Genomic DNA, 72089 nt, shown 5'->3' with positions numbered 1-72089 from the left:
TTTTTCTGTGGTTCATAATTTAACTATTTGGTAATTTGGTTTTCATGGTCTAACTTTTGTCTAAAATCTGTTAGTATTCATACTTTGATGAGTTGAGCCATTTTTGGTCCGTGTAACACTTATCATTTCAAAATTTTTAAAAAGTTTTCAAATTTTAGAATTTTGGAATTTTGATCAAAGTTTTAAAATATGAAAATTCCAAATTTTTGAAATTTTTGAAATTTTGAAATTTTCACCAAATAATTAAAACTTTAAAATTCTAAATACTGTTTTTAAATTTGATAGTTTAGATATTTGATCGAACTTTGATAGTACTAAACTTAACGTGCAGTTTTTATTATTTCGCTTTTTGAAAGTTTGATTTTTTAAATTTTTACATCGGAGGACCGTGAGGGCATTCCGGTGTATTGCTGTCGCCTAGATTTCCATTACGTAACTTTCGTGTTGGGATTGTAACCGATCTATAAACATGATAAATACGCGCACATTATCGAGTGCAAAATAACATTCCTTATCGCTTGTTATAAATTCATTTTTTCAATGGATACTCCTAAAAATATTTTTTTTAGAACATAAATTAATAATATGAAAATGTTTTGTCGTAAGAAATATGTATATAAGTAAAAAATCTTTAATATCTATGCACACGTACAGAAAAGGTGTATTAACGCATGCGAAAGAATATCTCAAGAACGTTTGCAATCTCCCATGCAGAGTTATCGGTCTTTGCTCTCGCTCAAGGACCGATAACTCTGCATGGGAGATTAAACTTTAAGCGGGAAAATATGAATGCCTACTCAAATCCAATCTATTAGAAAAATCGAATTATTACAGAAGAGTGTCCACCATGCACTTGCACTGCACTATTATTAATTAGTAGAATAGAATGATATACAAATGGATGAAAATTATATATATAACTGTAATATACAAATATTAATATAATATATAACAATAAACCAGAGTATACTGATTTGTATCACCACAATATAATAGTTATAACGATGAGGTTGAATTCCCTGTCATTTATTTATCATCCAGGCACGAACTTGTCTCAGAAAAAAAAAAAATCTGTACATTAACCTCACTTTCAGGTATAGAATTGAGATTTTTTTTTTCTGAGACAAGTGCTTGTGACCATCCACAAGAACTTGCAGTCATCCGATGTCAGTACTTCAGTACTTTGATTGATTGTGATATCATAAATAGAATACGGGCGAAAAGAGGGGTACCTGTAAAGTGCAAAACGGAATAAAAGCGGAACGAAACGAAACAAAACAAAAAGAAACGAAACAAAATGAAATGAAATGAACAGTTACAAAAAACCTGCGGCAGACAGTTGTAAGCGGTGAAAAATTGGATAACAAAGCAAATATTTCTCAAAAGCGGAGAATTCATTTGGAAAAAAGAAACACGGCTTTGATTATGATCAATCTTAGTTAGGAATAAAAAGCACGAAATGTATCAAATCATTTTTAATTGGAAAATAAATAATTTAATTCGTGATTTAGAATAAATCTTCAAAAGTTCATATCAACGATAAATGGTAATCTATTTGTGAATCGGAAATACAAATATTGTTACTAAGGTGACACTATATTTGACTTGGATACCTCCACGAGGGGCTTCTATAATGGTACATTTTTCAGATGGTGCGGATCCATGAATTTGAAAATGTGGGGACCTAGTTAGACAACGTTAGGACCGATGGTTGTAAAAAGGATATGTATTTATCATATATATCGCTCCGTTAGGGGTGGGCGGCCCCCCTGCCCCCTAAATCTACCTCTGTTTTTAAATAGCGACTAAAAAGAAACCGGATATTTTTGTATCAAGGGATAGTTCCGTATATGTTATTTGCGCATTTTTAAGTTATCGTACTACAATCAACTTTGAGTAACGTACAAGTACGCAGCTACGTCCAGTCAGATTTGGGCGTGTAGAGAGAGTGCCACGCTCTGTGCACGATGGATTTTGCTATTTGTTACGTCCATTTTGGCCATACACCAATGTTGCTCTCGAAAAACCAGGACAATGTAAAACGCCACTGGAAAATGAGGGTATATGGGATAGGGACAGAAATGTTGCCTTGCAACAAACCAACGACTTACTGTAGAGGGGTTCTTAAAGTGAAGAGAGATTGACACTCTTTCTACACGCCTCATTCTGACTAGACTTCGCTGCATACTTGTACTTTGCTCAAAGTTGATTGTCGTGCGATAACTTTAAAATGTACAAATTAAAAGCACTATCCCTTAATACAAAAAAATCCCGTTTCTTTTTATTCGCTATTTAAAAACAGGGCAGATTAGGACCCCTAATGGAGCTACATATATGATAAATGCATATACTTTTTAGAAGCATCAGTCCAAACGTTGTCTAAGGGAGCAACTATTTAACTTCAAAAGGGGAAGGGGTATGGTTTTTTGTCGGAGTCAAATTTTATTTGGTTTTTCAACGCTATCAATCAAATGATTTTGTTCAAAATTTAACACAATAAGGTATGGGGAAAATCTGGATTCAGAATTTTTGTTTTGTCCTCTGCTTGAACAGAATATTTTTTTCATCAAATCGGGATCAGAATATATTTTTAGGAAAAAACTATACCCCTCCTCTTTGAAGTTAAATGGTCGTTCCCTGACTAGGCCCCCATATTTTCAAATTCATTGATCCGCACCTGAAAAATGCACCATTATTGAGGCCCTCGTAGAAGTATCCAAGTCAAATTTAGTGTCACCTTAGTGACAATATTTATATTTCCGATTCCCAAATAGATTACCATTTATCGTTGATATGAACTTTTAAAGATTTATTCCAAATCACGATTTCAAAATGCCGACACCTACAAATGGGAAGATGGGCGCTTAATGTACAGCGGCAACTATTACATAAATATGCAGGCTGAAAATAATGTTTATGGTATACGTTTATTTGGTATGAATGTATTCAGCTTTTACAAAACAAGAACGATCAGTTGGATGTTAACGTTAACTTTATTTGGCCTTTTTAGCTTTATTTGATTCGAGCTTCCCTTATGATTCTTTTGTAGACGAATCGCGCGTCTGGCGCAAATACAAAATTTTCATCCTGGTATCTATAATGAGTTTATTTTGATACCTTATAACAGACTCCTGGCTCTAAGCTACAATGTACTAATATTTGATCATACTCTTAAATTCAGTGTGTATAGCGGGTAGAAGTGTAAAAAAGATATCAACAACCTCCCACATTCGAGGCTAGCACAACGTTCATTGCGACACCATAAATGCAGTATTCCTACCGTACCAATACTTAGAACTGAAATCAATGATACAAGGCAATATATGATCGTCATGCAATCGATAAGAAATGAAAACAAAACGTTAAAAATAGCATGCGTCTGAAGCGCTTTTCTGGATCTGCCTTCATCAGGAACGCTCAAAGGCCGAATATTTGAAGGCCAACAATTTATAACAACCGAAATAGTTGATAAAATGTTAACTGAGATGATCGTTCAAAATGTACATTCAGTGATTTCATCTGTCTACATGATTGCAAATAATAAGAAGTCGTAGAGCAAAGCAAAAATATTTGAAATCAAATTTGAGAGAATACACGTGTATTGAACCATAATGTATTGCTTATTGTTCAATAGCAAATATATACATGTACATACTCAACCCTACCATACTATTTGGCCTACTGCGAGTTGGTCAGTTTTTACTGTTACTCCTAAATGATGGGCGCTGGGAAAACCAAATAGTTCCGAAATATTTATCTGAAACGCTAAGCTTATGTTAGAGATTTTTTTAAATGTAAATCAACTTGTTTGATGCAGGTTAAAAAAGGTTTGATGCAGGTTAAAATAGGTTTAACATTATTTCTTTTTCAAAAGATGCAAAACCAAAAAAAATTCAGGATATTGTTATCTCATGTGATGTCGAATTTGTTTAAAAAACCCGACTTCTTCTTTCAATTATTTATTTTGCAATTAAAAATGATTTGATATAATTCGTGCTTTTTATTTCTAACTAAGAATGATCATAATCAGAGCCGTGTTTCATGTTTTAAAATGAATTCTCCGCTTTTGAGAAATATTTATTTTGTTATCCAATTTTTCACCGCTTACAACTGTCTGCCGCTGGTTTTATTTTATACATTAATTTTTAAGTAACAGTAACTGTTAGTTTCATTTCATTTTGTTTCGTTTCTTTTCGTTTCGTTTTGTTTCGTTTCGTTCCGCTTTTATTCCGTTTCGCACTTTACTCTTTTTGCCCGTATTCTATTTTTGATATCTTAATAAAAAATTAAAAAATCATACTTTCAAAAAGCGAAATAATCAAAACTGCACGTTAAGTTTAGTACTTTTAAAGTTTGATCAAATATCTAAACTATCAAATTTAAAAACGATATTTAGAATTTTAAAACTTTGATTATTTGGTAAAAATTTCAAAATTTCAAAAATTTTCAAAAATTTGGAATTTTGATATTTTAAAACTTTGAACAAAATTCCAAAAATCTAAAATTTGAAAACTTTGTAAAATTTTAAATTGATAAGTGTTACACGGACCATTTTTCAATCAATGTTTTATAGTGTGTCCTTTTATGTCGTATTGTTACACCAGTCTCAGGTTAGGGTGAATGTTGGCGCCAGATAAAACGTTCAAACCCGCTGCATTTGTTTGCACCTGTCATAAGTCAGGAACCCGTTGTTCAGTAGTTGTCGTTTGTTGATGTGGTTCACAAGTGTTTCTCGTTTCTCGTATTTTATATAGATTAGACCGTTGGTTTTCCTGTTTGAATGGTTTTACACTAGTCATTTTTGGGACCCTTTATAGCTTGCTGTTCGGTGTGAGCTAAGGCTCCGTGTTGAAGGCCGTACTTTGACCTATAATGGTTTACTTTTACAAATTGTGACTTGGATGGAGAGTTGTCTCATTGGCACTCATACTATATCTTCTTATATCTATTTAAACATTCTTCTACAGTATTTTGTATTTTGTTTGAACTTTCATTAAACAATTTAATTAAAAGATAAGCTGCAGCAGAATAGATTTGGAGTCAATTTGTGTCACTTTTGTGGCATTGTGATATACAAAATTAAGGACAACGGCATGGTATAGTACACAAGTATAAACTTTTGCCAACTATATAGTCAATGAATTTGTCATTGCTTTTCTGCTATTCCAATGTATGCTTTTTAACTATTGTAGTGTGATTTACGTGCAGTGTCAAATATTTCATGCATAATTATGATAAAAACAAAGAAAACAATAGATCACTTAGTATTTTTCTGCAAAATAGGTTTTCCAGGATGAGGGGACGGGGATTTGGACAGCCACCTGGAAACAAGTATTTTAGAAAGGGCATAAATTTTGCCTTGCATGCACCAGGACAACTTTGAACCAATCAAACAATCACTGCAATGTTGTTTTTTTTACGTGCAGAGAGCTTGGCACTCGCCAAATGTTGTGCATCAGATATGCTCATTCCGATCGAACCTCTGTCAGCAGGGGGTCTTACTGCTGGACTGAAGACGCCCCAGTCGACCAAATTACTATATCCTAGTTATCATTGGGATTAAGATTTGTATTTTGTGATGCTTGATTTTTGCAAAGGGAAAGGAAGAGCAGATTTATGAGTTGAATTGTAGAATAACAGAACATATAGATTTACTACAGCAATCATCGATTTCATGACAGAAATTGACAACTTTTACAATTAGTGTCGATTTTTACAGAATGTCATTTTCAATAAGACGTCAGGAATCTAAATGTTGCTAAAATTAAGATATGTAAACAGGAAGAATTCATAATATAGATGTAAACTGGAATCCTAGTATATAACGCTTCGCTCAAACTATGAACACAGAGTTAGTCAGCCGAGAACCAGCTTATGTTATTTGGAAAGTTAGTAGTTTATACATTAAATTATCTTACCTCCTATACATTTCTAGGAATATGAATGGTTAAAAGCAACCGCGTGGAGACCGTGTATATTTCATATGGGGTTAGTAGGCGTGGTTTATTTTAATACACGGTTAGTAGTGGTGTTACGTCCCTTTGTAAAAACAACAGGGCGTTGAGGAAAAATCTATGGGGTTTCAACAGACGAAGAAATTGATGATGAACGATTGAAATAAATGCAAAAAACACATTAAAAGCTAACACGTTGTTATCGCTGGCATTTGTGTTTGTATAGACCAATGGAAGTAGGTTCTTAATATTAAAGGCTTGATCACTTTGATAGGCCACTAGTCTAAATGCCACATGCTAAGATAGCCGGTAAGATAAATTCGTTACACAGTGTACTAGTGACCTGATACGATATATATGGGGTCAGTATATTTCATATATTCTCCTTTAATGATGTACTTCACAATAGACACCGAAAAATAATTGACATGTACTTTTGCTATTCTATTCTATTCTATTCTGTTATATTTTATTTTTGTTTATCAATTTATATTTGTTTTGTCTATATATATAGCGTTTACTGTAATCTTATGATCAGTAAAACAATATATGCCAGACCTTGTTCCTACTGTGGCGATTTCACTAGCTTTTAGAAATTTGAAGTATACTCTTATTAAAGCTAGGTTATGAGGAAGAACGACTGAGATTTTCCTAGTCGCCATTATGTACTGACCGATGGTTAGTGTCGCAGCTTTTTATGCCCCACCTAGGGGCATTATGTTTTTCGATCTGTGCGTCCGTTCGTTCGTCCGTCCGTCCGTCCGTCCGTCCGTCCGTCCGTCCGTCCGTCCGTCCGTCGGTCCGTTCGTTCGTCCGTCTCTCCAGCTTCAGGTTGAAGTTTTTGGTCAAGGTAGTTTTTGATGAAGTTGAAGTCCAATCAACTTAAAACTTAGTACACATGTTTCCTATGATATGATCTTTCTAATTTTACTGCCAAATTAGAGTTTTGACCCCAATTTCACGGTCCACTGAAGATAGAAAATGATAGTGTGAGTGGGGCATCCGTGTACTATGGACACATTCTTGTTTGTCATGGTTCACATGCAACTTGGTGTGACTTCGAAATCATTGTTATAGGCGATGCATGCAAAGGAAAGTTTAATAACGGAACAATGATTGATATTTTAACGATAAAAAACATTAGCTTTTCCAAAAATCTTTCCATCTCTTTGGAGTATTATATCAATATATGATAAGTGTTTACTATATGAATGTATTTATATAGCACATACATTGTGAAAGGCTTTTTGCAACTAATTTGAATTGATAAAAAGATGATAAAGTATGGAACGCCAAAACTGCCTTGTTATGCCTATTTTCATTATATGATGTGCACTTGTCATTATATGATGTGCAAACACCTTTATATGATGTACACATATCCTTATATGATGTGCAAATATCCTTATATGATGTGCAAACATCCTTATATGATGTGCAAATATACTTATATGATGTGCAACTATACTTATATGTTGTGCATAAATCCTTATATGAAATATACTTATATGATGTGCAAACATACTTAAATGATGTGCAAATATCCTTACATGATGTGCAAATATACTTATATGATGTGCAAATATCCTTATATGATGTGCATTTTCCCTTATATTATGTGCAAACATTTTTATATGATGTGGCTGTGTCATTACATTATGTGCTTGTAACATTATATGATGTGGTTCGGTTTACTTCATTATATGATGTCAAAACGTCCTTATATGATGTGCTTTGCCTGTATCTTGGCATTGCACAAGGTCGAGTTTTTCTCTGACTGTTTATGACGTCTTTACACTAAATCCATTGGATGTTGGATGTGTACTGATTGATATTTAAGTCTTAGATGCATTATTTTTTTTATTATTTGTTATTGGCTTTGAACTAGCTACAGTCGCTCAGATGTGTACTTAGTGTCTTTTTGTTGTGGGGATGTATAATTATCCGTCCACGTCCACTCTGTGTTTTTGTTAGATGGATGTATTTCTATTTGTATCCATCTGTTGAGTTAAGCTTTTTTCAACCGATTTTCACAGTTTTTTCTTATGTTGTACTGTTACACCATTGTCCCAGGTTTAAAGGGGGAAGGGTGGGGGGGGGGGGGGGGGGGTGGCGCCTTCAAACGAGTTTAGAACCCACCACATTCAATATGTGCTTGTCACAAGTCAGGAGCCTGTAATTCAGTGGCTGTGTAACATATTTGTTTTTCGTTCATTATTTTGTACATAAATTAGGCCGTCAGTTTTCTCGTTTGAATTGTTTTACCTTAAGTTTGTCATTTCTGGGCCCTTTATAGCTTACTATGCGGTATGGGCTTTGCTTATTGTTGAAGGTCGTTCGGTGACCTATAGTTGTTAGTTTCTGTGTCATTTGGTCTCTTGTGGAGAGTTGTCTCATTGGCAATCATACCACATCTTCTTATTTTTATATTCCATCGTTGTTATGGCCAATGGATATGATTACGATTAAAACGATTACTGTCGACGTCATAACTGATTCCATTCGGTGATTCTCTCCGGGCTTCTTCCACCAATATAAACTGACTGTCACGAAATAGCACGATACTGTTGAAAGTGGTGTTAAACAGCAATCAATCAATCAATCATCCATACCGGTATAATTATGCATGAGTAAATAATTTTATAGCTATTGTTATGAAACACTTTTCAAAATGACTGTGATTTATTGGTGTCTTTTGCAATAAAAGCTGTTTAATCATATTTTTGCCGCAGCAGGGAAATTCATTAAATAGCTCCTGTTTTAATGGATCAAAATCTTCCTCCAAAACTTTGCAACTCATGTTTTGACAATTTTCCAACAAGTATATAAGATGTAATTTTTTCATCTTTAAAACGAGGTACCAACGTGCCAAGGTTTATCTCTTCTAAAATATCAACCATTTTTCAAACGATAGCTACAGATTTGAGCCGGGTTTATAGTAATTCCGGAGAAGCAGATCGGAATCAGTTATGACGTAGACATTAATCGTTCTAATCGTAATATTGACCATAACAACGATGAAAGCACATCATATAAGGACGTTTTGACATCACATAATGAAGTAAACCGAACCACATCATATAATGTTACAAGCACATAATATAATGACACAACAACATTATATAAAGATGTTTGCACATAATATAAGGGAAAATGCACATAATATAAATATATTTGCACATCATACAAGTATATTTGCACATCATATAAGTACATTTGCACATCATATAAGGATATTTGCACATCATATAAGTATGTTTGCACATCATATACGTATATTTGCACATTATATAAGGATTTATGCACAACATATAAGTATAATTGCACATCATATAAGTATATTTGCACATCATATAAGTATATTTGCACATCATATATAGGGTGTTTGCACATCATATAAGGATATTTTCACATCATATAAAGGTGTTTGCACATCATATTGTAATGCCGGCTTTTCCCCTTTTTTATAGTAAACCTATGTCTGTATAGTTACTTGAAATTATTGAGGATAAATGATAGATGTTAGTGAGATGTCTAATGTTGCAAGTAATGTCAGACTTATAATTTGTTATTTTGGCGGTTGTTTCAATGATACGACAGATTTGTGTATGTTTAACTTAGTTTGTTAAGAAGTTTTATTTCACGTACTGATTCCATATTTTCGCGGTAGTTACCTTATTAGAATATAAACTCAAATAAAACTCTTCTAATGATCTACTAATGTATTTAAAATCAAAACCCATCTTTATTGATGAAGATCAATCCATGTTTACAAATGATATCAACATTACGGGAATTTCCCTTGTGTGATCCATGGTTGCCGATTGGTAAACAATATGTAACAAGCTCTGCCATTGGTCAGTCGGAAGTATAAAAGCAAAAGCAACAACAGAACCGACGGATTGTTGGTTTAGTTGGCAAAGTTGGAAAGTATCAAATTTGAATAGAAGCTAAAATGTGTCTCATAATCACAACCAAGCGTTGAAAGTTAACTTTGTTTTTATTGAAGGTTGTCGGTGCCGGTGCTAAATCGGGTTGCCGGTGACGGTGCTAAATACGGTTGCCGGTGACGGTGCTAATTATAATGTAGTTATATAGACGGTGCAAATTAAGGTTGTCGGTGACGGTGTTAAGGTTGTGGGTGACGGTGCTAAATCAGGTTGCCGGTGACGGTGCTAAATACGGTTGCCGGTGACGGTGCTAAATACGGTTGCCGGTGACGGTGCTAATTATAATGTAGTTATATAGACGGTGCAAATTAAGGTTGTCGGTGACGGTGCTAAGGTTGTGGTTGACGGTGCTAAATCAGGTTGCCGGTGACGGTGCTAAAGTTGTGGATTACGGTGCTAAGGTTGTGAGTGGTGGTGTTAATTAATATTGCTATTGACAGTGATTAAGTTTGTTAGCGATAGGAATTATTTTATGAATGACGAGACTAAATAATATTGTCGGTGAGGGTGCTAATGTTGTTAGGGATAGTAATAAATAAAGTTGTGGAGGACGGTGCTAAGGTGGTTAATGACAGTCCTAAGTAAGGTTGTTAGTGACGGGGTAAAATTGTTGCTTTCTATATTTAGTATTTGTTTTAGATGTTTTATGATGATAAGTCGATGTTGAATACTGTGAAATGGTGATAATATCCTCAAATTGGGATTATTGAAAGAGTCCAAATAAAGGACCACCGGGTTACTTAACTGTTGAGTTATATATTATTAGCTGGTTATTATAAAAAGTTTGTTTGTATACTGTAAGAGCAACCATTACCGGGGACCCGAACAGACCATTGACAGAGCCTGCCAGACCCATTCTCTCCGTCGTGGATTATTTTTGATATTAATAAAATATGAAACTTTATTTTATTCAGATATTTTATTTAACAACTGAGAATATATATATAACTACAAATATACGATTTCCCTTTCTGTAACGTGTTTTGGTCCGACGGTAAACAGTGGACGTCGAACCTTACACTTTATAGAACCTTTTACTCTCTTTTTCTTTGTGACCCTGTGTTCTCTGGTGGCCGACTCTAGCACCAGGGAGGCAGCGTTTCAATTTGGTGGCAGCGGTGGGATTTAATACTAGAGTCGTGTTGAAAGTTGGAATTGATACAGCTTGTTTATATCAGGCTGTTATTTTGTAAAATATGGACGATTCGGATGTTATTTCGTTCAAGCCCCATCTAGACAATAGGGAAGACGATGAAGAAACGCTACCTGAAAATAATTTTGAAAGTTCCCCTGTTAGAATGTCTAGAAGTGGAGGAGCAACGGATAGAATGATTGCAGAGGCTAGACTGGAAATGAGAAGGTTTTTGGACCAATGTTTGTCAGATTTCACTAAAAGAATGCAAGAAATGTTCTCAAATTTTGAAACGAGACTTGTCTCTACAATCTCACGTAAACCTTCCGAAAATAGTAGTAGGGACGTAGTAAGTTCCCTAACGCTTTCTAGAGAAAGGGATGATATAAGTTATAACAGTAATTTAGTTGATAGCGATAGGTCAAATGGCAAATATGAATTGAGTTGTAAAATAAAACCCCAAGTTTATGACGGTAATGATGATTTAGAAGAGTATTTAACTCAATTTAATTTGTTAGCAGAATTGCACAATTGGAAATCAAAAACAAAAGCTTTGTTATTGGCTAGTAGTTTGTCTGGCGGAGCACGGGCAATTCTTAATGAAATCACGGAAGTCGATCGTCACGATTTTGACAGTTTGGTCACGTCTCTTAAGAATCGGTTTGGTTCAGTCAATCGAGCTGAAGTGTTTAGAGCAGAGTTGCAAACACGAGTACGATTTAAAAACGAAAGTCTGCGTGAATTAGCTCAGGCTATTAAGAAACTGACACGTAGGGCTTATCCTGGTACCTCTCCATTGGTAAGGGACACATTAGCTCTAGATTATTTTATTGATGCAATTCCTGAGACAGAAGTACGACTCAGGCTGAGGGAAGTTGGACCAAAATCAATTAATGAGGCAGAGAATATTGCCGTTAGACTTGAAGCATTACGAGTTGCTGATAGACAGAAAGGTCGTAATGTTCGTACGGCCGAGATTGAAACCGTTCAAGATCATGGATTGAAACGTGAAATAAATGAAATAAAACAAGGCATTGAATCTCTGACGAGTGAAGTAATTAATATCAAAAATCAAAATGGTCAACAATTCAGAGGAGAAAATAATTATAGAAGAAATCAGAATAATTTCAATAGAAATTTTAACAATAAAAGAGGGGCATTCCGTAGTTAGGAAAACGGACAAATGTCCATGATGTTGGGAGCAAGAATGAATTCTCGACACCATAAATACTTTTATTTTGATATTATGTCGTGCCAGCAAAACGGTTGTTTTGTTTTGGCTACTATAGTTTTATATATTGTATGTAATTAAAAGTTCCTACACTCGTTTTATTTGGGGCTAGTGTTTTTTTTTAGACAGATTTGTTTTGGACAATTATTATACCGAAACAGATCTTATATGTATAAATATCATGTTGATTTTACCTTTCACTAAGGATTGTTTAATAATTAAAGATGAGGTTATCCCTTGTCTCAAAATCAGAGGTAATGCCTCTTGCTGTAAAATATCTGGTTAGGTAGTGATATACAATTGTTTAGTCAGCACACTAGCAAGATGGTAATAGATGATTACGCTCTTAGTCGGAGGCCCTATTGATCAAGAGAATTGTTCTCAAAACTCGTAAATAGAGTAAAATATATATAAAAAAAAAAAGATGATAGAAGAGTATATGATGTATGATAGTTGAGCTAGATGATGAAAGCTCAATAAATGACAAGACTGTCTCAGTTTAATACTGAAATGTAGATGTTTTGGCCTGGCCAGTCAAAATATGTGCTTGAAGGTATGATTCTTGAGAGTTGATTAGAAAAGATAGATTAGATATTGATAAGTAATGACGAGAGGTACACAACGAGGCACCTTCCGAAAAAGGGTGCGTGTACATAAAATATTTCCCAGATCGGATAGTAAATAAAGGTTGTGATTGATTGCTCAAAAGAGATAGACATATGTTTGACCTAACTACTGGTCAGTGTCTATGGAGCAAAGCTAGATAAGAACGGGTTTGTTAGAGAAACATTTCACAATGTTTGCAAGTCCGGATATAAGTATAAAAGGGGGAACAAGTCCAGGCAATGTCAAATAATGTTGTCAAAACTGGAAGAATAAATAGTAAAGAATAATAAGTTGATAGAAGGAGAAAATTGCTCAATAGAGATAAACACGAGATTGACCAGATCATTGGTCGATGTTTATGGAGTAAAGCTAAGTAAAAGCGGGTTTGCTTTAGAAATATTTCACAATATTTGCAAGCCAGAATATGAATATAATGAGTGAAATAAGTATATGTGATACACAATAGGGCTGTAAAAAAAAAAAAACTAAGAGAAAAAAAAAAATAATAATTATTTAGGAATAGATAGGAACGACAAATTTGCCCAATAGAGATAGACACATGAGTGACCTAACTACTGGTCAGTGTTTATGGAGCAAAGAATGATAAAACGAGTTTGCTAGAGAAGCATTTCAAAATGTTTGCAAGCTTGAATATCAGAATGAAAGGAAAAACCTGAAACCAGAGTTGACAAAAATCAAAGTACAAAAGTTGTGTAAGTGTAGGTGGTTAACATGAATAAATTTATTCGTGTATTTCTTTTTGTATGTTCGTCAGCTTAAAAAAAAATAATGAATTGGTTCAAGTTGAATTAAACCTTGCAGACGAATGTATTTGGGGACCAAATCCTTAAAGGTGGGGGCAATGTAATGCCTGCTTTTCCCCTTTTTTATAGTAAACCTATGTCTGTATAGTTTCTTGAAATTATTGAGGATAAATGATAGATGTTAGTGAGATGTCTAATGTTGCAAGTAATGTCAGACTTATAATTTGTTATTTTGGCGGTTGTTTCAATGATACGACAGATTTGTGTATGTTTAACTTAGTTTGTTAAGAAGTTTTATTTCACGTACTGATTCCATATTTTCGCGGTAGTTACCTTATTAGAATATTAACTCAAATAAAACTCTTCTAATGATCTACTAATGTATTTAAAATCAAAACCCATCTTTATTGATGAAGATCAATCCATGTTTACAAATGATATCAACATTACGGGAATTTCCCTTGTGTGATCCATGGTTGCCGATTGGTAAACAATATGTAACAAGCTCTGCCATTGGTCAGTCGGAAGTATAAAAGCAAAAGCAACAACAGAACCGACGGATTGTTGGTTTAGTTGGCAAAGTTGGAAAGTATCAAATTTGAATAGAAGCTAAAATGTGTCTCATAATCACAAACAAGCGTTGAAAGTTAACTTTGTTTTTATTGAAGGTTGTCGGTGCCGGTGCTAAATCGGGTTGCCGGTGACGGTGCTAAATACGGTTGCCGGTGACGGTGCTAATTATAATGTAGTTATATAGACGGTGCAAATTAAGGTTGTCGGTGACGGTGCTAAGGTTGTGGGTGACGGTGCTTAATCAGGTTGCCGGTGACGGTGCTAAATACGGTTGCCGGTGACGGTGCTAATTATAATGTAGTTATATAGACGGTGCAAATTAAGGTTGTCGGTGACGGTGCTAAGGTTGTGGTTGACGGTGCTAAATCAGGTTGCCAGTGACGGTGCTAAAGTTGTGGATTACGGTGCTAAGGTTGTGAGTGGTGGTGTTAATTAATATTGCTATTGACAGTGATTAAGTTTGTTAGCGATAGGAATTATTTTATGAATGACGAGACTAAATAATATTGCCGGTGAGGGTGCTAATGTTGTTAGTGATAGTAATAAATAAAGTTGTGGAGGACGGTGCTAAGGTGGTTAATGACAGTCCTAAGTAAGGTTGTTAGTGACGGGGGTAAAATTGTTGCTTTCTATATTTAGTATTTGTTTTAGATGTTTTATGATGATAAGTCGATGTTGAATACTGTGAAATGGTGATAATATCCTTAAATTGGGATTATTGAAAGAGTCCAAATAAAGGACCACTGGGTTACTTAACTGTTGAATTATATATTATTAGCTGGTTATTATCAAAAGTTTGTTTGTATACTGTAAGAGCAACCATTACCGGGGACCCGAACAGACCAGTGACAGAGCCTGCCAGACCCATTCTCTCCGTCGTGGATTATTTTTTATATTAATAAAATATGAAACTTTATTTTATTCAGATATTTTATTTAACAACTGAGAATATATATATAACTACAAATATACGATTTCCCTTTCTGTAACGTGTTTTGGTCCGACGGTAAACAGTGGACGTCGAACCTTACACTTTATAGAACCTTTTACTCTCTTTTTCTTTGTGACCCTGTGTTCTCTGGTGGCCGACTCTAGCACCAGGGAGGCAGCGTTTCAATATAATGACAAGTGCACACCCTATAAAGGTAAATGCACATCATATAATGAAAATGGGTATAACAAGACAGTTTTTGGCGTTCCATGATATAGACAAAGGAAGTAATGTGTAATATGTAATTGTTCTGAAGTGGAGAAAAAAAAACAACCCCAAAAGGTTATTCGCATAATATCACATATATCCCTTTTTACACTAAGTATATATGATTTAATAAAAATGAAGATTGATGGTGTTAAATGTCTGCTGAAGAATATATGTATATCAGAATGATAATATGATGCCAAAAACAAACCTTATTTTGTACTCTAAGTGTAACTCATATTGGAGTTTTATGTATAAAAGAAATGCAAAATAAAGCATGTCATTCATTTGTTTTGAAATGTGTATTTTTTTCGAACATTTTGTTTCCTATTGAACATGTAACTAAACATGTTAAAAAGACACTAAGTACAGATCTGAGCGACTGTAGCTAGTTCAAAGCCAATAACAACTAATAAAAAAAAACATGCATCTAAGACTTAAATATCAATCAGTACACATCCAACATCCAATGGATTTAGTGTAAAGACGTCATAAACAATCAGAGAAAAACTCGACCTTTTGCAATGCCAAGATACAGGTAAAACATCATATAAGGACGTTTTGACATCATATAATGAAGTAAACCGAACCACAACATAAAATGTTACAAGCACATAATGTAATGACACAGCCACATCATATAAAAAATGTTTGCACATAATATAAGGGAAAATGCACATCATATAAGGATATTTGCACATCATACAAGTATATTTGCATATCATATAAGGATATTTGCACATCATGTAAGTATGTTTGCACATCATATAAGTATATTTCATATAAGGATTTATGCACAACATATAAGTATAGTTGCACATCATATAAGTATATTTGCACATCATATAAGGATGTTTGCACATCATATAAGGATATTTGTACATCATATAAAGGTGTTTGCACATCATATAACGACAAGTGCACACCCTATAAAGGTAAATGCACATCATATAATAAAAATGGGTATTACAAGACAGTTTTGGCGTTCCATAATATAGACAAAGGAAGTAATGTGTAATATGTAATTGTTCTGAAGTGGAGAAAAAAAAAACAACCCCAAAAGGTTATTCGCATAATATCACATATATCCCTTTTTACACTAAGTATATATGATTTAATAAAAATGAAGATTGATGGTGTTAAATGTCTGCTGAAGAATATATGTATATCAGGATGATAATATGATGCCAAAAACAAACCTTATTTTGTACTCTAAGTGTAACTCATATTGGAATTTTATGTATAAAAGAAATGCAAAATAAAGCATGTCATTCATTTGTTTTGAAATGTGTATTTTTTTCGAACATTTTGTTTCCTATTGAACATGTTACTAAAACAAATTTTCAATTAATACATAATGTTATCATATTTGACACTCAAACAATATAATACAAAAAACACCTTGCAATGCGAGACAGTATTGAACCAATAATTTAACAATTAATTTGAGTTCTATCTGGAAAAAATATGGATCTATTAAGGGTAAATTTGAACAACTAATATTTCTGACTAAAAGTTTTTAAATGGTAAAGCTTCTAAGCTTCAACACGACGGGTGCTACATGTTGAGCAGGATTTGCTTACCATTCCGGAGCACCTGAGATCACCTCCGGTTTTTTTGTGGGGTTCGTATTGCTCAGCTTTAGATTTCTACGTTTGTGTCTTGTGTACTGTTGTTTGTCTTTTGGTCGTGTTTTCGTTTGGTTTTTTTTTACCATGGCATTGTCATTTTGTTTTCGACTTATGAGTTTGAATATCCCATATATCTTTCGCCTCCCTTTTCTAATTTCTAAGCATACATTTAGAATTCTAATATACATTTTTCTATTTTTAAGATATAGTTTATCAAAGAAAATATATCGTATTTATTGAATAAAGTTATGTTGAAATGTAGAAAGTTCGAACGCTATACACTGCGGGATTGGAAGACAATTACTAGGTTTCAAATTGTCTCAAAGATGCAAAGAACAACGAATTGAGATAATGCTTTTCGTTCTGTAATATAGCACAACAAAAAATACGCTTTATCGTTGTATTTCCTACTGGTCGTTTTTTTTTTAATGAAAACTCGATTATTGTTCGGCAGATAATTGTTTAAGTATGTATATTGTATCTAAGCATCTGCCTGATTCATTAATTATCAGTTTTTGCAATAACTTTATGAAGAGAGATCACTAAATGACCTTTAAATAAAATGCAACAAAAGAAATAAAAAGATGCCAAACAATCGTTTCAGATTACAAGTTTCGAAAACGCTTGTCCATATATTCTAAACACTTCATTGTATGACGACATTAATCTGTCTGTCAAAACTAAGTAACAGTTTCATTATTCGCAATTTTATTTAGCACATTTTATAAACATTTAGCTAGTTCTTCAATTTCGTTTAAAACAAAATCGAGGTCTTCTTTTTTTATTGCTGGGTTTGAGATGGCTATGCGGAAGAAGTTTGGTAGATCTCCGAGAGGCTGATAAGTGACCATAATGGTACCCTTTTCCATCATAAGGGCTTTTAAACTCGGTGCAATCTGTGGACAGAAAAATTGTAAAAAAAAAACAAAAAACGAGAGGATACAAACAGTCATGAATAAATAATACATTTTAAAACAATTTGTAGAAAGACATATAATGATTATCTTTCAACGATTTTTACTTGGGTTTCAAAAGCTACTAGTTTATCACTGGTGAACTCTTTAAAGCAAAAATTATTTCGCAAGTCGTGCCAGTACCAAAGAATCGGACGGTATTGGCGGGCCAAAATGCCTTTAGAAAAACGCGTCACAAAAAAATGTAAGTTTTGACATTTTGCCCTTTTTAATTCACAGACACACATTTTATATAAATATATACACCAAAGACAACGTAATATTTCCGTAATTCACATTTCCACTTACCCTGGATGATCATAACGAATTGGCAAAAAAAATCATGCATATCAGGAAGAGAACATGTTAATGTGATATAGATATTAACGCTGCCTTGTACTAGAACGACACACTGAGCCGGATTGTTCGCAAGATAACAGTTTAAAGGAAGATATGTTGCCCTATCCAGATACAATGTATATAATTCTGCATCCAAGCAGACTAGTCTTTGTTCCTAAGTGTCGCTTGCTTAGCGGAGAAGCAGTAAATACCAACTTCAAATGTTCGGTTTGATCCTGTCGGGGTTCGAACCCACGACCTTCATCGTGCACTTGCGGCGAGCAAGCTACCACGAGATCACTGAGGCGGTTCAGTTACACTGAAAGTTTAAATTCAAGGCAAAAACAATACTTGCACGATTACTGAATTTATGCACGTTGTCCTCCTCCAAAGTGGCAGCAACGCAAAAATAACTCTCACTCGTATACCGTGCATTGAAAGCTATCATCGCTAGTGCGTGTCTTTTCATGTTATTTTAAATAACATCCGTTTTCTTGTAGTTGATTCAATATCAAAGTTAAGGCATTCAATTTCAAGTAGACATTGACTCCAACTTCCAAAACGGAATAAGTAGCAGAAGCGTTCATGAATTAATATGCTTACAAGTCGAAAAGAGAGACTTCAGAAGAAATACCTAGTCCGAAAAGGCATGTTCAACAAGAGTAAAAAATAAAAGAAGAATGTGTCTGAGGACACGAATACCCCCGCTCAAGCTTTGCAATTTTTAAAGTTAAAAAGGGGCATAACTCTAGAACTGTAAGTGACTCATTGCCCAAATTCGTAGTCTGTCTGCGTGTTGTGGTTCTTAGCACTGTGTATGAGTTTAATAAAATTTGGATGAGACTAACTTAATTTAGAGTGCGGAAACTAAAACAAAATGCAATTTTCCAAGTTAAAAAGGGGGCATTACTCTAGAACGGTAAATGACTCACTGTCAAAATTCGAACTCTCTGTCTGCAAGTTTTGGTTCGTGTATGAGTTGCATAAAATTTGGATGAGGAGAACTTAAGTTAGAGTGCGGAAACGAAAATGGTACGGATGGACGGAAAGACGAACGGATGTAATGACGGACGGACTAACGGAAGGAAGGACAGACGGGCGGGGGCACACAAATAGATAAGAAAAAAGGGAAAAAGATAGTCACAAAATATGTACATATAATTAAACTAATGACCTTGTTCAGGTGTGTTTTCCTTTCATCGTGTTCGTCTGTAATGACAATACTCGAAGGTATATACCAGAAACATATATTTGGCCCTTCTATCTGAAAAATTAAAATAAAATATTCTTACAAAAAAACTGCAAGATAAAACACTATAGAATCTGGTCTTACAAAGGGCGTTAAGTTCATCAATCATAATCGTGTATTCTCACATTTGCTGAAAATTACATGAGTTAAATAAGATTAGTTTGTCGAAACATCTAATGATGTGCTTTCCCTTTTATTGGAAAACCTTATACATTAATCGTGCATTTGACATGATACTAGTTTCTCTTGAAACTATTTTCCCCGCAAAAAAGACTAGGATACCACAAAAAAAAACGTAGGTAAGACAAGACCAGATACCCATTCCCAAATGAAAAAAAAAAAAAATCAAATGCGTTCTAGGTTGCTGTGTGTCAATTCTGTTGAATGTGAACAACGGGAGGTAACTCTAAAAATTCATGTCAAACATTTTTTTAAAGTTTTTAATTGAGTTATCTTTCCATTCAATCTTAACTGATTCGAATTGCTCTTAAATTAAAAAATTACAAATACAAAAGACAAAACAACAATTTGCTTTTTGTTAAAGAAGGGAAGTAAAATTATACGTTTGGAAAGACCAAAAAGTAAAGATAAATTTACAAATGGGATCTTTATACGCAGACACCGTGTACATTTATGTCTCATTGTGTTTATTTTAAAAGTTTCAAATCACGCACAAAAAGAAGAAGTATAAGGTATCAACATTTCTTTACCTTAAAGAAACCCCAGAAATTGGTAAAGTGACTGACTAACTGACGGTTTCATGCCATTGTGACCGATATACTCATTGTCTGTTCGGCTTACTGTAAACCAACTAATTATCGTTAGCAATTTATTCACACGCGACTTTCTAGAGTACAAAAACACACCACGCTTATATATCGTCAATATGCCAAACTTGGAACTTCACTTAAATGTATAGATACATCAGCATAGTGAGAAAGCTACGAGGATAAATTGCTGTAAATTCTGCTAGAAAACGATAAACGCGATAAAAGTATCCACGAACGTTATTTAGTTTACAGTATTTAATGATTTACTTTTCCATGTGACTTATTAACTGACGTTCCGTTCTTCTGAATCACTGACGTGTCTATGTGCCGAACAATGGAATTTTCTATTTTGTACACAATCACGATTAATTTCTTACCTCTTCCAAAACAAGCTGGAAACGTGGTCTCTTCTTTATTTCACTGACAAGATATTTTGACAATGTGAAATACAAATCAATTTGATCTTTAAAGCCATTATCACCCTAAATTAGAATATTGATTAAAGCGAATAATACAAAAAACATTGTTGTCATAAGAGGAAAATAAACAGACATCAAGGTAAAGCGAGAACAGCCGAAAAATTAATTTTAGCCAATAGTTCAGAAAATATAACACAGAAAACTTAAGCTTGAACACAGAAACACAGACACACACCTACACACACACACAACTGGATATTACTAATAATCAACACATATTGACACCATTTTGTGAAATATAAAGAAAACGCCAAGTACTAAGTCTAATTATTTAAGTGTATTTTTTTTCTCGATATATCTATACTTTAGCACAGACTCGGAGATGTACATAATGATGGCCATTACAATTTACTTTCCTCGTAAATCCACATGTATCGTAACGTATGTGCTAGCACTATGCCAATTTCGCTGTGTGCAAATTGAAATAAAAAAACCTACAGAACTGTTATTCCTTTTATAATGCATAACAAAAAGTATTAATGCTTGAGAGAGCTTGAAAAAATGTGCAAAATTAGAAATAAATAAGAAAACGATAAATTATATGATTGCTCTTGAAGCATTAACGTCAAAATATGTTACCCTCTAAATATCCTTTGGTTGTTTGTCGTTTGAGTGCTGTCTTATTCACGTATAACCCACATCTCCTACGGTTTTAGTTCCATTTGATGTACTTTCAAAACGGTCTATGACAAATCATAACTGAAAAGGTTATTGAGTATAGATTAATTGCTTTTCTTTCCCTCAAGAATATGCTAAGAGGAAGATTAATCGAGAAGAGATATACATGTATCTAGGGACTAACTAATGAAAGAACTGTAATTTTGAAAAGACGACTCAACAATAGTTGAATAAAAGACACAATGGCTAAGCTTTGGATCTCCGGGTTCGTGGTATCTTTTTAACGAACCAACGCTTATCCATGGTATCTAGATTATATATCTTTTTTTCTTTTTTCAGATGCGTCGGGTGTTGGTGGTTAATTTGGTATTTTTTTTTTACGATTTCTGATAACAAAAGTTGTTTATTTTGTAAAAAGGGACAGCCACTGAAAAAAATATCCTAATGATTAAGTATCCTCGAAGATGGCAAAATTTGTTTCCAAAATTGCAATATTTACCTTTGACCTCCACATTAACCATAATTTGAAGACATCATTGTGACGTCCACATTGTATAGACTTGTCACCAGTGTCAAAGCTTGTATCATAATGTTTGTCTTTGTGGTATAGGTATGTTGCACCAGTTTGGTTGACATCAAGTAAAACACCCTAAAATGATTTTCAACGTAAAAATAACATATATCACACATTGGGAATTTGGAAAATAGGTTTTGGTTTTTCTCTCTATTTGCAGTTACCATTATAAAAGTTTAGGCAGTCATGTAATAGCCTTTGTTCAATTCTTTGGTTAACTTTCACATTTCAAGCCTGGGGTAAGGTTCTGTTTAGATTAACTCCGTTATTAAAATTACCAACGAAAGTTTTTCTCGATCCTCGTTCTCAGGGTAAGATTGAACAAGTTTGTATTGTGCGTAATCGATTAGCAGATTGTCCGCATAAAATCAAAGTTATTCTATATCTCCTACATATTATAACTAGAATATGAACAATGTTATAGAGCAGATACACACAAATAAACAAGTAACTAAGAGTTTGAGTATACTCAATTGAAATTTAGCTGGTATTACCTTTTCCTTCAACAAAATAGCTGAACATTGCAAAGGTGTACCCATCATCTTGTGTGGATTCCATGTCATTGAATCAGCCCTTTAGATAAAAATATTCTATCTCAACAATAATATTAATATGCCGGATGTTCAATTTCATTACAATATCACAATTTTTCAACTCGACCTACTTTAATTTATGTTTTATTTGTGTTTTTTAATGTATACATGCTATTAGCCACCGAACTTTAAGCGAACAAAAACTAATCTTATGAACAAGAAACAAATCATTCTTTGTATATACGAAGATGTTATATACATATTTCGTGAACGCTTGTGTAGTTCTTCGCGAATCATTATAAAGAAGCATCTGCATATTTTTAAGCTCTAGCTCAATTTCAAATTAATCAGGAATATAGTTATTGCTGTTTTATTCAACAATCTTCCACAGACAGCTGAATTTGTATTGAAAAAACAGGAATCTCGCAGAAGAAATTAAACTTATTAAAGCTATACAGCAGAACAAAATTGAATATATATGTAAAGAAGTTATCTTAATAAACGATAGTTGATAGCAACCATCCAACAAACACAGGCTATCTCGTGAATGTTATGGCAAGCTTGTCTCATGGACATTAACGCTGACAAGCTTCTGATGTCAGCTGCTACCACCGGCTGCCTTCAGGTTACAATACACCATTAGATTTTATGGGCGCAGCCATTTTATGAACATGGTATTCAGAATTAAGAGTATAGCTAATCCTGATTGGTTGATATGTGCGCCCGTTATTTTTTGTTATTAGAGACTTCGTGCATTCTGCATTATACCAAAGGCCAAATAAATTATTTTCCTTAGCCCTAACGGAACTGAGATGTCTTTTAAACGCTAGGATGAGACACGTATTTTTATGTGCAAAATTGATAGGCATGGGAGATAAGTACAAATTACGCTAAGAAAAGCAACGCGAACCTATATTTTTTGGACCAAAAAATACTGTCCTAATAACTTTTCTTTAATTCTAGCAAGGTTTCGTTTAAAAAATCAACTTTCTAAAGTCTGTATCTCGAAAAAGGCTATCATTGTCGCCTATGGGGAAATTAATTGTTTATTTCAACCTTCACACTAGTGATTTGTGACGTCAAACAAAATTTAACAGATATTGTCTAGTTTGAATAGTCTTCATGGTTAATTGAATTGTATTAAACAAATATTTTGAGTCTAGAAAAACACTAAAATACAACGTATAGCAATATCTTTTTTCTCTGAATTTACATGTAAAACATTAGCACTAAATGAACTGTTTGGCTCCTTCGACAAGAATTTTTTTTTACAGAGTCTACAACAGAACCTGATAAAATAACGTCACAGTACCCAAATTGCACCCATTTAGCAAAAATAGCAGCGGAAATCTTACAAGTTTTCTTAGAGACTAAACCATTCGTATTTTAATGATTTGACATTATGCACGTCTTTCAGCATAGCTAAATATATTTAAATATACATAAAACGTTCATAGTATATATCAACAAATGAAGTATTCACTGGAAAAAGTAAAATCTATGGAAACGTCGCCATACGACGTCCTCAAAAAGTCAACTTTTAAAAATGAGCAATTAAAATATATGTCACAGGCATCCATTTCTTAAAAAGAATAATAGTAAGCATTGACTTTTGTCAAATTGTTCTAAATATTTGAAGAAATAAAACAAAACATCAATTATTCGATTTTTATGGATGTGAATTTAAGCATGGATGCAATTTGGGTACTCCTCATTACAGAATCATGGTTTGTTTGTAGGTCGGTTCAATATGGATTTAAAATTAAATTTGTGGAACTATATAGTAAATAAGGATACATCTTCAAAATAAACACACAATGGAATCTTTTGTTTGGATCATAAATAAACGTAGGTGACAAAACGGTTAAAATAGGTGCTCAAGTTGCATATATAACCAAATTGAAATTAAAACAGACGAACTAGTATTTCCTCTTAAACATTTACAATTTTTTTTAATGGACCTTTCTTGTCGAAATAACATTTAATTTCTTAAAAATTAATTTTATCAATAAAGAAAAGTTCGAGGGAATATAAGAGATAATTAAATGCAAATTTTACCTATGGATTCCTTTCAACAAGTAGCGGTGTTTGTCAGACAATAAAGCACCACCTCCCCAAGCTCCCTGTAATGAAAATTGAATTAAAACAGAAATAAATGCAATTTCGAGTTTAAAAAAAAAAATGTTCATTCTTTATACAGATATTTGCAAAAATGATCAGCGACACAAAGAGTAAATATATGTCCTAACTAGCAAACTGGTGATTTCTTTCACCAAGTGAGCGATACAGGCACAGATGTGCCTCTTGTTTACTCCACTTCTTGTCTGGTTTTCACGACAAAAACATGTATTTGTATTTGTATTTTATTTCTGCTTTGTTTAATTTTAGATTTTAATTTTTAGATAGCATAAAAAACTGCAATAAAACAAAACAGTAGATATTATCATTTCATGGTCAATAACTCCAAAACATAATCAATACAATATCAGAGTAGATAGACCTTGTCATGCTGATCATGTTTGCAGTTTACACTTTAAGCCTAGCTCCTATAATACTTTTCAAAATAACAGAAAAAAAATGCGAAAAATTGGAAAAATGTTTATTCCAGGGGCATTAACTCAAAAAAAGAAGACAAATTTTCCTGCAATTTTCAGGAGTAATACCACCATTGTTTTCCACAATTAGTATTTGTTAAATTGGGACTTTTCAAAAAATTGTGCAGAATTTATCTTTGTTTCAAATAAAGAAATACTTGGCATGACTAAATTTATATCCTGTCCAGTACAACAGTGAAATATTCACATAACATTTCATTGCATATAAGATAATAACCATCACCGGAAGTTAACCAATCAAATGTTCACCTCTTTTTTTTTCCTGTTTATAAAATATAGTAACCATGTCACCTCAAGTTTCCAAAATATTTATAGAAACACTAAAATAAAGAAAAGAATGGTACTTTGAGACACACAAGATATATGTTTATGGCTCACATTTTTTTTTCTTCAATGAAATGCAGGGTTAATTTCCCTCAACTGTAAAATTCAAGGGAATATTTTTCGACCCTTTTTCCTATGAAACCGGATGTGACGTCAATGATTTGGTGGTATTACACATTTCAGGGTAGATACATCTTGTTGTGGTGAACTTTTTTTTCCTATTTACACTTTTAACCGAGCTCTTACAGTTTTCTCAATAACGGCCAACAACTGCTAAAAATTAGAATCAATTAATGTTTCCGTCTAGCTCCTATAGTTTTCACAATTACAGCCAACAACTGCTAAAATTGGAAAAAATCAACATAAAGGGCAATATCTGAGGCAGACAGATTTTTCAATTATTTTTTTTTAGAGTACATAGAAACTGTTGTGATGGACATTTTTATCCGGTCAGTTTTTCCGCAAATTGTTTAAGTTTTAGAGATATAAGCCAAAACTGTAGTTTGACCCCTACATTCTATTTTAAAACATGACAGACATGTGGTTGATCTACCTGGACAAAAATCACAAGCTTTAAAGTATACATGAAGACGACAAACTTTTTCTCAATCAATTGAGAAGTTTCAGAGAAGATTTTGAAAGAAAAATATACTGACTACAGACAACAGACAATAGACGACGGATGACGGACGGACGTGGGATGGACGACGGAAAAAGATGGCAAAAGCTCACATGACCCTTCAGGTCAGGTGAACTATCAAAAGATTTTGAAAACAAACGGTTTCAATATAATATATCAATTATATGTTTGAACCCAAGACATATAATACAAGACATTGGCAACTAGGCGAAATTTTGTGGTATCACGCAGCATTCGTGATCTCATCGATCATGTACGAATTAACATCTTGTTTTCTAAATATTCACAAAAATATTCAAATGATACCAGTTCCCATGTTTTATAACATTATGTATATATCAAAACAAAATAAGGTTTACCAACCATACCAACACCATGCACCTATATATCTGGGATTTCGTTGAATTTTCAATATCTTGATGTCAATCTATTTTCTTTCAATGTTTAAAAAATCTTAATTTTTAAAAGATACGTTTTTCAAACCTTTTTAACCATACACGGACAAATTCTCAAAAATTGAGGAGAAAAAAATAAAAGAGAAGGAATCATATGTACGTGATAAAGTAGTTTGAAAAATAATGTGAAAGCTGTATGATATTAAAATGGAGTTGCTAATCGTTTGTATTGCATGTCTCTATTTAAACGTACGTCTACATGTAGCCACATCCCAAACTCTTCACATACATCGGCAATTTTTTCAACCGGGTCGAAAGATCCCAGAATTGTTGTTCCACATGTCGCATTTACCATCAAAGGAGTTTGTTGGTTTGCAATGGAGAGTTTTATTTTTGAACGCAAGACATCTACCTTCATTTTCCCACTTAAAATACAAAATAGAGTTCATTGAATTTCATATCATAAGGATATTATTGTTTCTTGAAATAATTTGTTGTCCATTATTACTTGTGATTTTGTTTAAACTTTCTTTAAATTAGAATAATTTTTGAATTCAATGAGAATTTAAACAATCAAATACACTAAAGACACCAGAGTAAAATATATATGTTTGCTGAAGCCCGTCTCCGGGTGCGGGATTTTCTCGCTGTATTGAAGACCCATTGGTGGCCTTGGGCTGTTTTCTGCTCCTTGGTCGGGTTGTTGTCTTTTTGACACATTCCCCAATTCCATTCTCAATTTTATTGCTTAATGTTCATCATCTTTGTTGTCAGTATTCCGATATTGACACGAATTACCTTATACTTTTACTACTAATTCACAACTCTTTACATTAACGTATTATATAGTATATCGAAGCTATTACTTTATTTCTCTTCATACGGTTCTCGAATATCCTGTTTAAATAAGTACCATGCGTAAATGCATATTTGTGATAATAGTTTCAGAAAAACTGTTTTGCAGTTTCAAATTTAACCCTGTATAACTTCTTTATTTATGATGAATCTTCTGTCTAGTGGGATTTTGAGCCGCAGGTATCACCAGTCAAGTTCTCGACTTATTAAGTTTCATTATATTATTCGTGTCCTGTAATTAATTTACGGTAATCATAAGATTCATCCTTAGGCACTTTGGGCTTTGTGTTTAGGTCCTACTTTTGTTTTTTCATGCATGAAGTTTTGGCTTCGAACGTACATGATAAGAATTATTTAAGAAATACGTACACATTTTAGGGGATCAATCTCTTTATCGATATATATCTTTAAACTGGATGCCACTAGACGTTAAAGCAACCAACAACCAATCAATCTTTAACCTGGACACCTGTTGTGTTCGTTTATCGCTATAGCACACGGGGCGTTTAGGAGGAATGTCGGACAACGAACTAGTATATCCAACGCAATCATAGGTTTGAACGTTGTTTTCAATTTAGACTTATTTATATTTTTTCGTTTGGGCTTGTATCATAATTGCCTTCGGGTTTATATGATCCGTTCATCCTATTTCGACTCTTCAAAATTCACGAGTCTATCCTAAATTGAGGTAAATTATATGGCCTTCCAAATACCGTTTCGATTCCTAACATCACTGAAGAGATTTTAATTGTCGAAATCCGGATATGATGTACAAATTTTTGCACCTCATGTTTGCGGTATACCATCTTTTCCGCAAGTTTATTGTTTTCTGTTTGGTATTAAATTAATAATAAAGATCCATTTTGTTACATCTTGTGATCCGTTTATTTGTCAATCGGCAATGGCAGTCAGCAGGGTTTAAGAACATCCCTTGTTCGACCTGTTAGTTAATGCGTTTTGTTTAAATATACTTTTTCACTTTTTGGGTCTTTTGGAAAATGTAGTTTGTGCTGTATTTAGACCCCTCTACCAAGAAATTTGTTTTGCATGCACGCGTATAAGAATTGCGCTTTTTATCCAACGCAATCATAGGTTTGAACGTTGTTTTCAATTTAGACTTATATATATATATATATATATCTTACAAGTCAGAGGAATTACACACTCATGATATTGTAAAGAACTGTATTAACATTCCTACGGAAAATAATTTTCTTAAATCTCATTCTACTTTAAATTTATGGCATTTCTGTCCTTTTAATTCGTTGATTTAAGTTAAGTGCTTGCAGGGAGAGGTGAGGAATTCTTACTTTGAATCACAGTCTACTGCGATTACGTTGTCCTGACCAATTCCAAGCAACATGGCAGCTTTATTGATAGAAAAATGACTCTGAAAAATACTGATTAATGAACTTACAACGAAATAATCAATTAATGATGAATAAAGTCACACAATTCTATTTTTGAGGGAGTTATGACAAGAAAAACTGAAATAGAGTGGCTGGACACACTTTACTATATGATATTCATTCTAGATTTCTCCCATTCCCAAATATTAAAGACGTTTTCTGCCTAATTTTAAGCCAACCTTATTGTGCTTATACTTGTTTTAAATGTTTAATGAGTAAGTACAGTAACTGGTACTTTTATGATATGATTTTGATCCAGTTGGCTTTTCTGATGTTTTAATTGTGACCATAAAATTAAGAACTGCAAGCAAAAAACAACTCTTCGTTTCCAGCCTTAAGATTCATTTCAAGCGTTAGTACAAATGACCGGGACGTACTCAAAATGGTTGCTGCTTGAAAAGTAATTCATACTACAAGATGTGTTTTTGGCAGTTTAAACCACTTCCAACTTTTCTAAATCTTTGTATTTAGAACTTGTGTCCACTTTTCTTTCTAATTGGCGTAACTAAAAGGTTTAACCTCAATTTGAGGAACCCAAATGGTTGAAAATTACACAATGTAATGGTGTTTTTTTTTCACCAGTTTTGTGTTGTGAGGGATAAATCTTTATATTTCAACCTAATTGTTGACTTGTTATGAAATTTAAAAATCTGGAATTGCATGGCCTTTTCCATTGCCAAAAAAAAAAAACAACAACATACATTTGAGACAGATTTTCTTATGCAATACATAGATGTCAGGTTAGCGATACAGGCTCCTTGCAATATTTAGTTTTCTATATTTCTCATCTTGTCTTTCCTCGGGGCGTATTTTTTAATGGTAAACATATTTTTGTCTTAAATTGATTATAGTCTAATTAATCAATATAAATAAAACAGAATGTTGGCCAGTGAAGGTAAATTGTCTCCTGATTGATTTTAATCTGATTGCTGAGTTTTATCCTTTCACAGATTGTATCGTGATGGAAAGCTTTAATGGTAATGTAAGTCAAAATACAATCTATGACGTCGTTAAAAAGACATTAACACTAACTGATCATTCACACTTGTGTGTTTTGAAATATAAATAAATTCCTTTACGTCTTTAACCAGTTCGACGCATTGAAAATGTTCAATTCTTTTAATCCTTTAAGTTATTCTAATTAGGAAAAATATGTTTGAGAAAATCGCTTCTTTTAACAATCAAATTTACATGGATATCGTGTGAGTAGAATGAAGACGTACAGTTGTAATCCTTACTCGTTTCTTTGGTAACCTATTTTTATACCTGTTCAGATGTGAAAACAACTATATCTCCTTTACTTGACATCCCTGAATATTTTACTCTTGGAAATCGTTTGTGTCGAGCCGACAACATACCATAAAGGTTAGAGATAGCTCCTCCTAAAATACGTTAGCAATAAGAAAACATTCATAGACGTATCATAGGAATAACAAACTGTAAAACGAAGAAGAAGTTTTTCTTGCTCTTTCTCTCTTTAACAAAAAGATAAAAAGACAAGAAAAAACAGCGTTTTTACTGATTCTATTGAGTACCGCATGATAATCAGATTTGTATTTAGCGGAATCTTAGATCTGCTGTATTAGTTAACACACTTTTCTGATACAACAGGAATGGTCCAACTATTGAGCAGGAAATTCTTACGTTTGCTTGGTATCTATTATAATGATTTTAATTATAATTTTGCAATCCGTAGTTCTCTGTGTAATGTTGTTCAATCTTTTTTTCTGCGTTTTATTTTCTGCAGTATTTTTTTTTCTTATGAGAATTGAATTGTCTGTCTCTTTGCTGCAAATAATTTGTAGTGCCCTCATTCTTACTTTTAAACTGAATACATTTATTCACTTACCTGGAGCAAACATTCCTTCCCCATCATACCAACCAATGTATCCTAACATTTTCGTTAGAACAATATCCTCTATAAGGGTAAATACAGGAGCGACTTCGTACGTGAACCTTAGTTAAAGATAGTAGTTGTAACAATATTGAGGTTTAATGTAACAAAATTTCTTTCAAAGTTTTGATTGTTAGATGGATGATAATATCAGTAAAGTGCAAAGAAAGTTCCTGCAAAATATTTCATCACTCCGAGTAAGTTAATTATACCTTCATTTCTAAGTGTCCTTGACGTATCGACTACGGGTATCAACATCGAAATGTAGTGTTTGTTTCAATAACAATTCAAACAACAACAACAATGATGATTATTGTAACAAAAACGATAATGAATGAATGAATGAATAACTCTATGTATTTGCTTTAAATAATATTCGGTTTTATTTTCAACATACATGTTCGTGTCAGCCACCGACGTTAACATCTCCCCAGCTATACCAACAATATCTAATCCAGTAGATAGCTGGTTAAGAAACCGAGGATGCCCTGTAATGTAATATTTTACATGTGAAAAAGCTATTTATCTCTCAAATAATAAATTACAGACAAAAAACAACTCCTTTAAATGCGATTTTATATCCATGACAATACGTATTTAACTGAATGAATGATAATAAAGATGAGAAATTCGAGGAAAATAACATCTACCTGTCTCCAAACGGGCTTTAACATTGCGCTTAGAACAGTATAGTATAATCAAAGTACTGAAGTACTGAACATCGGATGACCGCAGGTTCTTGTGTATGGTCAAAAGCACATGTCACAGAAACAGATCACATCTCTATACCTGAAACTGAGGTTAATTTACAGAGATTTTTTTTTCTGATACAAGTTCCTGCTTGGATGATGAATAAATGACAGGAAATTCAACCTCACCGTAATAACTATTATATTGTAGTGATACAAATCAGTATACCTTAGACTATTATACTAATATAATAATAGTTCCAGAGAATACACTGGTTTGTTGTTATATATTATATTAATATTACGGTTGCATGTATATATAATTTTCATCTATTTGTATATCATTCTATTCTACTATTATTATAGTGCAGTGCAAGTGCATGGTGGACACTCTTCTGTAAAAAAATCAAAGCCTTAAAGGCTGTAAAAGCAATTGCTGCCATGTTAATGCTTTGTGGACTTTTATTTTTCATCCATATATATAAGAATTAAACCTGACAGGACAGGAGTGTTGACTAGTGAGAAGCAAGACGGTTTTAACTTTATATCAATAAAAGACTTTAGCAGGAAATCATTTTAAATATGTTTTATATTTCACAAGGAGACAACAAGTTTACCAGGCTAAAGTTGGGGTTAATTATACATGTGCTGAAACATATAACTAAAAAAAAATCAATATGGATTGTCCCCTGGTAGTGTTTGTAACTGGGCAATAATTTCCTTTATTGATTTAATTTTAACAATTTTCATAATTAATTTAAATTAACCATTCAGTTAAAACATTTTAACTTTCCAGACGCAAATGTTGAAAAACGGGCAAGAAATAAAATATCTTACAAGACATAAACATGTAAAAAATAAATATATATTTCAGCTTACTAAAAATATTTTCATAATGTTACTTTGACATCATTTCTTAAAACTAAGTCCCAAACATAATTGCTCAGTTGATATGTGTCATCCTCATGCGATACGAGATAACTATAATTCTGATGCAATCCCGAAAAGGGGGGTCATCACAAACAAACATGACATTAAATTGTCATTATACGAACTAGAACAAACAGCTCTATGTTGCTTTGATATTTATCAATTTTCAGGAAACATGTGAAACAAATTTCAGGTCCATTTCATTATAGTGCCTAACAAGATTGTGTGAGGTAGACGAAATTGACCTTAAAACGATCGTATTGTCTTTTGATGTCCAAAAATAGGCAGATCGGACATATAAGGACTTTATCTAATGACTACATAAATTTGGGATTTATTATTATTATAATATTCTAATGAAACTGAAAATTGTATTTCTTTGTTAGGATAAACAACAATTTTACCTGGCGTAGCCGTGCATAAATATTTTTCTGCGAAAAATGGCGTATTTATAGACAATAATAGTGCATTGACTTGACATATCAACGATATAAGGATGAGGCTTAGAAACAGGGAAATGCGAGGCTCTGCCGAGCTTTTTCCCCGTTTCGGGCCGAATCCTTATATCGTTGATATGTCAAGTCAATGCACTATTATTGTCTTTATACTGCAATCTAAAAAAAAACATTTTCATTTGTTGTTTAATGTGTTAATGTTATTATTTGATTTAAATATTGGGAAACTTCCCCCTTTTATAAAAAGGCCTCATATCATGCAGGCGGGGAAATATACATAACAATGAAATGTACATTGCCTGTTGAAACCCGCAGTCGATGGTGAACGAATTTGTTTGAGAATGAACTAAAATATCAACAATAAGCATAAAACCTAATGATTTATAGTTTGCAAACCAAAAGTATTAACAAGTGAAATATGTTTTTTTTCTAAAAATTGCAAAAGAAATAAGTTTGAGTCGTTGCATACATTGGAAACAAGAACAGGTTGAATAGGTCGTATGAATAATTAATTATAATTTCGGCAATTTCTATTTAAATATTCATGAGGAAAAGTGATATCAGGTCAGTGACTGTATATGACATAGAAATATACGGTCAACGCATTTTGACTGCTCAAATAGAACGAGTGCAGTATAAAATGGAATAGAACGTTAATACAGTAAACTTTCTCTTTTTTCTCCGCAATAGGCTATCAAAAATAATTTATCTAATGTGTATGTGGAAATTTATGTGAAAAGATAAAAAGTGGCAATTGTTACCTTTCATACCTTAAGTTTCATTCATATGCCGCTATTATTGTTGTTGTTACCAATTATGTAAATCAATTGTATCTGATTTTATGCCCTTTATGGGCCCTGTAATTTGGAAAATACAAAAAAAAAATCTATTCATTGATAAAACGTAATATGGACTGGTCCAGTGTCCAGTTTGCAGGTCATTTAATTTACTGTACACATTCATGCACGCTCTGATTTAATCGATATACTCGTACGAAAAAGCATGAATAGTTTGAAGGTAATCTAATAATAACTTAATCCAATCAAATTGCATAAGATTCAATAACAATGTCCAGTCCACATCATAATGAGTAATAGGGGTAAACTTGGTAGGGAGAAAATGACAGATATTTCAAGTTAATATTTATGCAATAACGAATTAAAATTTGTCAACCAAAAGTTTTGCTACAATTTCAAAAACATGTCGTTCTGTGTGGGTATAGTTTTCGGATCTTTCATTAGCGTATTTAAGGCTATAAAAAGTTTGGGCTTCAAAAGTTCACACAATTATTGACTTTATACAGAAAATTCGTCCTTGTAAAACATTTAATAGTTCACAAATGATACGCGATTTTAAAGTAAAATTATTTCTTAAAACACTGCAAAAAATTTCATTCATATTGATAAAGTGGTATCGTCATAAAGTGCGTTGTAATGAACAGTGGTATAGCAAACATCGAATTTCCTCACAAAATGTTATCACACACTATAGTAAGGGGAGTCAGTTAAGTTTGTTTATTTTTAGATTACAGGTAATCATTTGACATTACGTATACAACCTGTGTGACCTGTGTAGTGATTTTGATTTTACGATAAATTCATGAATAAATGAACGATAATTTTATGAATGAACATGAGCACCTGACCTCTTTCTTAAACACCAATTAAACATATAAAACCGTATTTAAAAGGAGATAATTCAGTCAAATTTTCAGTACTAAATCAACAACTGAAATGATTCCATTTTTTGATGAAACATCGTACGAACGGAAAACGGAATCGCAGGTATAAAAATGCACTTTTTTCCCTTGTAATGACCCCGCAATAATTTTTATAGATCGGTTGAAATCCCAAAACTAATTTGCATAATGGAAATTTAGGCGATAGCAATACATCGGAATGACCTGAAGGTCATCCTCTGTAAAAAGTACCGGATAAACCAAATATTGATACCCAACACTGTAAGTGAAATCATTGATAGCAATAAAACTACTTTTAATAATAATACTGATTATGTACCCGTTTTAACACAGTATTTTAGAGTTTCTCTACAGTCGCTGAGTACTTCCTCCAAACTCTTTGGGTCCTTGTCAATTATCAAACAATGCTCCATTATCTCTTTCAATTGATGTGGATGATGAAAGTCGAGTACTTTTGAAGTACGTTTGTGTTCCGACTGTAAGTAGTTATCTAACAACCTGACCAGTTCATTTAGGAATCGATTGCGTAACTCTCCAGTTTTTTCTGTTTGCATATCTAAAACACAAACAAGGTCCGATTGTAGACAAACATTCGAAAACATTTACTATATTATATATACCATTTTGCTATATACTGTACTGTATACTATACCCGAAAAAAAAAACCAACAGCACACAAACAAACACGCAAAACAAGATAAGCAACATTTACAAATGAACTAAATTGAAAGGAAAATCAATTCCATTCTAAGACAATGTTAAATAGGACAATGAATACCTGAGATGTTACACTAGTTGTAATATCCAGTTGCCAAAGCTGTTTAAGCGGATAGGGACAAGACAGATTGATTGGTTATAGAAATATGGACTCTTTGACTTCTCCCATCATGCAGTAATAATAGTCTTTTGTCTAAATAAACTCATCATAGATATCAAGATTTAGATTTTTGTACACTTGACGCGCGTTTCGTCTGCAAGTATTAGATACACATTGAGGGTGTTAGCCCGAATGGGTGAATCTAATTTACACCAAGATATTATTGTCAATGTAGAATGATAGTTTTCGATAATATAGGAGGGGGGTCTTTCAGCGATTTGACTATATGTTATTGAAAAGCATGATAAATGCAGGATATCCAATTTCATTTACTGACATCTTGGTGTAAAAGACAATACAGCTTATACTGAATTAACGTTATTATATATATAATAGCATCAGTGAGTATATACAAATGTTGTTATAATTACAAACAAAATTGAATCATCAGCAAAGAATGACAGCTCGTTATATAAATAATGAAATGTGAATATTACATAATTGATAACGAATCTTATCAGCTATAGAAAGATATTTATACCTATATTGTTAATCCCTTTAAAAAAGAATGTTGTTTCCAATAAAATGGTTTTATAAATTCGATGATAATGAGGGATGTCCGTTTTGGTGTCCGGGATGTATAGATATGCAGCCACGCGCAGTTAGAAAATAAGGACGTTAAGCTGATTCCTCAAGTAGGGAGAACCTTCATATTAAATTTATTGTTATTTTCTCGTCCTGAATATGCATAAAGTTTTGCCATTGGACGTTAATTAATTAATCAAAGCAATTACTGTGTTCAAATAGGTAGGTATGAAGTTGTGAAACACCCGCGGAAGTATATTGCTTTATATGAATTTGCTTCCATGTGCTTCTCATGATGAAGAATGTGGAAAAAATCAAGGGTAGTTTGATAATTTGCATACCGGTTATAATGGATTTCATTTAAATTCGTCTTTATGATATCATTGCAAGGAGCAAAAGTAAAATCAAACTAAAAAAAATCCAAAACAGACCACTTTTTGTCCGCATATGCTTAATTTTTTCACAACCACAGGAATTTTTGATCTTTAAATTATTGTATAAAAAAATATCCTATATTTGACAATTTTGTACAATAATTGCACATACAAAATGTGTCCGCATGTGAACAGATATTTTGATTTTCGTACTTTTAAGAGAAAATAGCTTTATGCGATTTTAATGTATAGATGTATGAACAGATTGAAACGAGAATTTAACTTTTTAGATTTTTTTGTATTTTTTAATGAGATCAAACACGGAAAAATCAATCTTTTTAGAAGATTTATTCCCTCTATTATTTATTATTAATTGAATGGAAATCCATTAAATTGTTCATATTATCTATAACAAATTTTGTAGGGCTAGAAAAGGGGTATACATATTAAGATCCTTGAGAAAGGGGAGATAATACGTTGTAAAAAGGCTATGTTAAGAGGCTCACGTAATATGTATCAGCAATTTTGCCGTATGGTAAATACAAATTACTTTGGGTTCCAAACAAAGGACAGTAATAAGAATTGTTAAGGTAGTGCTAGTATATTCCGCCATCTTGGATGATAAAATGACAGAAAACTATCGGTCTAGATCTTTAAGGAAATGTTCAATTTTTGAATGTCATTCATTTGTTAGACTTTTAATCTGAATGAAGAAAACTATGTGTTTTATCATATTTTTGCGACTGTTTTTTTACAAATACAGAATATTGTTTGTTTGATTCAATTTTAACTTTGCCATATAAGGGGAGATAACTCAGATAATGTAACTTCTATACTGGAATGTGTTATGAATTTACTGTGACCTATTTTGTTTTGTAGCAAGTAAACGAGTCCCGCGACCCTAATTTTTCTTTTTATATTTTGAAAGCCTATTATACGGGCTATATTCTTATATTTTATCTTAAAATGATATGGTTTAGTTTTCTTTCTATCACACAAAATTGTGTTTTCCATGAATAATCTTTACAAAATCTGACAATTTTGCACAACATGTAGCTTGAAAAAAAAGCCTCGTGACCTATACTTTTTATGATATATTTGAGAAAGCCATGATATAAACTACATTTTGGCAAAGTATTAAAAAATTCTATGGATTTTAATTTATACCCCCAGCTACCTTTTAAGTGGTATTAAAATGATAATAGCAACGTATGTATCAAACCGAGTTGCCGGACGCTGAATTTTTCGTCATATTTTTTAACCTTTAGGTGTAAAAAGAGAGCGCGATAATGGATTTTATTTAAATCCTAACATGTTAGTCATTACATTAAAAAAACAATTGATAAAAAGTATACAATAAAAAGAAAAGTGTTACGATAAAGCATCACGTTTTACCCTATACTTATCAGAGACAAACAATCATATACAGTGTGCGAATTTAGCAATATATTTTTCTTTACAACGTACAGAAACATTCTTTTTAGAAAATGTGCTAATTCTAACATAAATGACTGTGAGGAAAATGGATCTTACCTTTTAGTTGATACGTCGATATTTATGAATTAGTAATCATATTCTTTGGTCAATACTTCTAAAGAAGTAAGATACGAATATGTTAAAGCTTAATTTCAGCTGCTACCCAATGTGCATGATTTTCAGCAACAAATTGATGCCCCGATATTTTAACTCTATGAATAAGAATTTTATACAATACGCGTGTAGCTATGACTTCATTGCATGTAAGTAAACAAATAAATTCGAATGGTACAGGGAACACGAACACTGTTTATATATAGAGAACCTGTCCAACACACAGCCGAGCATTTGGGGAAGTTGGTCAGCGATATTAAAAAAAATACCCAGAGATGATGACATTAACTTTAACCGAACAATAAACAAAGACGATAGTAACGGAAATCGGGGATAAAAGTAACTCATGATTTAGAACTTGATAGCTTGTTCATTTTCCCTTTATAATCATAATTTTGTGAAATTTTATGAGCACTTGCTTGGTAAAAAATAGGAGGAAGGGGAAAAAAGGTAAAGAATTACAAACAGTGATTCAAGGCAGTGGCGGATTCAGTGGTATAGGGGTTCCGGGGTCGTATACTTACTTTTTCAGGATGTGTTTTTTAAGGCCAAACTTATTTGAAATTTTTCATTTATCAAATTTTATCACCTAACTCATGTTGGGTTGTATTATCTATGTTAATTGTAGATTTTTTTCATATCCATATTGAATGTTTTCAAGTTGGTGAAATAACAACCAATGTTGCTCTTTTCCTACCGAAATAGTAACTTCAGTCAATTCTGATGGGTTGTTATTTTAGTTACTCTATTTCAGGCTTTCAGGCATAATGTGTTTCTGGTCTGTATGCATAAATTTTGGTTATTTCATGTATATCAAATTCTTAAGCCTTATTGTTTCACTGAGTTCTATATAAAAAAAAATTCAAGCGCATTTTGGTATCGTACGTTATTAAACAATCAGCTTAATACGAATGATGGTCCTACAGTCAGCGACTAAATCATCCTATTTTACAAAGGTGTAAGAAATGAATTTCTTAATCAGTCATGAATATCGAGCCAAATGTGTTGATGTTTGATTATTTATACATTGTTTTAAGTAACAATACCTTTTGCAAAGTATTTTTCAAAATCTGTCCAGTCTACATTTTGTTCAAAACTCTTTGGATTGTTCAATCTGTCCCGACTTTCTTTTGATTGGACCAAATTCCCTGCTTCTGTGTTTTCCATAACTGTATTACGAAATCTTTTTTTTACTTTTTTCCATAAATCCGAGGCCATATTCCTGCAAAAAGAAATAATTCATAGGGTCTTTCCCTTCACAAATATTTTGTTGATATTTTTGATATTCTAAAGCCAATAACAACGAATAAAAACCATGTATCTAAGACTAAAATATTAATCAGTACACATCCAACTTCCAATAGATTTAGTATAAGACGACATTAACAGTTAGAGAAAACATGACCTTGTTCAATGCCAAAATATTGATAACACAATCAATATTTATACAGATAAAAACAATATTCATAGATCTAATAACAGTGTTGAATTGGTAACCTTTTAGAATAAGTGTATTAAAATCATCGATAAGTTTACCCAGATCGAATGTAAATTTACAGGCCCGGTAAGCAACATCACTAAAATTATGATGTTCTATTCCGTTTGTAATAAATTTTCTACAGGTACAGCCAAATTCCAAACTAAATCTTTGCGTCTATGGAAGAATTTAATAACGCTTTTAAGTAATTTGTGGTACCGAAATCCTTGGCTTAATAATTTACCAGTAATACATAGATTACGTTCATTGAAATCCAAAACGTCACTCATACACGGGCATAGCCATCGATTTTGGATATGCAAACATGTAAGATGGTGCCAAAGGCTATCTATATGCCGGGGTAGAAAAAATACTTTCGTGTTTATTCGTTTTCACACTTTTATATAATGTTTGTGTGTGCCTTTTCCCTATTGTCTCGTTAAACGACCATTTTCAAATCGAGTTCTACAAATGTATTCAGAATTTACTTATTACGACCATAATTTTGTTTATAAGGATATTTTTTCATATCTATACTACTAAAATAACGAGGTACAATTTGTCAGCAGGGACGTAGTTACCTTCTTAATGAAGTGGAGTCACAAACTAAAGGACGAGGGGTCTGGGGGCCGCCTTAGGCCCCCCGTAGGTCCGGGGCAAAGCCCTGGTCCCCCGGAAGCTTCGCATATATAGCGTTTCAAAACAATCACAACCGTAATAAAACTTGTATATTTTGTTGTGTTTTTTTGGTCATCTATTTGTTTAACTTCGAGTCGAATGAAGACTAAACATTTCTGTTTGCGTTTTTTTATACGCCGTGAGAGCTTTAAAAATCACGGAGATTAATTCCATATGCTAGATTTTGTATTGAGCAAAGTAGATGTATAAAAAACAAACAATAAACATAAACACAATACTATATGTGGAGTTTCTGTTAGCATAAACATCATTGGATACCAAATACTTGGTGGACACATTCTCATATATTTTGCTTAACATATGTATTTAGATGTTTAAAACATTTGTGGGTGAACTCTACAAGAGAGAGAAAACGGAATTTCTATTTTTACGCAGTTAGGAATTCTCAAAGTTGAAATTAATGAACTTTTTCAGAGGGAATGGTACTTTAAATTGACCACTATCTTTTTCATGATCTGAGTTTGTTAATTAACAAATACTTATGCATTCGACCAGTTGTATGGCAATATCTAGATGATAACAGTGAAGATGCGTGTATTAAAAGTTTGGTGTATCTTTCGACCAAAAATCAGCAGTTTAGTGTCCGACTCGGACAGAGGATTCATTATAAAATCGAATGACCAAATAGTCCAGTAAAACGAGTTAGAATTAACAATTTATTTAAATGCTTTTACAATCAACCATTCGTATTACCTGCCCATATATAGAAACGACTTCGAATTACGAATCTATATACAAGATGTTTCTTTTGTAAAATAAATAAAAACGTAATACATGAAAATGTGTATTTTTTTTATAACAGCAGTTCCAGCTTCTCATCTACTAGTATACGGAAACTATTGATTGACTGAATGGTTATTAATGTCCGGTAACAAATATTACATGCACACTAGGACGAGAATCCGTTGACGTGATGTAAAAATGAACTATTCGTGTTGTCAAGACCTACACACTTAGGGTGCATTTTTTTCTAACATAAACGATGCAAACGGCTAAGCGCGTACATGTTTTGATCATTTGTTTCTAACATACGTTTGCAAAGTTTACATAAACTTTGACAGACTATGCACTCGCTAAAGATGCGTCTACAGTTTGTCGTTCATCGTTTGTTAATACAAACGCTACATTTGTTTCTAACTTCAACCTTGATCTGCACGTGTTTTCCCCGCGGTTATTACAAAGATGGATTCTGTCAACAGAAAAGGAGGTATGTATATTATTATTGATTTTTCATTACATTTGTAACATGTGGTTTCTGTGAACATATAAACAACACACAATTAGCAGGCATGACGTAAAAACGACGAATCAAATAATTCAGCTTTAAATATAACTAATATAGGACAATAGTGCTGATTAAAAATTACACCATTCCAGGCCCTTTTGTTTTCCACATAATTAATATTACCAATAATTAAAAAGTACCAGGTCGAATCAATGTGCATGTTGTTTGCGGTTGTAGTTAGAAAACCAGGACGTTTTTAAACAGAAAGATTTTGAAAGCAGAGAAAACTGTGCACCTTATAATCACCACGACTTTATCAGATGACAATACGAATACTTAAACTCCAGGCTAAAATAAGGCGTAGGTACTTCAATTCAGTTACGGGCCCGCGATGTCACGGGTGTGTTCTAGTATTTATGTATAATTTCTATTTATAGATTGTGCTCTTAAACATTGTGTTGACTATTTGGACATTTATAATATTAATCTTGTGTTACCTATGTCTTAACACATCATCACATGATTACCATTATATCTCTTGAAAATATAATAGAAAACCTTATTAGCCTTCATTTTGTTAAAATATAAATTATAAAAAAAATTTAAAGAAAGAAAAAAAAAATTTTTTTTTTAGTTATTGCCCTTTGACCATTGACAGATGTGCAACGCGGGGGGGCATTGGAACTCTTGTAAACGTTACATAAAATTTCGTATGAGGACATACACCAAACTCCCCGGCAGTTCCAGCTCCGATCCGCATACTACTCTACACTAATCACTGCCTTCGGCTTTTTTCGTAATCCGATCTTCAAGCTGTTTGACCCGGATTGACCTTTCGTTGCTACTGAAGCAAATATGGCTGCACATTGATGAAAGGATATATTTTACCAACTACCAGTAAATGTGGACAAACACAAATAAAGTAAGTAAAACAAACTCAATCCAAATAATATTACAAAATCAAAGTTTTTGATATTTCTGTATCGCCACGTCATGGAAACCATTTCTGGCTTGAAAACTCGACCAACTTTGCAAAATAATCTTCGTCACTGGAGAAACATAAAATCATTTCTGCAGTTTGAAAGAAAGTTGGGGCTTGAACTGTTGATAATAATTATTCATCCCTTTAATATACTGGCACCCAATAATCAGCAAATAAAAGTCGTTTGAAGACCACTCACAGTATTCACAATTTATCAACTTTTCAGGCTCAAGCCAGACGCCTAATTTTATCAAACTGGTGTAAAAATATCAGATACATATACAAAATAGAAAAAAATGTTGTCAGGCCTGTCAAATTTTCCAGAGAAGCTGCTCCTTATGGAATTAAAGATATTTTTTAAAAGACAAAATTGGACTCCAGGGGTTTTTGGATTTTTTTATATAAAGGGAAAGAGTTTCCAAATAATGTCAAATCGACACAAGGCCTCAAACAGGTTATTTTAGCAAAATTGACTAAGTTGAGTTAGGGTTTCCAACTAGTATTAAGAATCCTTTTACATACCAATCAGTGAATCTGAACTTCTCAAAAACTCATTTCAGGTGTAATTTCATTGATTATAAAGAAATAAAGCATTTGAAAAATAATATATGTAACACATACATTGTATACTAAAATTGTTATTTACAATGGTCTGGATGGGAGCTATTTTATTTCTGTTTTACAATTTATTACTTTTTTCAAGAATATTTTTTTTGTTCTTCCCCTTTTTTTACCCATTAATGTACATGTATTATCCAGTAAATTTATAACTATACAATTATAAATGTCCACCCATCCCCCCCCCCCCCCTAAAAAAAGGTACAATCTTTATGTTTTTGAGCCCTTTATAAGTTTCTATCTTTAACAAACAAGTTCTGGATAATAGGAAAGAGCTTGAACCAATATCTAAATACTCATGTTGTATTTAATATTTTGTACTGCCCTGAAGCAAAATTCTAGCACAAAAAAAACTAGACCATTTTTGTTTGTTTGTTATCATGTACTCAATTTTATGTCGTTTTAGAATTTAGATGTAGAATGTATAAACCCATCTACATGTATATAAGCCTGATTATACTGATAAGGTATTGCTAAAATAAAATCTTAAATCAAGTTAACGTTCTAATAGCATTTTAATGATTTTTTATGCAGCATTAAGCAATTTACTCAAATTGAAATAAAAAATGGTGCATACAGTATCTGATTTTAAAGACTGTTCCTTACCTTTTAAAATTTATGTTTGTGTAACTTTTAAGTTCCATACATGTAGTTCATATGCATATACACGTAGACAGTTCTTATTACTTCCAACTTCTCTCATAATGAATAGAGAAATATTTTACATGCATATCACTAAAATGTTCACTATACAGGACCCTGAAGATACTATACTTTCAACAATATCATATCTATATATTAAGTTACAAAAACATTTACTGAACCAAAATGAGTGAATTTATTCCTAAAAAAAAATACATGCACTTTTGACTTTAATTCCAGGATGACAATAATCAATTCTAATGTTTTTCTTTTTATCTTACAGACGGTGACACAATAGATAACAGCACAGTGCTCAGATTGAATCAGAATGAATAAAACAAAAAGTTTTTATTAGGTATTGGTTTATTTTTATAAATTTTTTATTTGCATGGATTAATTACTTTGCCAAATTATAAAAAAATACTATTTAATCATCTCATCTCACTGTCACATGGAATTAAAATGATTACTTTCATTGTTCTTAAAAAAATGTTTGTAAATAAGGTGGCTTCTCATTTTGAATAGTTCAATATGTAATATTAATGCTTAATAATAATGTTTAATCTGTAAAAAATGAAAACTGAGTTTGATGAGAAGCCATATTTTTTAACCAAGCAATTAACAATGACAATTTTTTTTATATTTACAAATGTATGTGACACTTATATCAAACACTCAATATCTTTTTATTAATTATGATAGTAAGATATTACAGATCGATGCATGTGGAAGAATTATAAAAAAGAATGCATTCAGTTATTCATTGTCAATTATACTCCCCTCCCCCCTATTTTTCAAACTTTTTATATGTTAAATAATACAGGTCCTTGCATTTCAACACAAAGTTGACTTTATTTTTAGTTATACTCATTTTATTACTTCATTATTACTTTCAGCTTCATCAACCAGAAGAACTTCGCACACAATTATTGATTTAGTTTCCTTGAAGATTTTAACAGTAATTGTTAAAACTTGAAATCAGACAGAATGAAACTTTGAGAAAATTTACATACATGTATATATACAGTGTACATGTAGCTTCAATTTGAATCAATTGATTGGTACACCCTAAGTATATTTTCTATGAAAGTTATAAATCGGTTTGTTTACAAAATTAAGTTTTTACTAGGTATATTTATGTGAATACAGGACCAAATTATATATTAAAACAAATACATGTACTCACAAACGTTTTTCTAAACACTACTTATAGTAATTATGGTGATATTAATTATATGACCAGATTGTGAGATACAACTACATGGTTTATGCTATAAACTGTACGTGAATATACGATGATGTATGATTGCCAATTATATGAGACAACTCTTCCAACAAGAGACCAAATGACAGAAATTTTAAACAACTATAGCCAATAGTAGGTCACCGTATGGCCTTAAACAATGAGCAAAGCCCATACCGCACAGAGAGCTATAAAAGACCCAGAAATGACAAATGTAGAACAATTCAAACGAGAAAACTAACGGCCTAATTTATGTGCAAAATAATCGAAGAAAAACAAATATGTATCACACAAAACGACAACCACTGAATTACAGGCTTCTGACTTGGGACAGGCACATACATACAGAATGTGGCGGGTTAAACATATTTGCTGGCGCCCAACCCTCCCCTAACCTGGGACAGTGGTGTAACAGTACAGCATAAGAACAAACTATAAAAATCAGTCGAAAAAGTCTTAACTCTTCAGATGGATAGTATCATACAAATAGAAATACATTTAACAAAAACACAGAGTGGACATGGCCGGGTACTTGTACATCCATACAACAAAAAGACACTCAGTACAGATCTGAGAGTATTTACTCTAAGCAAACTCAAGCTTAATATGTGAGAAATTACCCTAAATCTGATAGGTTCCACAACTTTTGAACGACAGACTCCAAAAACAAAATCAAAAGGGAACTAAATCCAAATGTTGTGTTAAAATTTCATGAGAAATTGTTCAAAGCAAAGGAGAAGGGGCATTATTGAAGGCCTGTTTTTGGTCCAAGAAAAATAATTGTTGACAACTATTCCAAAAAGGCACATGATGTTTGGAAATGCATAGATATAAGAAATATGAATAATAAACATAAGATTTTTAGCTCACCTGGCCCAAAGGGCCAAGTGAGCTTTTCTCATCACTTGGCGTCCGGCGTCCGTCGTCGTCGTTAACTTTTTACATTTTGAACTTCTTCTAGAGAACCACTGAATGGAATGAATCCAAACATGGCATGAATGTTTCTTATGAGGTGCTGACCAAGTGTTGTTACTTTGTAGCCGATCCATCATCCAAGATGGCCGCCAGCGGGGGACTTAGTTTAACATAGGGCCCTATGGGAAATACATACAAATGTCTTCCTTTAGAGAACCAATGAATGAAATGAAACCAAACATAGCATGAATGGTCCTTATGAGGTGCTGACCAAGTGTTGTTACTTTGCAGCCAATCCATCATCCAAAATGGCCGCCAGCGGGGGACTTAGTTTAACATAGGACCCTATGGGAAATACATACAAATGTCTTCTCTTAGAGAACCACTGAATGGAATTAAACAAAACATGGCATGAATGTTCAATATGAAGTGCTGACCAAGTGTTGTTACTTTGCAGTCGGTCCATCATCCAAGATGGCCGCCAGCGTGGGACTTAGTTTAACATAGGACCCTATGGGAAATACATACAAATGTCTTCTTTTAGAAAACCACTGAATGGAATGAAACGAAACATGGCATGAATGTTCCTTATGAGGTGCTGACCAAGTGTTTTTACTTTGCAGCCAATCCATCATCCAAAATGGCCGCCAGCGGGGGACTTAGTTTAATATAGGACCCTATGGAAAATACATACAAATGTCTTCTTTTAGAGTACCACTGAATGGAATGAAACCAAACATGGCATGAATATTCCTTATGAGGTGCTGACCAAGTGTTGCTACTTAGTTGCCGATTTACTGTTCAAGATGGCCACCAGGATATTTTATTAAATAACGGGACCAATGTTAAACCAAATTTGGCTTCAATCATTATTTGGGTATCTGTTATGATTTTTATCTATCTTTACATGATTTCTAAAACCAAAGTAGAGTCAGGTGAGAAACACAGGCTTTTGAGAGCCTCTAGTTATCTGATGATGTCACAATTACGTCATTGTATATAAAGTTGTCATGAAAACGAGGACAAATGTAGAATTTATGCAGTTTTCCATTGTTATTTCCATTATTGAAACATCAAGCGCAGTCAATAAACAACAAAATAATTTAAGAAAACCTTTGTTATAACTATTGACATACATGACATAATCTCACTAAATATAAAATTGTTTCTTGGATGAGCACATACTTTGCCAATCTTAAATGTACTTAAAAATTTTACGAAAAACAAGGAAATCAAGAAATTTTACAAAATATACAAATTTCGTCAAAGTTCGTTGCTATTATACTAGTTAAATGTTAAAACTAGAGGCTCTCAAGAGCCTGTGTTGCTCACCTGTATCTACTGTGGTTTTGGAAATCATGTAAAATAAGGTTTAAATCATATTAAATAGTATGAGATATCCTAATAATGATTGAGGCCAAGTTTGGATTAATTTGGTCCAGTAGTTAAATTAAAAGCAGGTCATCCCACTAGTAACTAGACTTACAATAGTTACTGAAGACCCCTTATTATTTAAATTAGTTTTCAATTGTGACCATTTAAAATTGTTTTTTTTACAATTTTCCCTTAGACTTGTATAGTAAATCCCTATGTTCTATTTTTAGCCATGGCGGCCATGTTGGTTGGATGGCAGGGTCATCGGATATATTTTTCAATCAAGATACCCTTTTCAAAATTGTGGCTAAGTTTAATTCTATTTGGCTCAGTAGATTAAGTGTAGAAGATTTTTGTAAAAGATTGCAAAAATTTACGAAAAAAATTGTTAAATATTGACTATAAATGGCAATAACTCCTTAAGGGGTCAATTGAAAATTTTGGTCATGTTGACTTATTTGTAGATCTTACTTTGCTGAACATTATTGCTGTTTACAGTTTATATCTATCTATAATAATATTCAAGATAATAACCAAAAACTGCAAAATTTCCTTAAAATTACCAATTCAGGGGCAGCAACCCAACAACAGGTTGTCTGATTCGACTAAAAATTTCAGGGCAGATATATCTTAACCTGATGAACATTTTTATCCTTGTCAGATTTGCTCTAAATGCTTTAGTTTGAGAGATATGAGCCAAAAACTGCATTTTACCCCTATGTTCTATTTTTAGCCATGTCGGCCATGTTGGTTGGCAGGCGGGGTCATCAGATACATTTTTTAAACTAGATGCCCTTATGATGATTGTGGCCAAGTTTGGCCCAGTAGTTTCAGAGGAGAAGATTTTTGTAAACGTTAACGACGACGGACGCCAAGTGATGAGAAAAGCTCACTTTGCCCTGTGGGCCAGGTGAGCTAAAAAAGCCAATATTTTCTGAATACCTTGTACCTTAGTCTAGTTTGGACAAATTTTAAAATATTTAGGGTAACTTTTTAATTTGAAGTAATATTTGGGCCAAATAAGAACCTTTTAACCCCTACTCCTTTGAGATATTGAACAAAGTGTTGACATTTGAATGGATGGATGGGAAAACAATGGCATACCATATAACATCCCTTACCTACATCAAAACCAGAAGTTACAAAGTAAAAAAAAATGTGTTATTATATTTTCAGATCACAATGATGTCAACCTGATCATTGGAAGATTATCAAGTTACATGAGAATCATTGAAAGCCTGTAGATTATATACACAAATGGAATACTAGAAGACTCACTTTTTCAAAAAACTTTCAGACAAGAAAGTGACTAATGCACTCTCAAACAAGGATCATTCATGTTTGAATGAGTGAATTTGAGTGCATACCAGTTGCGCATGAAACTTTGTGTGCATTTTTTAATATTAATTTCCATTTTATTAATTGTTTAGAAAAAAATGTATGTCTTCATAATTTTATCATGAACATACTGTTGTTAATAATTAAAAAAGAAATAAAGAATAATTTTTTCTCAGTTTTTGCCAAGTAGTATGAAAATAAAACTCTAATTTAACTTTTTTCCAAAGATTTAAGCATATGAATACAAAGAAATGTGGGGTATAGGTCCATTGGACAAGCATTCCAACTGTAACAGCCGCTATGTTCCGTCAGTTACTTTGTTCCGGCGGAACTTTTCAACCAGTTATTTTGTTCCGATGGAACTTTCCAACTAGTTGTTTTATTCCGAGTGCAGTCGAAAAGTTCCGGAAAAAAGTAGATAGTTGAAAATTCCTGGAACAATGTATCTAGTTGAATAGTTCTGGCAGACGGAACAACTAGTTACATCGTTCCGAATATACCATATTTCGTCCTTTTTGTAGAAAGAGGAGGAAGAATGAGTATCAGTATATATAAGAGCAAATCATTAATTTACAAGAATACCCAACGCACTAAAAGGGTTTTCTTTGGGGACAAATATGCAAAATTTAAGTTGTATTTCATAGCTCACATAAAACGGAATAAGTTGCATTATCATGCAAATTAAGTATTCATAGTACCCTCAAGAGAGGGAAGAATACCCCCCTCCTCATGTGGTTCTTTGCATCAATTGTCCAAATGGAACTTTGTGACTGGTTGATAAGTTCCGTTGGAACTTTTGGGCTAGTTTGTTAGTTCCGGTTTTGACTTATTTGCCAAAGAGGAACTTTGTGGCTAGTTGATAAGTTCCTTTTGACTTTTGTAATCAGTATCTTGGTTTCCCTTTGAAAGGTTCAAATATAATATGTTGCGCTTTTACTTTGCATCAATTCTCCAAATGGAACTTTCTGCCTGGTTGATAAGTTTCGTTGGAACTTTTGGGCTAGTTGGTTAGTTCCGGTTTTGACTAATTTCCAAAAAGGAACTTTCTAACTAGTTGATATGATCCGTTGGAACATTTCAACTAGTCATTTTGTTCCGGTGGAACTTTTAAACCAGAGGAAGAACAAAGTAACTAGTTAATAAGTTCCTTCGGAACTTTTCGGCTAGTTAGTTCTTTCCGCCCGGAACTTTCCAACGTCGGATCAAAAGAGCATTTACACAAACAGGGTTAACTGGATCTCAAAGTGGGTACATCATGTTCGCTTTTGATTAAATGGTAGATTTTATGCATAAGATTACCTTTATTACTACAATGACAATTATTTTATGTCCTGAATAAGATGTTAAAATCAATATGGCATATTTATCCAGATGTGAAATTCAGGCTCTGTGTAGCTTCCAGTTTTTGTATGCTTACTGAATAAAATTAAGAGATGTGTTAGTTGCTAGTGAGACAATAATTTAGCAGTGACAAACATGCAATTGGACCAGAGTCCTTTTCAACTTGAGATAGTAGGAATTGATTTACAGTACATATATTCATCACTGGTTTAATGCACACAACTACAATAACAATTATTGTTAATGCCAAGAGTATCAGGACATAATTTGGGTGTAACAGCTACCAAGGTATCTGTTAGCTTATAACCCAGTCCCCAATCGTGTATATTAAATAATTGATATTGGTTAATGTGCAGTAAAAGTAAAGAGCATATGTAAGAGAGAAGGGGTCAAGATAATTTTTTTGATGAGCATAAATAAAAATAGAATAATAAAAATTAATGCAGCAAGGTTCAGAACTTGAAAGAACTGGATATCATTGAGATGGGAGCCAGCTCTGTGGGCCCCGCTGTGAATAATGTGTGGTAAAAAAATTTGTATCTTTACTATAGGACATAAGGTTTTCAACTGAAATCAAAATTTTTGACCTTGACCTTTGACCTAGGAAGTTGTACATACATTACAACACACCCTCTGGTGTTGGTTAATAAACATGTCAAGTATAAACTTTGAAATCATAACGGTTCTCAAGATATAGAGTGGACACGATCTTTACCATAGGACATGGGGTTGTCAACTAAGACCAAAGTTTTTGACCTTGACCTTTGACCTAGGAAGTTGTACAAACATTATGACACACCCTCTGGTGTTGGTTTATATACATGTCAAGTATAAAGTATGAAATAATAAGAGTTCTCTTCATATAGAGCGGACACAATTCGTTACGGACGGACAGACTGATCACTATAGGGCGACCGCCATTGGTGGGGCCCTAATTATTTCATAGGTGTCTAGGTAAAATGCTTGAACAAGAATAGGCTTCATAATTATTGGGACTGTCACCAAAAAGGGGGGCAGGTTTGTTTTCTCTCTCAGAAGTAACATAAATTTAAACTGCATTTATCATTTTTCTATACAACTGCTAGGATTTTGTGGCTGTATAATGGTATGGTGAACATCGACAGATGTCATCACCAGAAGACATTTAGTTTCCAGACAATTACTAAAGTATAAGTGAACGGCTCTGTATGAAGTATAAGTGAACGGCTCTGTATGAAGTATAAGTGAACGGCTCTGTATGAAATAATACCACAAGGTTCCATACCACAAAATGAAGGTTGGGATAGACTTTGGGGGTTATGGTCTTATCTACTAGTACATTTGTATTTAGGAATTAGGTGATGAAAACAATACTTTTCTAATACCTTTTATAAACATGATCAATTGCTTATTTCTTGACCAATTTCAATAGGGTCAGTCTTGAAATTGAATAATTAGTGTTCTATAAATTTCTGAATCTAACTGTATTTAGATTTTGGATATTGAGACCATTTTAGAAATTGGTCCACATTGAGGTCCAAAGGGTCCCAAATTATAATATCTTGGATTGATTTCATCAAACATGTCAAAAATTGAATAATTGGGGTTCTGATATGCCGAATCTTAATGTGTATGAATTTAGATTTTGGGCCCCATACGCATTATCAAATTGGCCCACATTGAAGTGTTAAGGGTCCAAAACTAAACTTAGTTGGTTTTCATCAAAAATTAAATTCTTCTGGTTCTTTGATATGCTGAATCTCACCATGTATTTATATTTTAGATATTAGACCATATAACATGTACATATTAGAGAAATATCCAGTTTCAAAATTTAAAGGTCTTAGGCCACATTCATTGTATGTCAGAAACCAATGCTGCGTCAAATATATAATCACAATCCAATTTGAGAGAGCATGCAGTGTATCAAGCTTGAATGTTGTGTCCATACTTGTTCAGGGTTCCACCTCGGGGGTCGTATCAAGCTGTGCCCAACAGAGCATTTTATTTTAGACATGTTAGAAGGAACAAACTTTGAACAATTCACTTTTGAAAACAATTTATAGATAATGCTTATTTCATGGATTTTCTTGTTGTATAACACCTGTGTCATGATTGATGAAATGAAAGACCGACCATATTCATACTTGATGATGTCATGAAAAAGTTCAAGCCTGCAATAACTCTTGGATGTGTGGACATTCACAAATAAAATAAAATTGAATAAACTTTATTGTAATTGTAGGTACGCAAAACTGGAACTAATGCGAAAATTTGTCATTTTGTAAGGTCTTGACATGACAAAATGACTAAAATTACTAAAATAGTTTTGCTCATTGTAGACTGCTGCACATGCAGTTACCTATAGTTGCTTAAATCAATATCATTTGAACTTTGGTGGATAGTCACATTAGCAGTCATACCTCAACTCCTTATTTTAGTCATATATTTCAGCACATAATGTGTTAAGAGGTTCTGTTCCAATCATTGTGTAAAAATCAAATTGAAATGGCTAATAAATTATGTGATTAATGAAAGTGCATTACATCACAAGTTAGTGAACATATTGAAGGGAAGGTTAACATTGCCATTTGGTAGTGTGAAGTTGAAAGACTGCATATTGGTCTCTATGTGTATCACTATATGTCCATGATGCATACTAAGTTTATATATGTAAAAATGTAGGGTTGCAGTCTAACTGACAACATCTTTAATTCATACTGAAAATTCATACTGAAATGTCTTGTCATAGTGAAAGTACAAAAGAGTGAAAAGGGAACATATTTATATTATTTACAAAAACTTTTCCCCCAGAACCATACTTCTATCTGGTATTGTATTCATGGACATCATTAATCTCCTTTATTTATTGAAAATAAGAGGACTGTACGTCCCTCTTAAAAAAGGTTATTTCAAATGTAAGGAATTCCCTAACCCCCTTTTAAGTTAAAACGCTAATTTTTTTTTTCTTTTCTAACACAGGCACAGGAAAATAACCCATTTGTCTGAAGGACAATCCATCAAGAGAAAAATGATCCCTGGTTTTCTCATTCTGATCAAGGTAAACACAGGTCTGGGCTGCTTTTTTTGGAATGTCAAAAAATCATATAGCGTCAATTTACTGGAGTAATGTAATAATGGCAGTGGCGGATCCAGAACATTTTAAAAGGGGGCACTGACTGACCTAAAAGGGAGGGGGGCTTGCTCCAGTCATGCTTCAGTGATTCCCTACATAATAAACAAAAAATTGTCCGAGGGGCTGGATTCGCCTATGAATGGGTTAAAGATTTCCATGTATGTTCATAATGTTGTGTGAGAAAAGGAAAGGCTTCTACTAAAAAGTTGTAATGACCGCCTTCAACACGTTGAAGTTTTAATATGTCAATAAGATTTCTCCGATGACAACCGCAAAATCAAATTTAAATCATTTGTTCCTTGTCAAGTAAATGTTGCAGCGTTTGGGCTTTTTTTTTCCTTTGGACTTACGCCTAACATACATTTAATCTATATCTGATTCACAATCATTCACTTTTCCCTCCATGTTTACTTTCGAAAGGGTTGGGGAGGATAACGTAGATAAGGGTACACACATGAAAAAAAAATCCTGTCGTTGTGCGTAAATTTAATGCTCATTTTTAATATCTAGGAAAAGTTGTTTAAATTTTAGAAAGACATTATAAAATTGACGTTTTTCAAGCCGGTAACTAATGGTTCTGAGAATTTTTTTTTGCGTAGATATTCGTTCCAAATTTTGGAACGAATTTCGAAAGCCGGTGGCAGTGATTGATGGAGTAAAGGAAAAAAGTTCCGGAACGGAAACGATCACTGTACGGAGTTTGGACATACACTTGCTATACTGAATTTATGAATTGAATGCTTTTTAGCATTGTATATGAAATTTATGTAATTTAAAGATTTAAGCTATAGCGAGTGATTTAATCATAAACGTCAAAAAGAAGATGGGACATTATGTATATTTTACCATTTAAAATCTATGAATCAAAAACATGAAATTTTTATAAAGTACTTTTTTCTAGCGTATGCTTTCCATTGATGCACTGTATATCACATTTTCTAATAAATAATTTGTATGCAAAAATTCTTATGATCAAAACAACCTCATTATATATTCAATATATAATGTATGTGTAACAGCCAATAATCAGAATACAGTTATACACATGCCATATAGTCTTACGGTTTTCAATGGTTGCCATTATTGTATTTGAATAAGATTAACTCCTTTTCAAGTAGTTAATTTTACAAGAATGCTTTTTGGTTATCTTCATGTCGATTTAGTTTTTCATTTGTTTTATTATCTGATGTTTAAAATGACAAATTCACAGCCACTTAATACTCTGCGATCATATATTATTTTCAATGCTTTTGAATGCCATAAATATGGCAGGAACAGTAAAATATTTTAGCTTCCATAAGAATGCAAGCGTCTTTAAAAGTATCAGTCTGACCATTTAAAGAAAGAACATACATTTATCTTTATTTGGGACAGTTGATATAAAACTATAGACGTGAATATATGTTATGTACACTTAGAAGTCCAAATCCTCAAAATATCCATATATAAGTAAACAGAAAAGAACAGACACAATATTTATTCTAGAAGTCCAAAGAAGTCGTAAGATGTATACACACTTAAGACTCTTTCATCCAGCAATAATACAAAATATATTAAAACATTTGACTTTTCTACACTTTACACAAGTATTCCAATTCCAAACAAAAGTACAAATTGAAAGAGTTGGTCCTGCTTTGTTTTTTAAAAACAAATGTCCAACGTAGATAAAAGTATCTTGTCTTTGGGAGGAGTAAATCGTATTTTGTAAAACAATCCCACTCTGATTCAAACCAAAATTTCTCTGAAACTGACATTATAAAGAGGTATAATTTCTTGATTGGCAACACATTTGTTACGTTTTGAGGACGTGTTTTTCAACAAACAGTCGGCATTTCCATGGAAACTAACTGTGCCGCTCCTCTTGCCGACCTGTTCCCTTATTCCAATGAGGCTGACTCCATACAGGAGCTTCTTAAAAAGAATTAAAAGAAGCTAGCATTATCCTTAAACTTAATTTTCTGCTATATAGATGATGTCCTCTCACAAAATAATTCAATGTTTAGTGACTATATTGAACGCATCCATCCCATCAAATTTGAAATAAAGGATACAACAGATACACTTAAATCTGCCTCATATCTTGACATACATCTAGAAATTGACAATGAGGGTTAGTTGAGAACAAAACTTTACGACAAAAGAGATGATTTCAGCTTTCCAATTGTCAGCTTTCCATTTCTAGGTAGCAACATTCCAGCAGCGCCTGCATATGGAGTATATATCTACCAGTTGATACGATATTATAGGGCTTGCGTTTCCTATTATGAGTTCCTTGATAGAGGGTTGCTGCTCACAAGGAAGCTATCAAAATAAGAGTTCCAATTGGTGAAGTTGAAATCATCCCTTCGAAAATGTTACGGACGCCATCACGAGTTGGTTGACCGGTATGGTAAAGTCAAATGTTTTAATACATTTTGTATATGTTTCACAGATGACGACGGATATGTTCAAATCGTCGTAACCACAATCCAATCCTCTTTTTCCCGGAATGTGACCTACCGAATTAGACTTATCACCAGGTTTGTACTTACATGAGCAACACGACGGGTGCCACATCAGGATCTGATTACCATTCTGGAGCACCTGAGATCACCCCATTTTTGTTGGTGGTGTTCGTGTTGTTCAGTCTATGTACTGTTTTGTATACTGTATTTTGTCTCTTTCTTTTTTTTGTCATGGCTTTGGTATCTTTCGCCTCTCATTTACATGGTAGATTCTATATATATTAGTAAATTACTTCCAGTTGCAGGTCAAGGTTTTTGAAAAAGATGGGCAACGTTAGGAGCAGCAATTAAAAAAGTCTATGCATCAACCATATATTTAGCTTCAAGCCTGTTCTCCGATGCCCCCCCCCCCAGCGAAAAATAAATAAAAAGAATTAAAAAATAAATATAAAAATCCGTCTCTTGACATCATAAGTTAAAATCCGGTAAAAAAAAACCATGTAAGTTGAAAGTAAATCAATCATTTAAAAGTTTTTAAAAAAATGAGGAGATGTGGTATGATTGAACTGTTTTCAGGTGGTTCCTTAATTCAATATCCTCTAGATTCAATAGAATAATGTTTAATTGTCATGTCGAAGTATTTGTGAAGAAAAGGTACAATACTTTACCTAAGGGTCTTTATTTTTGCTGGCAACGACAGGATTTTTGAAGGAGTTATACGTTATTGTTTCAAGTGAAAGAGAAGCGAAAGATACCAAAGGAACATTCAAACTCACAAGTCGAAAATAAACCGACAACGCCATGGCTAAAAAAAGAAAAAGACAAAAAGGCAAACAACAACACACAACACACAAATCACAAATCACAACATGGATAACCAAAGACTGAGCAACACGAACCCCACCAAAAACTGGGGATGATCTCAGGTGCTCCGGAAGGGTAAGCAAATCCTGCTCTACACGTGGCATCCGTCATGTTGCTCATGTTAGTACAAACCCGGTTATAAGTCTTAATTCGGTAGGTCACACTCGAGGAAAAGTGGACGGGAATATAGTTACGACAATTGGAACATATCCGTCGTCATCTATGATACAGATATTCCATAACGGTCAACCAACTCGTGATGGTGTCCGTAAAATATAAGAAGGGATGATTTCAACTTCACCACTTGGAACTTTTGAATTAATAACTTCCTTGTGAGCAGCAACCCTACCAAGGAAATCAACGTAGGAAATACAAGCTCTTGAATATCATATCAACTGGGAGGTATATACTCCGTATGCAGGCGCTGCTGGAATGCTGCTTCATAGAAATGGAAAGTTGACAATTGGGAAGTTGAACTTATCTCTTTTGTCGTAAAGTTTAGTTTTCAACCGACTGTCTTTGTCAATTTCTAGATGTAAATCAAGATATGAGGCAGATTTAACTGTATCTGTTGTATCCTTTATCTCAAGTTCGATGGGATAGATGCATTCATCATAATCACCAAATTTTGAATTATTAAGTGAGAGAACATCATCTACATGTATATAGCGAAAAGTGAAGTTAAATGATACTGTGATACTGGTAACATCTTTTCCTTTTTCTTAAGAAGTTCCTGTATGAAGTCAGCCTTATATGGATAAAGAAACAAGTCGGCAAGAAGAGGAGCACAGTTTGTTCCCATGGTAATGCCGAATGTTTGTTGAAAAAAACATAAAAAATATGTTGTCAAACAAGAAATCAAACATCTTGATAAAGTCAGTTGCAGAGAATTTTTTGTTTGAATCATAGTGATTTATTTACAAAGTACGATTTATCTCTCCCAAAGACAAGATACTTGTATTTATGATGGTCATTCTTTTTTATGAAACAAAGCTTGACTAACTCTTTCAATTTAGAACCTGTATAAATTGATAGAAATAAATTCTCTGCTCTTTAGAATCTAAAATATGTCATAATAATGTACCGTATCAAATGCATATATCAGATGTCATTTTGTAAACTAACCTGTTACGCTTCGCATGCTATGCGGTGATAGAGACCTGCATCATGAATATAAGTTAAAAGACAAATTAAGACAAAATTCTATCCGTGAGATTTCATGAAGACAAGTTTATACTAACTTCATTACAACAAGTTTAAATTACATTTTCTGGAAGAGAACTAAGAACTGTTTGTATTGTAGTAAAAAAGTATAATTAAAATACCAAACTCCAACGCAAATTCAAAAAAGGGTAAGTCCATGAAACCTGACAAAATTAAACGCTATCAATCAACAAAATAAGTGAAAAACAATTTCCATATTCCTGACTTGGAACAGGGAATTTTCCGAAGAAAATGGTGGGTAATTAGAAATAATAAGATGTGGTATGAGTGCCAATGAGACAACTCTCCATTCAAGTCACAATGTGTAAAAAGTAAATAGGTCAAAGTACGGCCTTCAACACGGAGCCTTGGCTGACACCGAACATCAAGCTATAAAGGGCCCCAAAATGACTAGTGTAAAACAATTCAAAGAGGAAAACCAACGGTCTAATCTATATTAAAAAAAACGAGAAACGAGAAACACTTATGAACCACATCAACAAACGACAACCACTGAACAATAGGTTCCTGACTTAGGACAGGTGCAAAGAAATGCAGCGGGTTTAAACGTTTTAACAGGCGCCAACCTTCACTCTAACCTGAAAAAGTAGTGTAACATAACAACATAGAAAGACACACTATAAATGGCTTAACTCAATCAAAAAGACATATTATGAAAAACAAGTAAACATACACTGAACGAATAAATTTGATAAATTTATACAATATAAATACAATATTAAAAAAGGGGGAGATGTAAAACAATGTCAAAAAGACAACTATAACCTTGGACAAAATGGCCTTAGATAAAATAACGTACACAGGTAAATTTAAATATAATAATTTTGTTTTAGGAGTACGGAATTATTTTTTACAAAATAAATAAATTTGTTGTTCATAGTATGAGAACAGAAGTGAAAATTTATCGTCATACTAAATACTTATCAAAGATGGAACATATTAAAAATAGTGAAACGAGATATAACATAACATAGGTAAACATTGAATAACAAAAACGCATTAAAATTGTGTCAACAGATCAAATTAACACGAAAGTACGGTTTTAGAGTACTCGCAGTTACTGAAAGCTAGTTTAAAGCCAAAAACAATTAATAAGAAATAATCATGCACCAGAGACTAAAATCAACTAAAACACATCCCAGGGATTTGGTGTTTTAACCTATGGACAGTCAAAGAAGACATGACTTGTGCAGTGCCAATGTAAACAATATTCAAAGATCTTATTACAACATTAACAAGATAACCTTTACTAATAAGTTTGTTTAAAGGTTCGATGAGTTTACACGGATCACATAGTGATTTCCGTGCTAGTACAATATTGCCGTAAAATTTAAAATGTGAAATACCGTTTATAATAAGTTTTCTATAGGTACAGCCAAATTTACTAATCAAATCTTTGTATCTACTAGTATGAAAGAATTTAGTAAAAGTTTTAAGTAATTTATGGTAACGAAATCCCTGACTTAATAATTTACCAGTGATGCATTGATTACGTTCGTTAAAATCTATGACATCACTACACACACGGGCATAACGAACGAGTTGGGATATATAAACACCGTATGATTGAGTCAAAGGAACATCGCCGTCTAAAAAAGGAAAATTAACACTAGGTTATGAAAAATCGTCTAATGTCTAAATCTAGAAAAGGACAACTACTGCTGTTTCTCTAAAGTAAGTTCCTTTGAGTAAATTTCGGTAGTATATTTAGAGAACTCTGGATTATTTAACGAAAAAATATCATCAAGATAACGGTAGGTATTGTTGAATGTGTCAACCAAATGTAACAATGACGTGTCTTTACTGAGTTTGGTCATAAACTGGGATTCATAGCAATATAGGAATAAATCTGATAATACCTGGTTTTATAGCTAGCTAAACCTCCCACTTGTATGACAGCTGTTTATAGTTCCGTTATATTGAAAAAATTGGGTGAGCAACCAAAATAGACATAATAGGTTAATGTGACAATACTTGGGATCAAGCTGCCAAAACTGTGTAAACATACATCAGAACTGACTAAAATTTCAAACAAACATGCAAATAAATCTAACAAAGATGCCAACATTTAATACATATGAAATTTGTATTCAAATAATTATTTATTGATAGGTGTTTGCTTTACGCCGCCTCAGCACAAAAAGGCTATATCGCGGCGAGAGCCAATTTAAATATTTTTACAAAGGTGGTTTTTAAAAATAGACAAAATGTCCTTTAATATACTAAAACTCTAATTTAAAGCAAAATTACTCATTTACAAATACGATTCAACACTAAGACAACGTGATAAAAATTAAAATCATTTTAAGCTGCTCACAAGGAAGCTATTAAACCAAGAGTTTCAAGTGGTGAAGTTGAAATCATTCCTTCGAAAATTTTACGGACACCATCACGAGTTGGTTGACCGTTATGGAATATCCGTTTCACAGATGATAGCGGATATGTTCCAACGTTGTAACTACAATCCAGTCTTCTTTTTCCCCGAATGTGACCTACCGAATTAGACTTATTACCGGGTTTGTACTAACATGAGTAACACGACGGATGCCAAATGTGGAGCAGGATTTGCTTACCTTTCCGGAGCACCTGAGATCACCTCCAGTTTTTTGTGGGGCTCGTGATGCTCAGTCTTTAGTTTTCTATATTGTGTTTTGTGTGCTGTAGTTTTTCTGTTGGTCTTTTTCTTTTTTTAGCCATGGCGTTGTCAGTTTTTTTTTGACTTTGGGTTTGAATGTCCCTTTGGTATCTTTCGCTTCTCTTTTTTTAACTGAAACAACATATCTATAATTTATAATATGTTCCAATTTCTGTTAAAAATGAAACAATATTTGTAACTGGAATACTATCAAATAATAAAACATATTATTGACATTAAAATGCTTCCTACGAATATCAGCAAAGTCGACACATTCAATCAAAACATGTTTAATGGTATACTTGCAAACGCAAGGTATACTTTGTGGTCCCTGCATTGTGATTGAACTTCATGTTTTAGAAGATACTCGTATGTTATTCTAGTATGACCGATACGGCCTCTAGAAATAACACTCTGGTATTTCCTATATATAAAATTATTTAAAGATTTTCTTAACTTTGGTTTCATTTCATGTAGTCTGTTATTGTTCATTTTATTCCACGCATTTTTCCATATATGTATTAAAAACATATTCTCTAATATTTGATATAAAATAGGTAAATGGTATTTCACATTTAAATATAGGGTCTTTCAGGGTATTTTTTGATTCCTGATTTACAACTGTTTCCATAGATGCCAGTGTGACTTGGTACCCATAGAAAAATAACTTTTTATCAAGAATATGCAAATTCCATAATACGTATACAATTTTTAGAATTTACGGGTTTTAATTTTGGTTTTTTGTATAGCTTAAAGACATGAAAGTGAGTCAGAACATATAATAAATTTAGATTTGTCTGATGAAGCAATAAACTGCAAGGCAAGAATAATTGCCTTAGCTTCTGCAGGAAAGATAGATGCAGAAGGTGGTAAGCGGAGAGTTGCGGCTCGGTCTCCAACGACAGCAGCAGATGACACTATATCTCCATCCTTCGATCCATCAGTATAAACAGTTAAAAAGTCAGATTTTCTGGATTTTATTTCAGCATAATGTTGCTGAATCAAAAGAGAATTTGTTTCAGCCTTGTTGTATTTACGGAGATGATATATCATTTTTAGTTTGGGAAGTTACCATGGAGGGCATTTACAAGTTCGAACTGGAGCAACGGATTTCAAATCAAAAGTGTTCACATGTGTTTTCAAACAAATTCCTAATAGAGGAATTTTATTTTCATGTTTTTCAAACATATCTTCATAAACTTTTTTTGAAGTAGAAAATTTAGAAACCTTTTCAGTAGCCCATTTTTCAATTCTACCAAGGCATAGTTGCAATTGGCGTTCTACATTACTCATATTTTGGGCTCTATAACATAGAAGAAAATCATCAACATATAAAGAACCTTCAATATTTTTTTTCAAAACTTCAACAAGACTGTTTTGTAAACTAAATAATGTGACAGATAAAATATTCCCTTGAGGGACACCCATCTCTTAATCATAAAGATCAGATATGGTCGAATTAACTCTTACATTAAAACGTCTGTTTAAGAGAAAATTTGAAATAAAATTGGGCATATTGCCTTTCTACCCCATATCAAAACGATTTTTTAAAATACCTTATTTCCATATTGTGTCATAGGCCTTTTCTAGGTAAAAAAAACCGACACCACATGTTCATTTTTCGCGAAACTATAATGAATAAACGATTCGAACTGAGCCAGATTATCATGAGTACTTTGACCCTGGCTGGATCGGCATTCAATTTTGGCTACTAGCCCATTTGATTTCATGAACCAAACAAGGCGATCAATGACCGTCCGTTCAAGTGTTTTGCAGACACAACTTGTAAGTGCAATTGGTCGGTAATTAATTGGATCCGTATGATCCTTGTTTGCCTTTGGAATTGGCACGACGGTGGCCTATTTCCAGATAGATGGAAAGTCACCAGATTCCCAGATGTTATTCATGAAATTTTTAGAAGTTCTAGAAGAGCTTCAAGAGAGGAATCTGGCAAGTGTTTTAAAAGTTCATAATGGATTCATTCAGGCATACATGCCGTATCATGGTCATTAGATAAAGTGGATTTCAGCTCTATCCTGATCAGATGTTAGTAAGATATTGCCGTTCTTTAAATGTTTAACACTGGATTTTAAATTTTTACCGTTGATGTTTTTAATCATGTTCCATACTTATGGCATTGGTGTACGTGATGTAATCCCCGAGACAAAATTTGACAGGAATGACACCTTGTTTGCTTATCAGTCTCGAAAAATTCGAAAATTGCTTAAATTTTCCGAAGTAGTATTTTTATTAAACCGTCGATTTTTTACCATTATTAATAATGAGTTGGGCAGTAATATAAATGATATTTTGATTTGTTTACGTACTAGTTCCCAGATATGATCTCTATGTTTCATCTCATAGAGACATAACTTGGGAATGTTACCAGTATAAATGCACGTGGTAGGCGGTGGAATTGAATTCTGAGAAAGACCTAAAGTGAAGTGAGGCGTAATGCAGAATTTTAGCATAAGTTTAAACTCTTAGAAGTTCGGGGCATATAAATGATGAAAATATGCCGCACAGCCCTATGTTTTGACCTTTGTATAAAAAAGTAGTGCATATCAACTTTCCATTCTAGGACATATTTTTTTACGAAACTTCATAGTAAAAGTGGCACAGTTTTAGCCGTAAAGGGAGTTCCTATGGGAAATTGCATTGTCTCTATTTACAGAAATGCAACCTATATTGGGTAAAAAAAAGAGAACATGTAGAATTTCACCAAATCTGAATTCTATCTTATTCTATCCTATTTTGGGGAAATTTCAGAAATTCTAATGTGACGTCACCTTTTTTTGCGTTGATCTCTTTGGCTAACTCGGCTGTGAATTTTTATGTTCTGGTTTATGTTGTTTTATGTATCCGTTTTTATTCTGTAGTTAGTCACCACTTCGGTGTTATCATGTATATCTATTATATAGTCATTTTTATAAATTTACTGTTTGCAAAAGTATGAATTATTCTAAATACTAAGGATTTTCGTATCCCAGACATATAACCTTAGCCGTATTTGGCACAACTTTTTGAAACTTTTGGTCCTCAATGCTCTTCAACTTTGTACTTGTTTTTGCTTTCGAACTTTTTTGATCTGAGCGTCACTGGTTAGTCTTGTGTGGACGAAACGCGCGTCTTGCGTATTAAATTTTAAACCTGGTACCTTTTGTTAGCTATTATTCGTATGTTTCTCTGTCCTATATGTTCTCCGATTTATTTGTATTGTAGTCCTGTCTTGAATGTTGTCATTTTAATGTTATATTTAACATTGCCATAAAAGCGGGAGGTTTGGCTAGCCACAAAACCAGGTTCAACCGACCATTTTTTTCTTAAAATGTCCTGTACCAAGTCAGGAAAATGGCCATTGTTATATTATAGTTCGTTTCTGTGTGTGTTACATTTTAATGTTGTGTTTCTGTTGTGTCGTAGTTCTCTTATATTTAATGTGTTTCCCTCAGTTTTAGTTTGTAATCCGGATTTGTTTTTCCTCTCAATCGATTTATGAATTTCGAACAGCGGTATACTACTGTTGCCTTTATTTATCTCAGAGATTTTAATGAAATTAACTCAAAAAATAAACTTTTATAAATATTTCATGAAGATTGAGAAAATCCTGGGCCTTTACTTTGATGACTCAGCATAAATTCACAGTTTACAGTATGCATAGTTTACTTAAAGCCCTGAATGCAAAGTAAATTCATAATATATGCATATTTGTAATTCAAATTGTTTGGAAGTTCTTAAATTTATTCTTCGCAGTCATTGAAACTCATAGATCCTTGATGAATATTGTTGCTGGGGTGTTTTTGTCCTGACGATTACCCAAAAGTAAGCCGTAACACCTGAATGTGCTTTTTTGTAACCACGGCATCAAAAAATACAAACTAGAAATACAAAAATACCTCAATAAAACTAACAATAGTGTGTTATATCCTAAATATGTACTAAATATTCCATATTCACAAAAACAGCAGAATTATTTAGCAAATTTGAGGCCCCAAGGGCAAAAAATAGAAAAAATGCCTACACCCTTGGTCATAAATCAGATAATTTAACCTGTAAATGCTATGATTTCATTATTATAAATGTCTTTTGTAAAGAAAACAATAACTGTGCTTGGAAAGTATGTAAAAAACTGATGTCAGCAGTCAATTTATAAAACTTTTAGTAAATGCATACATCAGACTGGTAACTTCATACATGCAACTTTTGCAAATATGGCTTTGTTTAAACACTTTTAGTTCATATATTAGCTAAATTATGTTAGATATATGGTTAGAGATGATATTGTTGTGACAAGACTTCTTAACTGACCATTTGATGCAGAAATAGTGAGCTTTTATTGATAAATAGGCATACAGTAAGATGTGGACTGGAGGCGGAGGCAGGATTGGATATTTTATATAATCTTAAATGTTGGAATGAGTAACTACTAAACTTTACATTTATAGTATTCTGAAATGCTTTCAATTTGTTTTCCGAACAGTTTCAAACAGGTTGTATACATTTCATATCAGAAAACATGCACATAGGGTAAGCTGACAATAATTAAAGTCTTGTTTTCAAATTTTAAAAATGGAAACAGGGATGGGGGTATAAAATGTACTGTAAAAGAAAAGTTAGAATATATACAGTGATTTCTTTAAGGCTGTGATTCTGATAAATAAGTATTGTTGTGAGAAAAAGTGTTTTTCAGGAGTTTTCTAGTTGAATGAATGTTAGTATATTAGGTAAAAAAGGAGAACATGTAGAATTCCACCAAATCTGGTTTATCTCAGAGATTTTAATGAAATTAAACTAAAAAATAATGTTTTATAAATATTTCATGAAGATTGAGAAAATCCTGGCCCTTTACTTTGGTGACTCAGCATAAATTCACAGTTTACAGTATGCATAGTTTACTTAAAGCCCTGAATGCAAAGTAAATTCATAATATATGCATATTTGTAATTTTAATTGTTTGGAAGTTCTTATATTTATCCTTCGCAGTCATTGAAACTCATAGATCTCTGATGAATATTGTGTTGCTGGGGTGTTTTTGTCCTGACGATAACCAAAAAGTAAGCCGTAACACCTGAATGTGCTTTTTTTGTAACCAAGGCATCAAAAAATACAAGCTAGAAATACAAAAATACCTCAATAAAACTAACAATAGTGTGTTCTATCCTTAACATGTACTAAATATTCCATATTCACAGAAACAGCAGAATTATTTAGCAAATTTGAGGCCCCAAGGGCAAAAAAAAAAGAGAAAAATGCCTACCCCTTGGTCATTAAACAGATAATTTTAACCTGTAAAAGCTATGATTTCATTATTATAAATGTCTTTTGTAAAGAAAACAATAACTGTGCTTGGAAAGTATGTAAAAAACAGATGTTAGCAGTAAATTTATAAAACTTTTAGTAAATGCATACATCAGACTGGTAACTTCATACATACAACTTTTGCAAATATGGCTTTGTTTAAACACTTTTAGTTCATATATTAGCTAAATTATGTTAGATATATGGTTAGAGATGATATTGTTGTGGAAAGATTTCTAAACTGACCATTTGATGCAGAAATAGTGAACTTTTATTGATAAATAGGCATACAGTAAGATGTGGACTGGAGACGGAGGCGGGATTGAATATTTTATAAAATCTTAAATGTTGGAATGAGTAACTACTAAACTTTACATTTATAATATTCTGAAATGCTTTCAATTTGTTATCAGAACAGTTTCAAACAGGTTCTATACATTTCATGTCAGAAAACATGCACATTGGGTAAGCTGACAATAATTAAAGTCTTGTTTTCAAATTCTTTAAAAATGGAAACAGGTGTGGGGGTATCAAATGTACTGTAAAAGAAAAGTTAGAGTATATACAGTGATTTCTTTAAAGCTGTGATTCTGATAAATAAGTATTGTTGGGAGAAAAAGTGTTTTTCAGGATTTTTCTAGTTAAATAAATGTTAGTATATAGGGTAAAAAAAAAGAGAACATGTAGAATTTTAGCAATTCTGGTTTATCTCAGAGATTTTAATGAAATAAACTCAAAAATAATGTTTTATGAATATTTCCCGAAGATTGAGAAAATCCTGGGCCTTTACTTTGATGACTCAGCATAAATTCACAGTTTACAGTATGCATAGTTTACTTAAAGCCCTGAATACAAAGTAAATTCATAATATATGCATATCTGTAATTTAAATTGTTTGGAAGTGCTTATATTTACTCTTCGCAGTCATTGGAACTCATAGATCCTTGATGAATATTGTTGCTGGGATGATTTTGTCTTGACGATAACCCAAAAGTAAGCCTTAACACCTGAATGTGCTTTTTTGTAACCACGGCATAAAAAAATACAAGCTAGAAATACAAAAATACCTCAATAAAACTAACAATAGTGTGTTCTATCCTAAATATGTACTAAATATTCCATATTCACAGAAACAGCAGAATTATTTAACAAATTTGAGGCCCCAGAGGCAAAAAATAGAGAAAAATGCCTACACACTTGGTCATAAAACAGATAATTTTAACCTGTAAATGCTATGATTTCATTATTATAAATGTCTTTTGTAAAGAAAACAATAACTGTGCTTGGAAAGTATGTAAAAAATAGATGTAAGCAGTCAATTTATAAAACTTTTAGTGAATGCATACATCAGACTGGTAACTTCATACATACAACTTTTGCAAATATGACTTTGTTTAAACACTTTTAGTTCATATATTAGCTAAATTATGTTAGATATATTGTTAGAGATGATATTGTTGTGACAAGACTTCTAAATTGACCATTTGATGCAGAAATAGTGAGCTTTTATTGATAAATAGACATACAGTAAGATGTAGACTGGAGATAAAGTAGGATTGGATATTTTATATAATCTTAAATGTTGGAATGAGTAACTACTAAACTTTACATTTATAGTATTCTGAAATGCTTTCAATTTGTTATCAGAACAGTTTCAATCAGGTTCTATACATTTTATGTCAGAAAACATGCACATAGGGTAAGCTGACAATAATTAAAGTCTTGTTTTCAAATTCCTTTAAAATGGAAACAGGGGTGGGGGTATAAAATGTACTCTCAACCTGGTAAAAGAATAGTTAGAGTATATACAGTGATTTCCTTAAGGCTGTGATTCTGATAAATAAGTATTGTTGTGAGAAAAAGTGTTTTTCAGGAGTTTTCTAATTGAATAAATGTTAGTATTTGTTGACTTTGTAACAGCTGTTTTACAAGCCACGCCTCTTTTGAGGAGATATATAATATTCATAGATATTTTGATTTGTTTACGTACTGGTTCCCAGATATGATCTCTATGTTTCATCTCATAGAGACATAACTTGGGAATGTTACCAGTATAAACGACATGGTAGGCGGTGGAATTCTGAGAAAGACCTAAAGTGAAGTGAGGGGTAATGCAGAATTTTAGTATACGTTTAAACTCTTAAAAGTTCGGGGCACATAAATGTTGAAAATATGCCGCACAGTCCTGTGTTTTGACCTTTGAATAAAAAAGTAGTGCATATCAACTCTCCACTCTAGGATATATTTTTTTACGAAACTTAGTAGAGGCCATACCCACTTCCACGTCTAGTACCACGGCCTACGTGGAGACTCGCGTAATAAACTCTGTCGTCAAAGTTTAGTTGCACTATGGGACACACTGGGTACCCTGCCTCTTTCTGCTGACAGACTCATATGAGTTAAATCACATTCTAATCTATAAATATTAACAACTTACCTCTAAAAAATGAATGTCAATTGAAATGATCGAATTGTATGCGTATATCAATAACCAACATATACTGAAGTCTGTGTACGATACCATTGGACTACTGACAGCTGTCGTATGCATGTACACATTGAAAGCTTATACTTTAAACCGTATTATGAACAAGTCGTGTCAATATCCGTAACCAGATTGTGTTGCTCTCACAGTCATTTTTAACATGAAGTATAACGTACATGAAACACACAGCATAAGTAATTAAATATTTAATTGTTAGAACTAAAGATTCATCCCTGAAGTAAAACGACAAAATTATCACTACGAGAAGTAATATAAATGAAATTTATAAGTAAAAAATAGTCACTATTACAAAAATAACACAATGAACATCCCTTTTATACATGGTACTTGTCACAGGTAAAATACGACGACTTTCGCTTTTTTTTCCATAATACCAGTCATTCAGTAGTTTTATGATACGTGTTATCTTTAGTCTGTTAGAATACAAATCGATCCACACTTTTAACTAATTGTGTTAAACAAAATAGATATTAGTTGATATTTTATAACGTGTCTTTGTATGTTGTGATGTTACACTATTGTTTCAGAAAAAGGGTGAAGGTTTGGTACCATTAAAACGTTTAAACCCGCTGCATTTGTTTGCACCTGTCCTAAGTCAGGAATATGATGTTCAGTAGTTGTCGCTTGTTGATGTGGTTCATAAGAGTTTCTCGTTTCTCGTTTTTTATATAGATTAGACCGTTGGTTTTCCCGTTTGAATGGTTTTACACTAGTAATTTTTGGGGCCCTTTATAGCTTACTGTTCGGTGTGAGCTAAGGCTCCGTGTTGAAGACCGTACTTTGACCTATAATGGTTTACTTTTATAAATTTTGACTTGGATGGAGAGTTGTCTCATTGGCACTCATACCACATCTTCTTATATCTATTATACTGTATTCCGGGTGAAAGATCCGAATCTTTACCCTGTACCATTCTATCATTTTAAACATGGGCCAGCGAAAAGAAATCATTGCATCGCAGTTTGGTAAGAGACTGAAAAATAACATATACACTCAACTTTTTCTCAGCGGTTACAAAGCTCGTTGTCGAAATCAACATTAATTTGAATCAATAGTCCACAACTGCGACAATAAAGTACTTTATTCTTTGATGTTGATACAGATACATATACTGATAACAACAGTGTCCTAAAACTATGAAAATGTCATTTTATAAATTACATTTTGTTTCAAGCATCACCGTACGTCAATCTATGTGCGATAGAACAGTTGATTGGATACTAGCAGAAGTCCATTACTAGGACTCTTCATACTAGTGACAGTTTGACATGCCTTTATAAAATGATGAATAAAAATGTGGCGGTATGTCGACATACTCTAAATATGCTGATTGTTATATGTTGTAATATAGGTCTTTCTTCGAAAAACAAAATTTGAAATGATTTCGTAAAAATATTATAAAGAATCAGTGCACTGTGTGTGTAAATGAAGCCGTGAGATATTGGGCAACGTATTTTCACGTGAGACAAACTTCTTCGTGCATGTACATTATTTTCGATTTAGTATTTTCAAAAGGGAGTGGAATGCCCATCAATAAAAAAGGGGGACAGTAAGAAATGATGAAATTAGTCCATTACATAATGCGAACTAGGATGCAATTATCTGTCTCTGTACATGATCAAGATATGTAGGACATAAGTAAATGAAGCAGTAGAACATCAACACAAATTAAAAAAAAAAAAACCGTTTAATGAATTACGCTATTTTCATTTAAGATATTATAATCAAAGTTTCCTAAAAAATCAGGATAAATGAAAAAAAAAAAAATGAATGTTACGATCTTAAATTCTCTATTGTTGAAAATAAAACAACGATTAAAAAAATGACCGCAAGTACAAACTGGCTTACGCTTGAAAAAAAACCACACAGTCATAGTGGTTTTTTTTCAGTTTCTTGGAAATCTTTAATTTTCTTTTCTTTTGACTTGAAGGTTAAAAACAAATATGTTATGGCCGGAGTTATGAAATTGTTCAAATCTTGAAATTTTATTAATTTCAAAAATTTTGTTTTATGAACGACAGAAAGAAGAACGAGCAAGCGAAACCTTAGTTTTTTCTTTCTGAAGACAATTCCGAATGGAACTAATTACTTATATAGCAGTAAAACAACCTAATCAAAATACAGACCCCATGTCCATTCTTGGAATCGAAAGAAAATATGAATGTTTAACTAGCTAAATTCATAGAAAATAGATTTTTTTTTTAATAGAGTCAACCGTTTATCCCTGGACGATGGAACATTGTAAACACATGGCCCCTTGTGTATACTTCCCTGGGTTATACAAGGTAAATTATATTCAGATGTTTTTCAATAAATGTATTTCAAGTCTTAACAACAAAAAAAAAACAAAAAAAAAAACTGGCTAAATTAATCAATAATATATGGCCCAAACTTCTCCAATAGCATATGAATTATTCGATGTAAAACAAAACGAACAAACTTCAATTTACATGTATCTTTTTCCTCAAATCTGAATAATGATCGACTGGAAAAGAAGGAACATGGTGTGTAAATAATTAACTCACAACACAAAATCGCTACATGCAATTGACAATACCAAAGGCAAAGGAACAGTGCTTTTATTGCTGTTCTTCATCTGAAAGACACACTTTGAGGCCTGCTGAATATGCATTTCCAACTTTTTTCAATATATACGCAAAACGATGAGCCTCTTAAAGTCAATAGCTGAAATTATAAATGCAGTTTTGGTTCTTGAAAACTCTGTAGTTTTTGACATTCTGAAATTGAAAATTTACGTTGCTTTTCGAATTACAAGTATTAATTCAATTATACTCTGAATAGAATTATTCTAAGTCTGAAGTAAACCAACTTTTAAATATAAATCAGACTTAGATAAAATTAAGCCTTACAAAAAACAAAATGTTAACATTTTGCAATTAGTTTTTGTTTTCTTCTATTATCGATCATTCTAAAGCTCATGTATAAATGTATATGTTAATTGAATATTGTGCAGTGTTTTAAGTGATCAACAGGGAATGCCACTTGCTGAAAGTCACAAATGATGGACAAAATATACCTTGAAATAATTACCATACTTCATTTTACTTCTCGGGTTGGTGTGCCATGAAATAATGTATTAGAAGTAATTCGGGATAAGAAATGTCTAAATTGATAAGTTTTACATTGCATTTAAAAATCCTTTGCAAGAGTATTATATGATTAAATATCATCGCTCGCTGTTGGAAGTTAAGTTTCGCCACTTTTCGTTCTTGTCATGAGAGATTATTTAAGGAGTTTCTATTGTTTACCTCAGAAAATCAAATAACGGATATATTCCATCTCAACCTGAGAAAGAGTGGCTCATTTTCTTCTAGCAATGTTTATCTTTTGTTAGATGTTGTACGTTCAATGATATTTATAAACGCAGAGTAAGATTTTAAATGTTTGGTATAAATTTGTTAAATCATTCATCTTCAAAACAAAATTCCAGAACATAATGGGAAATATCAGAGAATAATGGTAAAAATTTAAAAAAAAGAAGAAAACCTAACACATCTTTGATTAAAATTGAAAATCTAACAGTTTAAAAGTCAAATTGACCTCTAAAATTCTTTACACACTGAACAAGTACATTACCGAAACATCTCAACATGTTCGAATAGAGCCCGTTTTTAATCGCGTACTGGACATACTTTTTATATTTCTATTCAGAATTTCTACATTTTATCAACCGTTAGTGAACCATTTTTTAAGGTTATGAATCCGTGGCTTCATTGCATGTTCAATGAAAAATAAATTGAATTAATATTTTTGTTTTGTTTAAAAAATACAGTTACTTGTGTATGAAATACCGGTAATTTTAAGACGCCAATTCACGAGGGCGTGACAAATTGTCACTAAATGTCCAATCAGCTTTTCTGTTGTACAAAGTTTGACGTGCGGTCATGCTTCAACAGTGTAAATTACATTGTCATAGTTTTATGACATTGTCTTAGAACATCAGAAGACTATTTCCTATACTATTGTGACTGTGTCATCCTGATTCAAAACAAAATAGAAAAAGTACTTTGCAACCGCTGAGAAAAAGTTGAGTGTATCTATATGTATACCTCCAATAGCTCAAACACGATTTTTTTTTATTTTTCAAATTAATTATTGAGAATTTAAGTTTATGATAGCATAATTGTCTTCTCGTTTTCTTTTTATTGCTCGGTATTTCAAGAATTTCGCTAAGCATAACAATTATCAATAGAGGCAACTTGAAACAAGGCCATTTTCAAATTTTTGTCAGAGGAACTGCTATTGACCATGCAGAACAAAGTCATCATTCTGTAATGACAAAGTATTTAAAAGTTCTGTCACT

The 72089-nt window shown here is 32.8% G+C and overlaps 1 protein-coding gene and 1 long non-coding RNA gene across 2 annotated transcripts; one reads left to right on the top strand and one right to left on the bottom strand.

Moving 5' to 3' along the window:
- Positions 1-17578: 17578 nt before the first annotated feature.
- On the bottom strand, positions 17579-67909 carry LOC127727922 (glutamate decarboxylase 1-like). Its single transcript, XM_052235076.1, has 14 exons — positions 67697-67909; positions 38872-39047; positions 34779-35015; positions 31084-31174; positions 30642-30748; positions 30059-30174; positions 28694-28773; positions 26782-26953; positions 24613-24677; positions 22516-22594; positions 21947-22096; positions 20728-20832; positions 19506-19595; positions 17579-17935 (listed from the first exon to the last, which is right to left on the bottom strand). Exons 2-14 carry the CDS (start codon positions 39041-39043, stop codon positions 17762-17764), a joined length of 1638 nt encoding a protein of 545 aa, XP_052091036.1. The 5' UTR covers positions 39044-39047; positions 67697-67909; the 3' UTR covers positions 17579-17761.
- On the top strand, positions 41958-44498 carry LOC127727958 (uncharacterized). Its single transcript, XR_007993940.1, has 3 exons — positions 41958-42148; positions 43752-43823; positions 44365-44498. It is a non-coding gene; the product is annotated as an uncharacterized LOC127727958 (long non-coding RNA).
- Positions 67910-72089: the final 4180 nt, after the last annotated feature.

Source organism: Mytilus californianus, unplaced genomic scaffold (assembly GCF_021869535.1).
Source record: "Mytilus californianus isolate M0D057914Y unplaced genomic scaffold, xbMytCali1.0.p SCAF_2, whole genome shotgun sequence".
NCBI lineage: Eukaryota > Metazoa > Mollusca > Bivalvia > Mytilida > Mytilidae > Mytilus > Mytilus californianus.
The sequence above is the reverse complement of the archived record's forward strand: the minus strand, read 5'-3'. Positions and strand labels throughout refer to the sequence as shown.

Excerpts from the sequence above, each read along its gene's own strand:
- LOC127727922 (XM_052235076.1), bottom strand. The coding sequence starts at position 39,043 with ATGGCCTCGGATTTATGGAAAAAAGTAAAAAAAAGATTTCGTAATACA. Across the intron at positions 28,774-30,058 it reads TTGTTTTCACATCTGAACAG|AGTCATTTTTCTATCAATAA; the intron begins GTATAAAAATAG and ends AGTATTTTTCAG. Across the intron at positions 17,936-19,505 it reads GGAAAACACACCTGAACAAG|ATTGCACCGAGTTTAAAAGC; the intron begins GTCATTAGTTTA and ends TTCTGTCCACAG.